The sequence below is a fragment of the Octopus bimaculoides genome, chromosome 20 (assembly GCF_046866305.1).
Source record: "Octopus bimaculoides isolate indiv1 chromosome 20, ASM4686630v1, whole genome shotgun sequence".
Taxonomy (NCBI): domain Eukaryota; kingdom Metazoa; phylum Mollusca; class Cephalopoda; order Octopoda; family Octopodidae; genus Octopus; species Octopus bimaculoides.
Genome location: NC_142947.1, coordinates 2,082,611 through 2,154,699, shown reverse-complemented (window position 1 = coordinate 2,154,699; position 72,089 = coordinate 2,082,611). Strand labels below are relative to the sequence as shown.

Below are 72,089 nucleotides of genomic sequence, written 5' to 3'. Positions count from 1 at the left end.
ATATATATGTATATATATCCAATATATGTGTGTGTGTGTGTGTGTGTGTGTGTGTGTGTGTGTGTGTGTGTGTGTGTGTGTGTGTGTGTGTGTGTGTATACAAATCAAAAACCTATATATGCCAACCAGTCATACGTACTCACGCCAGCAAAGTTGACAGAGGTGTTGAGAGTTAAGTGGCATATATGTATATATATATACATATATATCATATATATATATATATATATATATATATATAAAATATATATCTGTAGACATTTATGTATTTACTACAGTCATATAATGTGTATTGTAAATACAGTCACGTCGCTTAGCATTGGTTCATTCGAATCACTTGTATCAGCACATCGGTGCCAATAACGGTTCCTGTCAGATTATGCATACCTTATTGTTGCTGACAGCTGTCTGCTGGCTCAAATGGTCGTTCATATACACATACATACATACATATGGAAATATATATATATATATATTAATTTGGGTGTGTTTGTATATATATATATATATATATGTTAATACATCCTCACAAACATATACATACATACGCATATATAAATATATATGTCATTGTTAATAGTCTTGATTCCCAGTCACGTGGTTGTGGGTTCAATCCTACCGTGTGGTAGCTTGGTCATGTGTTTTGTACTATAGTCCTGGGTTGACCAAAGCCTTTTGAGTGAATGAATTTGGTAGTCGGAAACTGAAGAAAACCCGTTATATATATATATATATATATATATATATATATATATATATATATATATATATATATATATATATATATATCTATATATATATATATATATATATATATATATATATATATATATATAAACACACGCACTCACACACACACACGCGCGCACGCACACACACACACACACACACACACATATATATTGTATTTTGGCCACCTGAAACTGAAAAGAAGCCTGTCGTATATGTATATGTGTGTGCGTGTGTGTGTTTCCACCACCACCACTTGACACCCGGTGTTAGTGTGTTTACGTCCCCGTAACTTAGCTGTTCAGCCAAAGAGATCGATAAAACAAGTACCAGGCTTCAAAAAACATAACGGGGTCGATTCATTCGACTAAAACCTCTAAAAGAGCGGTGCCCCAGTATGGCCGCAGTCTATTCGCTGAAACAAGTAAAAAAGAAAATGGAAGATGACATTCACAATTCAACATACGATATAACGTACACTTAATTTAAGATTTTAACATCGAGACTGAAGCCTTGAGATTCTGCCGGGCGTCATTGGCCCTCGTTAGAGAGAGACAACAGGGAATAAGTTTATCGTTGTTAAATAAATATGTCAGTGACTTACATATTTATTTACCGCCAGACATTTTGCCAGGAAATTCGATCGAATCTGGTAAATTTTAGCCTTGAAGGCATGCTGTGCTTTGAAAGGAAAATTTTATGTGTTATTGAAAAGTGTACTTGAGAAAGACATTGATTAACAGCCATTGTATTGGTTAATTAGATCTCTAGCTAACAACATAGACCAAGTAGACAAGAGGTGTTTTACGCGGACAGCCAGGCCATTTAAAGTGACCAGAAGCAGAAGCCGTCGTTGGTCAATTGTCATTTAAGTAAATGGCGATTTTAAGTTAAGAGAAATTACAACACTGTGGGATACTGGCTGCCAGAAGTGAAGTTGTTTTGTAGTGTATATTTGTGTCTATATATATATATATATATATATATATATATATGTATATGCATGCGTGTGTGTATGTATGTATGTGTGTCCAAGCCGACGTGTATTCATTACAAGTGTACGTATGTATGTACGTATGCATGTTGTATAAAGAATTGTAGGTAGGTAGGTAGTTGTCTAGCTGTGATTCTATATAACTGTCTATCCATCCAGCTTTCTTTTTATCTAGTTATATGTCTGTCTGTGTGTCTACCAGTCTGTACTGTCTTTCTGTGTAGGTATACATGTATGTGTGTGTGTGTGTGTGTGTGTGTGTGTGTGTGTGTGTGCGTGTGTGTCTAGGTATGTATACTTATGCATTAATGAATTAGAAAATCTATAAATGGCTTTCGGTATGTATACTTAAACGAATCACTAAATGTATATAGGTGTGTGTATATAAGCATAAATTAGTGAATGCATGAATGTATCTTTGTATATATACATGCTTGTGTGTAAGAGCTAAGTCATTAATAGATACACACACACAAATACACACACACATACAGACAGACATATATATATATATATATATATATATATACACACATACATATATATACACACACACACACACACACATATATATATAAAGACAGGCGCAAGGAGTGGCTGTGTGGTAAGTAGCTTGCTTACCAACCACATGGTTCCGGGTTCAGTCCTACTGCGTGGCACCATGGGCAAGTGTCTTCTGCTATAGCCTTCTGAGTGGATTTGTTAGACGGAAACTGAATGAAGCCCGTCGTACACATATATATATGTATATCTATGTGTGAGTATATGTTGGTGTGTCCCCCTCCCACCATCGCTTGACAGCCGATGTTGGTGTGTTTACGTCCCCGTAACTTAGCGGTTCGACAAAAGTGACTGATTTCCTTGATTAATGGCGGTGCTCCAACATCGCCGCAGTCAAATGATTGAAACAAGTAAAAGAGTAAAAGAGTATATATGCATATATGTGTGTGTGTGTGTGTGTGTGTGTGTGTGTGTGTGTGTGTGTGTGTGTGTGTGTGTGTAGTTGGAATTTACAGAAAAACCAAAGACGAAGACAGGTGTATAAACAACAAACAGGTGCATTGCATTAGTTTAACGCTCGGGAAGGTGAGAAAGTCTCTTACGTTTCGAGCCTACACTCTTCAACAGAAAGAAACACGATGAAATAAACAGAAAGAAAATTTTTAAAAAAAGCTTTAGGGGCTAGCGACGCCAACTTTGACTTCCGTATTTTCGGGGTCGGTAAAATAAGCACCAGTTGAGCATTGGGGCCCATGTAATTGACTAACTCCATCCGCAACACAACAAAATTACACGCCTTAAGCCTACAGGAGAAAGAATTATAGTCCTGGTTATTGAGGGTTATGTGGGGCTAATGTAAAAAAACAAAAGAAGGAAAAAGCACAAGAGAGATGTAGGCTGGCAGACGATATATGATACAACTTATGTTACTATAGCACAGCAGACGATAAATATATAATGGTGTTATACTTTCATTAAATAAAAGGCGTTATATATAATGGTGTTATTCCATTAAAGAGCAGACAATATATATTGTATGCGGTGATGGTGTTTTATGAATTGGAAGCAGGGAAAATTAATACACAAATGCCATAAAACATATTTCGTGACGGTAATATTTACAAGTGAGTAAATAGGAGTGACTAAGTATTTTTAATGATATATATACGTGCGTGCGTACGTGTCTATGCAAGTGTATAAATGTATACATAAGAATATATGTGTGTGTATGTATGTATATATATATATATATATATATAATACATACATATATATGCATACATACATACATACTTACGTACCTACATACATGCAATATACATGCATGTGTGCATGTATATACAAAATATACGCAAACATATATATGCATGATTTGTGTATGTATAGATGTATGTATACCACTAAATTTTTAATTTAAATGAATATAAAAACAGGTAATTAAATAACTAATTAAAACTAATGTAAAACAGAGTGATTATCCATTATTCGGTTATATATTTTCGTTAAATACTTGTCTGTTTGTGTGTTCGTTTGTTTCATTAAACAGTCTAAGATAACGAACAAAATGAATGGCGTGAGTTCAAAGGTCAGCCTGTGATTGAATGCCGGTTCAATCCGCATAATCAATGTAAGTTCGGAAATAAATGTAGAGGTCACAGTTCATTCTGTGATTTAAAGCATTTGGTAAAGCAAGAGAGAAAAATAATAATATCTCAAATTATTATTTCGTTTCTAAATATTATTTTACAGCGTTTAAAATACAAAAGAGACGAAAGAGAACCCCCAAAAAAAATAACCAACAAATGCAAAACGCTTATCGAATCGTCTGACTTAATAAATTGAATCGAATTAATAAGTTCATATATAAATCGCTTTCTCTCACATTCTCTGCTTCTCTATCTCCCTCTTCCTCTCTCTCTCTCTCTTCTCTAATATATATATATATATTTATATATATATATATATAATTAATGTTTGATTCTATGCAAAGTTTTGTTTTGTTTCTAAAAGCAATTGAACATTAAATTTGAAAAATCACTTAATACTTTTTCGTAGTACAATAGTTTTGCTATGGAATGGCGAAACTATTTCTTCGTTTTCTGTAAAAGCAACGTTTCGGACTTACAACACTTTTACATAATAGCAATGATATATATATATATATATATATATATATATATATATATATATATATATATATATATATATATATTACACGTTTATATATGCATATATATATATGCTTTCGGTGCGAATATCTATATATATATATATATATATATATATATATATATATATATATATATATATATGCATACATACACACATACATGTGTATACATACATACATACAAGTATGTGTATGTATGTGTGTGGGGGGGGGTTGTTTCCATTCTTGTGTTTCCGCCGTTCCTACTTCAAACTTGATGGAACCTCTTCAAATATGAGGATCTTTCTCAACTCCGCCGATGTGTCCTGGTTATTTCATGATTCCAATGGAGAAATTTCTATGAATCTCTCGTGAATTATTGAACGGTTTAACACTTCTTTTCGTTATTCTAATAGAAATATAGATCTATATTTAATAGTTTTCATTTATATATAAATCATTATAGTGGACGCATACAAAGGTATGTGTGTATGTGTGTGTGTGTTAATGTATAGATACTTGCGCATGCAAGCACTCACACGCGCATTTTGTATTTGTACATAATTAAACATATACGTACAATACATACATACATACATAAAATTTGAAATCCATTGATCCAGGGATATCTATTTCCTCAATCTACGGCTTTCTGCCAAGTTGGTAAGTTAATTTCTTTGCTCGTAGCCCGATTTCTGTTCTACTTGATATTTTCCCAGTGATTGGTGGTTTTCTTAAAGGATTTTTCCACTCTGATTTTCTCAACAATGCTGGTCCTATTATACTCTTTCTCTTTGACTCTTTTACTTGTTTCAGTCTTTTGACTGTGGCCATGCTGGAGCACCGCCTTTAGTCGAGCAAATCGACCCCAGGACTTATTCTTTCGAAGCCTAGTACTTATTCTATCGGTCGCTTTTTGCCGAACCGCTAAGTTACTAGGACGTAAACACACCAGCATCGGTTGTCAAGCGATGTTGGGGGAACAAACACAGACACACACACATATATATATATATATACATATATACGACGGGCTTCTTTCAGTTTCCGTCTACCAAATCCACTCACAAGGGTTTGGTCGGCCCGAGGCTATAGTAGAAAACACTTGTCCAAGGTGCCACGCAGTGAGACTGAACCCGGAACCATGTGGTTGGTAAGCAAGCTACTTACCACACAGCCACTCCTGCACCTATAAATATTTTCGAATATTTATTCATTTAGTGTTATATATATATATATATATATATATATATATATATATACATATATATATATATATATAGATATATATATATATATATATATATATATATATATATATATATATATATATATATATATATATAGAGAGAGAGAGAGAGAGAGAGAGAGAGAGAGAGAGATTTGGATAGAGATTTTGATACATAATTGGCGGAACTTTATGCATGTTCTCTGTTGCGAGGACGTTTTGTATCTGGTTCCGCTGATTATGTGTCCTGTAACGACTTCCCTGAAGAGCTACGGATAATCACGTTAGACAGACGATACAAAGAAAACAAGGACGGGTCATTCGGAGTTTTTTTTCTTCAGTCGAGCTCCAGAATGAGCGTTGGTCCTACCAAGCACATTTTTCCCCTTGGGTTTGCCACTTGAACCCACATCGCGGCCAGAAACGATGCAAATAAGGGAAATTAAGTGCAGCATTGTCTAATTCATTGAATCACCAAAGCAAAACAAGGAGAGAGGGCCATACAAATAAAATTAAATAAATTAATAATCGCACCAATGATTTAGCTCCAGCATGGTCACAACCTCTCACTGAAAAAAGTGAAATAATACAACATATGCATGCACACGCGCACAAACACACATACTTACACACACACATCTTATATATATATATATACATACACACATACACAGACACACACACACACGCATAGGCGCCGGCGTAGCTGTGTGGTAAGAAGCTTGCTTCCCAACCACATGGTTCCAGGTTCAGTTCCACTGCGTGGCACCTTGGGCAAATGGCTTTTACTATAGCCTTAGGCTTGTAAGTGGATTTGACAGATGGAAACTGAAAGAAGCCCATCGTATATATATATATATATATATATATATATATATATATATATATATATATAGTAACATAAATAATATATAAATATATGCATATATCCATACATATATGTACATACCTACATCTATATGTATACATACATCTATATGTATACATACATATATATATATATATATGTATATATATATATATATATAAACCTATATGTGTGTGTGTATCTTTGTTCCTGTATTCTACCCCACCACCGCTTGACAACCGGTGCTGGTGTATTTCTGTCCCCCGTATCTTGCCCCAGGCTTAAAAAATAAGCGCTGGGGCCGATTAATTCGACTGAAGAATTCAAGGTGGTGCTCCAGCACGGCCAAGAACAAAAGAATATATAAACGTGTATCTATGTGTGTGCGCGTCTGTGTCGTTCCGTCTTCGTTTCACAACCGAAGTTTTCTCACCAAGATTTCTTCCCTTCACCGATGCGAGGAAGTTTAAAATAGTTTCAAGGGAGGTTACTCCAAATCATTTATTGAGAGTAATTTCCCTTAGTTGTATTTCTTTTTTTATTTTTTCTTTCGATTTTTTTGTTTATTGCTACGAATACACTTCTAAAATTCCACCCAGGGACGCGATCACCTTTCCTTTTCCACAACCAATATACAAATTAACACCAGTTATTCACTTGAGTTTTGTATCAATAGAATAAAATTTATCAGTCCAGTTGTTTAATTATTTCTGTCCCTGTAAAATTACGGCCTGCTGTACTCTTCCGTCACAACTTTCTCTCACTCTTACTTCCTGTTTCTGTTGTGCCTGTAATTCAAAGGGTCAGCCTTGTCACACTCTGTGTCACGCTGAATATCCCCGAGAACTACGTTAAGGGTACACATGTCTGTGGAGTGCTCAGCCACTTGCACGTTAATTTTACGAGCAGGCTGTTCCGTTGATCGAATCAACTGGAACCCTCGACGTCGTGCCAACAACACAGATATGTGTTAGCCTCTGTGTGTGTGTCTGTGCGCTGAGATCGTGTTATGTGATAGGAATTCGATAAAGGTCGATGAAATGGATACTAAACAGTGAGTACAATACAATGGACAAAAACTCTTAAAGAATCGATGCCTTAACATGACCAAAATCCAATGACTAAAAGTACAAAAAAACTGAGGGAAGAAATAAAACGTTGTAAAGGTTTTAAAGAAAAAAAAATTGAAATGAAAACAAAAATAAATGGAAGCCTCCCCGGCGGGGAATCGAACCCCGGTCTCCCGCGTGACAGGCGGGGATACTTACCACTATACTACCGAGGACCTCACGTCTGCAAAGCTAATTTTTAACATTATATTATTATATTATATGCCCGGCCTCGTTGTTTCCAATTTTAGTTTAATTAATTTATTATTAAAAGACATTACTTCATACGAAATATATATTATTTCTAAATGTATTTGCTATTATAATAATATTCATATTTATTTGTATCCTGTTTCTTCCGTTACAGAAATTTAAATATTATTACTGTTTTAGTGTTTGTATTTATTAGTCATTTCGTAACAAATAATGTATATAAATGTTAATTATTAATAAATATTGTAATTATAATGATAATAATAATGTTTTGTTTTCTTATTCGCTTTGATACGGAGACTATATATTGATTAATATATGAACTTTGTATGTAATACTAACAACGTTTATGATAATAGTAAACGGTCTTGGAGAATAGCGTACCGTTTATACTTTTGTAAACTTCCATAGCTTCGATTTGATTTTCTGAATAAATTCGTAGCAGTTATAATAATTATGGTTTAGCAATAAGAATTTTCTTGAATATCATACATTATTATAGAAGAAGACGATGTTTGAACAAATATCGTGCGTACGATAATAAGGGAAACTTTTTTCGCAAAATGCTCGACTACCAACAATTATACCCTTTGTTAAACAAATGTAAGCAATAAAGTAAATTCAAGAAAGAAACAAATCTGTAATTGCAGAAGATATCTGACATCACAAATATATTCAAAAAGTGAAAACTAATAAATACACTGATTAGAAGATCCTCACAGTAATTGAAGAATGTTTCGCTGTTTTATTGTGGTACGCTAAACAACATGACTGCCTTAACGTTGTTCGCGCGCGTATGTATGAGTGTATACACACATATACATATGTATATGTATATATGTATATACACACACACACACACAAACAGAAACAAAGGGAGAGAATAACTGTTTTAATGTTCTAACCTTTTTAATTTTGTATTAATTAGACAATAATTAGAATTTGTGGATTAACAATACATTTTGGGGGTGTATATAAAGATATTTGGTTTGGTATTTGCAATTATATTTTCCACTTTTATAAAACATTTTAAATTTCCAAGACCATTTTATAAATATCTTTTGTTAGTCTCTATTTATCTATCTATCTATCTATCTATCTATCTAGCAATCAATTTTTCTCTCTATCTATCTATCAAGCTAGCTATTGATCTATTCACCTATCATTCTATCAACCTCTTCATCTGTCTAAATAAATAAATAAATACCTATCTATCTATTTCTCTAACTATCTGTCTATCGATCAATCTATCTATCTATCTGTCTATCGATCAATCTAACACACTACCTGTCCATCTTTCTATATATATATATATCTCAGTTTATCTATCCAACTGTCTATCTACAGACTACCTGTCAGTATATTTATCTCTCTCTATCTATCTATCTGTCTGTCTGTCTATCTATCTATCTATCTATCTGTCTGTCTGTCTGTCTGTGTGCATGTATAGATGTATGTATGTCCCCCAACTGATCCTCAGTTAGCTTTTTTAGTCTCCCTCCTTTAATTAGGTATGATTCACTTACTAATTGTGACACTAGGTTGTTAATGAGTCATGTTGGTAGAACAAAGATTGCTACTGCTGCTGCTGCTGCTATTGGTGCTGTTTAACCCATTCCACAGACAAATGACCAATACCATTCTGTCCATAATGACAATCCCATCATACTCTAGGCACAAGGCCCGAAATTTTGGGGGAGAGGACTAGTCGATTAGATCGACCCCAGTACACAACTGGTACTTAATTTATCGACCCCGAAAAGATGAAAGGTAAAGTTGACCTCGGCAGAATTTGAACTCAGAACGTAAAGACAGACAAATTGTCTACATATCTTAGCATGGCACATGATTCAGGGGTTTGAGTGGAAGGCTCACAAACAATCTATCTGTCCATCTTTCTTTCTATCTATCTCTCTATCTGTCAGAACTTGAAAAAGGAAGGTGAGAATAGAGAAGTTTTGTCTAATGAAAAGTTTAACAAAAGGTGGGTGAATGTGGCAAGGGTGGTACACATGAATGGTGGAACTACCTTGAGCATGACCCTATAAACAAAGAGTGAAACAGCGCTTTGCTCTCATGTTATATTTTTTTCATTTACGAGGTTACCGTGTTCCACGGAAAAACCTAGTCAATGTTATATTTATTTCCCCTTTTGGGAACTCTAATTGTTAAAAATGACACTTTTGTTATTTCCTTGTGTACACATCCCAAAACGTTTTCAATCTCTTTTGATTGTTTTCGAAAAGAAAAAAATCTACATTGTATTGTCCCCTTTGTGTTCGGCCTTGTGTGGCTAATAAAGAAATCTATCTGTCAGTTTATCTATCTATCTATCTATCTACCTACCTACCTACCTACCTACTTATCTATCTATCTATCTTTGTTTCTTTCTGTCTGTTTATATATATCATCATCATCATCATTTAACGTCCATTATCCATGCTGGCATGGGTTGGGTGATTTGTCCAGGGTTTGTAAACTAAGGGGCTGCACCAAATTCCTGGCGTGGTTTCTACAGCTGGATGCCCTTCCTAATGCCAACCACTTTGTTTAATAATTGTTTTCCTGTTTTCATTGGTGTTTGTATAGATTTTGACCAGATTAATTGCTAACATGGGGCAGAAAGTCACGTATCTAGGATTTGAACTCAGAATATTAACATCTTAGCTCAAAACATAAAGCATTTTAACCGACCGCTCCACCGTGGTAAAAAAGCAGCTGAAAGGTACATTAGATCAGGGGTTTCCAAAGTGGTCGATGGGGTTATTCAAGGGGTCAATAACTGCACATCTACTTAATTATTGATCTTATTATTATTTATTTATTTTTCTTGTACATGTCTGGGGGTCGATGAGGGGTCAAAGATTCCATGAAGGGGTCAATGGTCTAAAAAGTTTGGGGACTCCTGTATTAGATAATGTAATCCTAGACATACAGTGCAGGTTCATGGCTCAGTGGTTAGAGCATCAGGCTCCCAATCATGAGGTAGTGAGTTCGATTCTTGAACCAGGCTGTGTGTTGTGTTCTTGCTCCAGTTCATTCAGCTGTAGAAATGTGTTGCAGCATCACTGGTGCCAAGCTGGAGCAACCAACATCAGTGGTGTAGAGAAACGAGGCTGGTATGCACAGGCAACTGCTGGTCTTCCATAAACAACCTTGCCCAGACTTGTGCCTCAGAGGGGAACTTTCTAGGTGCAATCCCATGGCCACTCATGACCAAAGAGGATCTTTACCCTTTACTCCGAGATATACTGTGGCTAGAAAAGAAAAAAAAAAGACAATGGTTGTGACTGAAACAGTATCAAACATATATGCTTGTCTGCTCGATCTAGACTGACCTAGGGTTAAACAAAAAAAGGGCATCAACGCCTCATTATATCATATTTCTCTTCACCTACAAATGTAACATGATTGGTTAATATTCATAGCCATGATTTCTTATCCTTCAGCACTGGTACAACAAACAAGAATTTTGCTAGAAAGAATCGCAGGATGGATTCTTCAACCCAAGGCAACCAGCAAGAGACCGAGAGGTAGACCAAGAACAAGATGGTGGTCAAGGTCAAGGTTGGTCACATTCAGGAATCCATCAATCTACCTATCTCTCTGTCTGTCTATCTATCTATCCGTCTGTCTGTCTATCTACCTGTCTGTCTGTCTGTCTATATGTGGCCTATAAAGAAACATATCTGTCTATCTATCTATCTATCTAATTAGCTAGCTAGCTGGCTACCTGTTTATTTATCTATCTTTCTATCTGTCTATGTATCTGGCTGTCTGTCTGTCTATCTATCTATCTACCTATCTGGCTGTCTGTCTGTCTATCTAGTTAGCTAGCTCACTGGCTATCTATTTATCTATCTACCTACCTACCTACCTACCTATTTATTTGTCCGCCCGTATAGCCATCTGTCTGTCTTTCTGTTTATCCATCTAACATTTAATGGTGGTTGCTTCTGACAGAACCCAGTGTCTCACAAAGCCGAAGCAGCTCAACTCATAAGAAATAATAGAAGCTGATGTTGGTGTTTTTACTTTCTATTTCTATGCTTCAGGATTAGGAAGATTTCTTCAGAAAATCACTCAAGAAATATTGTTTGAAATGACTCATTAATTTTGTTAAGTGTGTGTGTGTGAGATATATACAAGCTGTGTGTGTGTGTGTGTGTGTGTGTGTGTGTGTGCGTGCGCGTGCGCGCGTGCGTGTGTGTGTGTGTGTGTGTGTGTGTGTGTGTGTGTGTGTGTGTGTGTGTGTGTGTGTACATAACAGGCTTCTTTCAATTTCCATCTACCAAAATTCACTCACAAGGCTTTAGTTGGCCCAAGGTTATAGTAGAAGACACTTTTCCAAAGTGTCACAAAGTGAGATTGAACCTGGAACCCCATGGCTGGAAGGCAAACTTCTTACCACACAGGAACACCATCTGTTTTTACGAAAATCATTTCATGATTGAACCATTTCTCGTGTTTAAAAAAACTTACAATTTCACAAAGACAAGCTGTGGCACACAGGTTGCACAAGAGGAAGAACAAAAAAGAAACTGTAACATGGTATGTGCCTCGACATAGAACTACAAGAGAACGACTGCCTGAAGAACAGCCTCGCCATGTTCCAATACGAGAGGCTTCGGAATTTTATTTATTCTTTGGTATAAAACAACGAGACAAGAATTAATGTTGGATAAATTGCTATGGATGCAAGGGGAACAACTGTTGTTGTCTTTGTCTTTCCAAGCTTCCAGTAGAACTCTTTTGTGAAATTTTAATTACTTTTTTCAAAGACTCACTTTTCAAGAATCAGAAAGTTGTTTAAATTTAATTTTTAAATTATTTCGTCGTAAGTGAATCTGGTACGCGAAAACTAAAAGAAGCCTCTGTGTGTGGTGGTGGGGGGCGTATCGCCACTACCACCTGATAACCAATGTTGGTGTGTTTACATCCCGCAAACTAGCATTTCAGCAAAAAGCGACCGATAGAATAAGCCCCAAGTTTTTAAAAAAAGATATTGGAGTCCATTCATTCGACTAAAAATTATCCAACATCTTGCGGCAGCATGGTCACAGTGTAACGACTGAAACAAGTAAAAGATAAAAGATGAAAAGATTATTTCGACAGATGGATCGATAAATAGATAGATCGATCGACAGACAGGCAGTATCAAGCTAGAACAAAGATAATCTAATTAAAATTCTACTGATTATACCAAGTGGATTCTGCTCAAGTTTTATTAAACCTGATCAAGGGGGACATTTTCTTCACACTTTAAAATTGGACGCTAAAAATTGTCTCCCTTGAAATGGCGGAATTTTTTTTCTATAAATAAAATATTTAAAATATTTCTTTCATTTAGCAATTTCTCCAAACTGTATCAAGTTTCTGATAATATCTTAATTTAGTGGACATTATTAATGACTGAGGCTTAGTATTGACAGGATTTCCTATCATAAATTTGTGTCAGAATAATGTAAATTCATGAAAAGAAAGCAAAAGCACCATGATTATTATATTACGTAGCATTAATATAGATCGAGGTAAATTGTTCTCAATTGGTCTGTTGACATGCTAAAAATAGCTGCTAAACCTGTTTTAAATTACATATTAGTGTCTTCACAGGAAGGACACATTTGATAATGTGGTATGGAAAAAAATAGGTATGCTTAATTCCGCTCAGATATTTGAAGAATTAAATATTCTTAATCAAATTCAGTAGATCGGATTTGAATTTGTAAATGATTACCATGGACTATCCGCCTCCTTTCCGTTTAATCACATTTCTATTTTTGAAACTTAGAAGTGCTTATTTTCGTTAGCTTCACCGATGCGTTTCCTATAACCAGCTTTTGTTCAGCTGGATTATGTCTGCCATAGTTAGGACGTTGGGCTTTACAAATTCAATCTACAGGGTGTCCACAAAGTCTGGGTACATGGAGTAAATAAGATCATAACATAAACAATTAAATATAAGAAATAACAATTTCTTAAAGTATGTGTTAATCCCCATGTGGGTACATGGAGTAAATAAGATCATAACATAAGCAATTAAATATAAGAAATAATAATTTCTTAAAGTATGTGTTAATCCGCATGTACCCAGACTTTGTGGACACCCTGTAGTTTGAACACTAATTAGGTCTTTATTCTGCTACACCTTTTGACGTATTCTCACCCATTACATATACACGTGTGTGTATCTTAGATATCATATTTATATATATATATATATATATATATATATATATATATATATATATATATATATATATATATGGATGGATAGAGAGACAAAGATAGTGAGAGAGAGAGAGAGAGAGAGAGAGAGAGAGAGAGAGACTGACATTTTGTGTCCGTCTCTGTTAAAAGAAAAATGGTTTAATCGATTCCGTTACAGCTTCAATATTTGGTAACTCTCCCTGTTCGATTATGTAACAGTCTGTTTCTCTTCAATATTCATTCCTAATAAAATCATTTGCTGAAATCAAACGAAATACTAACATATTTTTTTATAGTAATATAATACATTTGCTTCAAAGAATCCAAGTTAAAGATCCTTAACTTGACATTTTAAATCTTATAGTTTTAAATCAGATTCGATACTACTTGGAAGCGACGGAAGATTAAAATATATTTCGATATATTTTCTAGGTCACCGTTGTATTTTACCTTCTAATAGAAAACGGTGTTGTTGAGCAAGTATTCGTGTCAGTTCTGCTACAACAAGATTTTATTAATCAAACGACCGACATTCTTGCTAACAGAAACAGCATGACTGCCTGTTTTTCAATTTAATAAAAAATAAAATATGTTGCTTGGGAATTCATTTAAGCTCTGATTGTTCATTGTTTTACCAAAAGGCATATATGGCAGTTAAACTTAGCAACAAGTAGAATATATAAAACAACAATCTTCATATAAGAGGCAGACACCAATGGCAGATGTGACAATCCCGCCTTTTCTTTTCAAGCTGACAGGCTTGTTTCATACGGCATTATCTTTTTTTTTTTATCACAGCCTTTGCTTTTTATTCAAATTATCTAGGACCACATTATCCAAAGTGTCCTTCCAGTGTTTTAAAAACTGGACACTACAGAATTAAAAGTAAATGATTTCGCTGCTATTTTTTTTTCAACAGGATGTTGCCTACTAAGTGACTCCATTGTTGGTTCCTATATATCGATGTGTGTGCATACATTTATGGATACAGGTTTATACATACATAAAATGAGTAGAGAAAATATGTAGCACACCATAAAGATATGATGAATATATTTATTGTGTATAATAAAGTATTTCTATTCTCGCTCTATAACAAATTCGAGTTTTTGAAACCCACCAAAGAAAATATGATGGATCTTCACAACGAAGAATTACACTTTTGACCTGATTTAACTTCTGTGAAACTTTTAGAATCAGGCAACACATCTTTCTTGTAGACTGCATTCACAGAAAAATAAATGGGGAGAGCAAAAAATAAAACGTGTAATGAGAGACAGAAGATAAAAGAAGGAGAGGAAAAGAAAGTTATCAAAGTTCAAAAAGTTGAAGAAGTCTTGGTAGATTGGTCTTATACAAAGCAACAACGGTGCATAGTAAGATCTAGGAAAGTGGTAATCTATGGAGTCTGGATTTCCAGGGCTCATCCAAATCGTGTTCAGTGTTAAGGTATTCCTTGAGAGGTAGCAAGAGTCCAAGAAGTAGGTCAAAAAAACCAGATGAGTGTCCAAGGGAGGAAGAAACCATCTTTTTAATGTCCATTTTCCATTTTGGCATGGTTTTAACAGGACAGGATCTGAGATCTCAGGGCTGCATTGTGCTCCAGTCATGAGCAAACTGCAGCCCATGGGACTTTCTGAATGTCTCATGAAATATAAAATTACCTCATGCAGCCCACCTCATGATGGACCATGTCTCATGTGCCCAGCTACCCGCAAAAAGGTTGCCCATGCCTGTTATATGGTGTACTGGGTGCTTTTTTCATGATATCAGCTCTAGTGAAGTCACTCTGCCGCTTGTAAGACTAAGATCTGTCATTGCCTCTGTGAGACCCAATGTTCGAAGGTCATGTTTCACCTATGTATAGTCAATTCAAGGATCTCATATCCCTCATTAGTGATTAATAAATGCATAATTTCACTGGTTTAATCTCCATCACATCAGGCAAAAATTTCCACAAGGTAAAATTAATAATGTAAGAAAATGGAGAATTGAGGATGTATAGCTGATTTATTTGTATCATAGTTTGTTGTTCAGATTTAAAAAAACACAATAGAAAACTCAGAACTTACATATGTTTCAATTCTGGCCCTTTCGTAATATACCCGTCAGAGTGTAAGTATCTTGAGAGAAAAGCTGAACATTAGAAGCATCAGTTGTGGCATGCAAGAGAGACGATTGCGCTGGTATGGACATGTGGTGAGAATGGAGGAGGATAGCTGCGTGAAAAAGTGCCACACCCTAACAGTTGAGGGAACCCGTGGAAGAGGTAGGCCCAGGAAGACCTGGGCTGAGGTGGTGAGGCAAGACCTTCGTACATTGGGCCTCACCGAGGCGATGACTACTGACCGAGACCTTTGGAAATGTGCTGTGCGTGAGAAGACCCGGCAAGCCAAGTAAGATCGTTGCCAGTGCCCCTGGACTGGTTCTTGTGCGGGTGGCACATGAGATGCACCATTTTGAGCGTGGCCGTTGCCAGTACCGCCTGACTGGCTCCTGTAGGATTTTCGAGCGAGATCGTTGCCAGTGCCCCTGGACTGGCTTGTGCGGGTGGCACATAAAAGACACCATTTCGAGCGTGGCCGTTTTCGTGCGGGTGACACGTAAAAGCACCCACTACACTCTCTGAGTAGTTGGCGTTAGGAAGGGCATCCAGCTGTAGAAACTCTGCCAAATCAGACTGGAGCCTGGTGTTGCCATCCGGTTTCACCAGTCCTCAGTCAAATCGTCCAACCCATGCTAGCATGGAAAGCGGACGTTAAACGATGATGATGATATATGGGTCAGCCACATTTAGGTGGCAAATATACTACATGATATATCTATCTATCTATCTATCTATCTATATATATATATATATATATATATATATATATATATATATATATATATATATAAATAGTATGACAACAAAAGAATGAATGAGACCTCGATATTATGTAAATGGAGGAATCTATCTGTAATATAATATGTGACAATTATTCAGTTGCCATAATAAAACTCTGGGTTTTGCCCCGACATCCAAAACTTTGAGTTTTATTATTCCAACCGAATAATTGTCACATATTATATTACAGATATATATATATATATATATATATATATATATATATATATATAAGACTTTCTCACTTCCCGAGTGTTAAACTAATACATCTGTTTGTTGTTTACACACCCGTCTTCGTCTTTTGTTTTTTTGTAAATTCTCACTATATATATATATATATATATATATATATATATATATATATATATATATATATATATATATATATATATATATATATATATATATATATATATATATACATATATATATATATATATATACAAATATATATATATATAAAAACGATGGGCTTCTTTCAGTTTCCTTCTACCAAATCCACTCACAAGGCTTTGGTTGGCCCAAGGCTATAGCAGAATACACTTGCCCAAGGTGCCACACAGTGGGACTAAACCCGGAACCATGTGGGTAGGAAGCAAGCTATTTACTACACAGCCACTCCTGCACCATTATTGTAACATTGTGGTTTCGATTCCCGGATTGTGCGATGAGTTGTGTTCTGGAGTAAAACACTTCATTTCATGTTGCTCCAGTACCCTCAGCTGGTAATAATGATTAATCCTGCAATGAACTGACATCCCGTCCAGGTGGAGCATACATATGCCATGGAAACAGGCAAAGCTGGCTCTTATGAGCCAACATGACTTGAGAAGGTAACTTAAAATAAAAATTACAGCTGGTGGGGGGCAATTACAAACACACAAATACGTACTCCTCGCCCACCAAATACACCCAGAAATGCCCACATACCCCAATCAACCTGTTCACAGGTCAAAATTGATAGTCGAACAAAGGACTTATTCTTTGTAAGCCTAGTACTTATTCTATCAGTGTCTTTTACCAAACCACTAAGTTATGGGCACGTAAACACACCAACATCAAGATTCTGTCAATCCGTCTGGGACCCCTGTATCTCAGCCTACATTTGCTCTTCATAGACATATTATACCTTTTTGGAATCAGGATGACCCTAGGATTGGAAATCTGTCCTTCATTTAGTTCTTGAACATCCAGTATTGGGGTCTGATTTAAAAGCATTTGGATTGCTATTTCTAGCAGGTAAAGCTTTATTGGCATTTGTCAGATGACCTCAGATATCAAGGGGAAGATAAATGACATTTGCTTCGTTACTTTTACATCCAGATAAGAACTTTGGGACAAATTGGTCAAAAGTTGGAATTCAACTTGGGACTGGAACAATAAAATGATTGCATTACAGAATTAAATCTCATCTGTCCTTAACCTCTGATCAAACACCACCAGGGCATATAGTCATTATAGACGTATCATAATCATGCTATTTAGCTGTCTTTAGATTGAGGCTGCAGGCTCAATTAGTGCTTGGAAGGATGAAAATATGAAGATGTAACCTCCAAGTATCATGGAAGAGTTATTATGTGGAGAATGCATGGGATAAAGAGAAGCTACCACATGTTCGCCCTACAGAAGGATCAGTAATTCAAGTTGACAGCAACATGGTAGATGATGCATTCAAATATATGTAAAAAAGGGGGAAGTTACAGTTTCATTAGGGATCATTGCAGTGATGCTCAAAATATCTGATGAGGTAGGATACAGGATTACAACTCACACCATTAATTCAATCAAACAGGAAAGTGTTTTGCCCAATGACTGGTGTAGTAGCATTATCATAAACTGCTGCAGAAATACCTTAGAGAGAGGAAACTATAGAAGAATCATACAACTGAGCCATCCCGTAAAGGTCACAGAAAGAGTTACACTACAATTGTTCTGTAACAGAGTAGACCTAGATGAAATGAGGTTCAGCTTTGTACTTGGAAGAGATTCCACAGATGCAATCTTCCTATTGAGACAACTGTTGTAGAGATACTTGCTTTAGAGTAAACAACTATTCCTGACATGCTTTGACTTGGAGAAGGTCTTTGACAGGGAACCACATTCAGTAATTTGGGGATCACAAAAGAAACTAGGTGTAGATGAAGGGCTGGTGGGGGTTGTACAAGTTATATACAAAGAGGCAGTAAGTTCTGTTAATTAACAATGATATCAGTGATGAATTTAGTGTGAGGACAGGAGTTCCTCAAGGCTTATTTATCAAAGTCCTACTGGCCATATACAGAAGATTTTAAGACTAAGTTATCCATAAGAACTCCTATTTGGTGATTACCAAATCCTCAAAGCTGAATATAAAGGGAAATTAGAGAAGAGATTCCAGGCATAGAAGAAAGAAAATTCCTTATTATAGCAAAAGGTGCTTCCCTCTAGTAGATTCCCAGATGTGTGTTTCTGTCTCTTTAGCTTTCTGCATTGAGAAATACTGAAGAGAGACGACCCTGAGCGAATTCAAAGCTGTAACTTAAACTAAAATATGTCACAAAAATATTTTAACTGACCTAGTTTCTATCATGTTTTTTCATTGTTTGTCATTTCTGTTTATTTAAAAGGGGGAAGGTTCATGCACACAGCTCTATTCAAAGCTTTTCCCTAAAGACCTAGCTCGGATGTTTACCAACAGCAGAGTGCATTTTTCTGAAGGCATCCAAGGACCAGGTTTTGGGGTTGATGATAGCTCCTTCTTTTTCTTCCAACTAGTTTCAAAGGTTCTGAATAAACTAAAGGTCACATACGCTAGCTTGTAGATATGAATTTGTGTATACAGTGTAATTAAAGATATATTATTTTTCTTGTCACGGGAACACTCTCTCCATAAACTTGTAACTGCATTTGAAAAGTTTTCCCACACTTTCTCCATGTGATCGCTGAGATAGCTAGAAACAGCAGTCAAATATCTATCAAATCATAGCTTGCTATCTTAAAAAAATAGAAGTTCCTATTGAAAAATGCAGTTCTAGCTGTACTAAGTGTAGAGCAAAAAAAAAAATTATAAAGACTCTAGTAGAACTGAAATGTCTTTCGTAAGCGGTCTATTCGATCTGGACCGATTTGGCGCGAAATGATGACAACTTAGAAGAAAGACTGGGTTACACGACAATATAGAAGGAAAAGTATTTTATCTAAGACAGGCTGACAATAAATTCTACGCCTTCCTCCGAAATAATTTCCCTTACAGCTGCTCCCTCATCACTAACAAAGTAATCCCTGTTATCTATAATGGGAGCAATGATGTTGACGACTGCTATGGGGAACTGCTGGTTTAGATGTTCAACTTGTTGCTAGATGTTAACAGCTAAATATATGCTGTAAGGACAACCAAATAAATTCTTAAGCGTAACGCATTTTCATTTAGTTTTATTAGATTTAAAGACAAATAGTCTTGATATTTCTATAATACAAAATGAACTTAGGAATATTAATATCGGTCGTGGTCTGATTAATTAAAATCTTGTCTGGTAGTAGAAATGACAAGAATATTTTACTCAATAACATTGGAGGGGAAAATACGACGGCGACCTAAGAAATATATGAAGATGTATTTTAATATTTCGTCACTTCCAAATAATATCAAATCTGATTTAAAACTCAAGATTTAAAGTTAAAGGATAGATCACTAGGATTCTTTGAAGCAAATGTTGTATTAAATTACTATAAAAAATATGTTAGTATTTCGTTTGATTTCAGCAAATGATTTTTATTAGGAATGAATATTGAAGAGAAACAGACTGTTACATAATCGAACAGAGAGAGACAGAGTGTTAGAAAATAGTCAAGCTGTAAAGGAATCGATTAAACCATTTGGACAGAAAATGCCTGCCTGCTTCTCTCTTTTTCTCTCTCTCTCTCCCCATATTAAATATACATATATATGTGTGTGTGTGTATATATATATATATATATATATATGTATGTATACATACATACACACTCTATAATACAAAATAATGCACCTCATAGCTTATCAGAGAGACGAGGCACTTTATGATGGTGAAATTTGTGGAAATGTCATCACGTCTATTTTATTAAAACAGAATCAAATTGTTGAAAAATGTCAAAAGTTTATTAAAATTTAATTTTTCTGAAATACATTCATTTAATGATAAGCACAAAATCACATCCATGTTGACATTGTGTCGTTTATTTTAGATTTTACTGCATCAATTTTGGCGCCTTTCCATGTTCCATGGTTTCGTTTAACTTCAGTCAAGCGCTCCAGCCTTGCCCATCCTTGTTTTATTTTTTCCATACCACATTATCAAGTGTGTCTTTCCTCCGAAGACACTAATATGTAATTTAAAACAGGTTTAGCAGCTATTTTTAGCATGTCAACAGACCAATTGAGAACAATTTACCTCGATCTATATTAATGCTACGTAATATAATAATCATGGTGCTTTGGCTTTCTTTTCACGAATTTATATTATTCTGACACAAATTTATGATAGGAAATCCTGTCAATACTAAGCCTCAAGTCATTAATAATGTCCACTAAATTAAGATATTATCAGAAACTTGATACAGTTTGGAGAAATTGCTAAATGAAAGAAATATTTTAAAGAAAGTATTTATAGAAAAAAAATTCCGCCATTTCAAGGGAGACAATTTTTAGCGTCCAATTTTAAAGTGTGAAGAAAATGTCCCCCTTGATCAGGTTTAATAAAACTTGAGCAGAATCCACTTGGTATAATCAGTAGAATTTTAATTAGATTATCTTTATTCTAGCTTCATAATGGAATTATTTATTATAATTATTGTCCATTTCCAAAAATATTTCTAATCTCTATTTTTCATAAAATTATAATTTTTTTTTTTAAATTAAGTTTTCTGAATCAGGCACAAGATAAGGGATTTTGATGTATTTAGAACTTTAATAATTTGTTAGATTTTTAGGATAGTGTAAGGTAGTGTTTCTCACAGAAGTGGGGTTGCGAGGGCGTGGACAAATAAAACTGCCATTTTCAATAAAATTCCGATAGGTTTGTAAAACCTATCTTTTAAAACTCATCTGACATCTTGATGAAGAAAGAGGAGTTATACGAAGGCCAAACGAAATTTTTCTTGTTATATTAATAAAGAGAAGAAAAGGGCTGAGTTCATCACGTCAAGGTCAACTCCGCCTTTCAACCATCTGAGATCCATAAAATAGAGTACAAGTAGCGAGGTCGATGGTGTCAACTGATACCATCTTCAAAACTGGTTGGTCTTATAGCTTAAATCGGAAACTATTAATAAAGGGCAAAAAAAAAAAAGAAATGTTTATTAATTTTTAGGGGTAAATGGTAATTAGTTATGACTCAGTGTTTGCCTCATTTGTTTAAGAGTCTATAAAATAAAAGCCATTTAAGTTCGAGAGTCATGTGTGACGTCATCTAAGAGTCTGTCCTAAATTCATTTTGAAGCCTGCTTGAAATAGTAGCCGAATCTTCCTCAGATTGCATCCCACTCCCCTTAAAAGAAAGGATACATGAGACATTGTAGCCCTATGGATAGTGTATAGTCATGCGTGGAACGTCTTTGATCTGTTGAATGTGAACTTGCTAAGGGTTAATCATTACCAATAATCTCTATGTGGTCACTCACCCTAATAGAAGTTGTAACTGAATCGCCATCAGATCACACCCTACCACCTTTTAAGAGGACACGTTGGATAATTTCCTCCTGGGATCAGTACCGTCTCAAGGTATGGGCATACAGAGCAGATACCCGGGATTCTCCACGGTTCTAGGGGAGACCAATAGTAACCTGTATAGATATACAGACCCCCCCCTCCAGGACTTATTCTTTGTAAGCCTAGTACTTATTCTATCGGTCTATTTTGCCGAACCGCTACGTTACGGGGACATAGACTCACCAGTATCAGTTGTCATTGATGGCGGGGAACAAACACAGACACACATAACACATACATTTGTAACACGCACGCATATATATACATATGTATATATGATCGTTTGTAGAAAAGCCTAAATCCGGAGAAGCACACTCTAAACTATAAAGCAGTTAATATTATAATGGGGGGGGGGGAGGCCGGCTTATGAGGTTACCCTGGGTTTCTCATCCATGAGGTGTTTGGCCTTACGGCTTATCGTCAGACCCCAAACTTGTTGGCCTAAGACCTCAGGCCAAACTCCTTATGGACGAGAAACCCAGGGTAACCCCATAAGCCGGCCTCCCCCATTATTATATATATATATATTAGAAAAAAATAATAAGGTACTCAGATATCTGTAAATGTACAACCATCCAGATATTTGAGTACCTTATTGTTTTTTTCTAATATATAATTCCTGTACATCACCTCCGAACCTTCTAATATATTTATTTGGATGTACAAGACATCAGAATGGATGGATTAGTACCAGATCTACAAACAGAGGATGCCAAAAATGCAGAAAACTTCACAAGAATACACAACATGGAAGAGAATGGAACAGAATTAGACCCACAACGGGCTAATACCAAGCACAGAGAAGACCTAACACAAATCTGCAAAATATGCAACATCAAAATAAATTCGACAGAATCACACTTGCAGCAGGGAAATACCAGAAATATGGAAGATCTACTCACAGAAACCTGCAGTAAGTTGAATTTACTCCTTTCATTAATTGATACAGTCTTCGTAAATTTTGACTTCCTTACAAATACGATCCGAACACAAGATATTCTCTCTAAATATAATCAAGCAATTGAAACTGACAACACAAATCTCTTGGCGGGACCATCCCAATCACAAGGGAAAACAGATGGAGAAGAAAGTGAAACTAACACATACCAAGAAAAACCTTCAAAGCCTGGAACAAACTTCTAAACCAACGCAAACATGCTTATTGGAAAAGCATTTTAAATCAAAGGACATATTAATAGAAATCTGTAAATGTACAACCATCCAGATATTTGGAGTACCTTATTTTTTCTAATATATAGTTCCTGTAGATCACCTCCAAATCTTCTAATATATATATACGATGGGCTTCTTTCAGATTCCATCTACGAAATCCACTCACAAGGCTTTGGTCGGCTCGAGGCTATTAGTAGAAAACACTTGCCCAAGGTGCCACGCAGTGGGACTGAACCCAGAACTATGTGACTGGGAAACAAGGTTCTTACCACACAGCCACACCTGTATAAATTGAATGATGCGCTAAATATTCATTTTTATGTTTGCGGGATTGCTATTAAAATTTTAATTAAAGTAGTAATTTATAATGAATTTCTAAATTTTGAGTTAGCCTCAGGTCAACCTCCGACCGTAAAGTCCTAAAAAAATATTGCGTCTCTCTATTTTTAAGGCATAGTATAAGGAGGATTACATTATCGAATGTTTAAAACGGTGTGGTATATCTAAAGGGAGATTTGATTACCATTTCTATTAGAGGCCAACTCATTAGCTCGTGTTTTAAAACCTAAGTTATTGTTGTTTAGTCCTAAACTAATGTTGATCGAACAGACTTACGACCAAAAGCATTCCAGCCGCGACCATCCCGTAGTTTTAAGGGTAGCATAGACTATTTCATCTAATGTATCAACCCTTGTTTTTTTGTTCGTTCCTAATTCAAATCCATTTGAGGTCGATAAATTAAAAGTACCAGTCCAGTCCAAGACCTGAAATTTTGGGGGAGAGGGCCAACCGATATTACATCGACCCTCAGTGTTCAGCTGGTACTTATTTTATCGACCCGGAGAGGATAAAAAACAAAGTTGGCCTCGGCAGAATTTGAACTCCTAACGTAAAAAGAAATGCCGTTAAGCATTTTGATCGACGCTCAGCCATTCTGCCTGTTTACCGCCTTAGTTACAGTTTTAATAATGATCACATAATAATGATCACATAATAATGATTACATAATAATGATCACATAATAATGATCACATAGATTTATAAATAAAGCTCAAACTAGATTGTATTATATTTTGCGAGGAGGAAATCATTCAATTATTATGCTAATGAACTAAGAATAGAAAACGTGTCCAAAAGACGTTGTTTAACCCTAGGTCAACGATTTAGATTTCGAAGATGTTTCAATTCTGATTTTCCTGTCTTGTTTTCGGATAAAGTATATCTAGAACTACTTTATCCAATGTATCAATCTCTTTTTTATTCTTTTTGGGTTCTGAGTGATTTAAGGGAGATTTAGCTGTTATTTTTACTGATTACAGCGACTTTATATAGGAGCTGCCTGCCACTGGTTACACGTTTAAAGAAAGATTTATTAGAGATAAAGTACATAATACAAACGTGGCAATTAATTGAATTAAACCAAGGTAAATAAACATTCAGGTCTTTTGATGCTGCCAAAATGTTTATTGAGGGAATGATGAAAATTTAAAAACGACTGTGGGCTCATCTCGTTCCCTCAAGAACTTAATTAATCCCACATATTTCAAAATTTTAATTAGATTGTAAATTAACATACTACAAACTGTACGCGTTAATTAACTGAATTTTAACTATAATTATGAAAATTGATTCCGCTTTATTGTTTTTTTTTTTTTCCAAATCCGTTGCATGTTTATAAATAACTTTTCATAATTAATGTCACATTAAAAATTCGAACCTATATATATACATATATATATATATATATATATATATATAATTTTGTAGTTTGTAACTTCTTAAGTTTAACTTAATTCTTTAGTTCCTTTGTAAAAGCTTGCTTCGAAATTATAAAAACATGTTACTGAGAAAGATATGAACTATATATTATTATGTATACATGATATATATATACACGCACAAGCAAACATTATAGTTACAGATTTCTCAGAATCACCTACTTAATGAAACTGGTATAGTTTATCTGTTATCAAAATACGTTTCCCAAAACATGCCCTGAATGTTGCTATAGACTTCGTTTAATGTTCTCAAGCCGTTTATTGTTATTTAAAGGTCTCTTATCGAGCAGACCACAATAAACGAACTTCCACTGTACACGTTGATGGTGAACAGTAATTGTTAAAATCTGAATCTATTATATTATTTTTATTATTATTATTATTATATATATAAATAACCTGTTGTGGGTTTGTTTTTCAACTCCAGGTCAGCGCTGATCAGTCAGAGACATTCCTACCAACTAGTGACCATCTCGTTTTGTTTTATTAAAGACACAAAGTATCCGGAATTAGATGGTAATTTAAGTACCCTCTTAAGGGACAATTGGGGTTGATTTTGGAAATAGAAATTATACAACTCTGTAGTTATGCCGTTTTTACATTTAAAAACCAATCGAACTGATTGTTATGTTTTCCCGCAAAATGCCTTTTATGTACAGCTTTCAGGTTATAATAAATATAAGTTCGTTCTTCTCAAAATGCGTTTGAACTTTGACGATCCTTGTTTCGTATTAAATCCAGATTCTATTTGGAATTACATTATCATTTAATGTCTTTTTTTTTTAAAGAACGAGTAGGTTTTAAAGTTAAAAGGATTTTGTTTTTTAAACGAAAACCAGCCCGATTTGTTAATTTTCCTCGTGTTTGCTTTACGCGGTCATTAAAAACTTTCGTGGGGCATCAAGGTTATGAAATATATTACTAAGTCTTGTTCATTACTACAAGAAGTCCCCAATATCACTAGTTCTATATTTTGTGTATCATAAATAAATCTGAACGTGATGTAATTTCACCATAAAAAAAAATATTTGATTTATTTCTGCCAGTAATTAAATAATTGAAACACCGTCTTGAGGGAAATGGTTCGTGTTACGATGACTTACAAGTCAAACGACCTGCTAGAAAGAGCAGTAATTATATCTCTCTCCTTTCACTTAAGAAAGACCACACCCTTGTCTTAAATAAAGGACACATTCAGCAATATTATGGAGAAGGAAGGTAAACTATAGGGATGGTCGTGGCTGGAATGCGCTTTGATCATAGATGTTTTTACTCATCAGGATTGACCTGGTGTTTTAAAATAACAGTCTTTAATAGTTCGCAAATTCTTTGCTAATGAATTAAAAAAATATAATGAAAAATAAAAACGAAAACAAAGCAATTAATAGTTGCACTGCAAATATTTAGAATTGAACAGGGTTATTTTAATTTAATTAACAAGTGATTTTGGTTCTATTCGGTCTAATATTTTGGCTCATTTTACAGATTCTTCATTCATCACACCAAAATAAAAGAAGCAGGAAGAATTAATAGAATAAAGAAATAATGCTTCCACGTATATTATTTTGACTACAAATTCTTCCTCTTCAAATAGTGACTATAAACTGTCATTGTTATTATTTTTTACTCATTTCTAACCTAAGCCATTATCAGGTCACTGGCGAATTAAATTAGCAGCAGGTTATGGATATTTCATTCGTTGAAAGAATGGATGTGTTATTAGTATTTGTGCATTGTTCGACAGTGGAATAAGCTCGACTCTGTTGCTAGGCGTTCTTCTTCAGCCATTTGGTCAAGTAATTTTACAACTGGAATTTTATTCAGACATGAATAACATGACGACAGGATAGATAGCCTTCAAGTTGCTTTTGTTTAATTCTTCTTTAGATGTAAATTATGTATGCAGTTTTTTTTTTACTCTTTGCTTTTGTCGGTCAAGAAAGAAATGGAATAAAACTGCTACCTGGAAGTAAGATGCAAGAATTTTTTCCCTCTTGTTCTTTTTTCACTTCGTTGTAAAAGAATGTAAAGATATTTTATTTTTAGTTACATTAGATCCGATCACACAATTTATATTTTATTGCTATATATATACAACGAGAGGGTACGCATATTGAATATTATTTGACATGATATTCATATACATCTGCTATAAGGTCTAACTGGAATTATTAACAATTGCCTTTTAAAAAATCCCTTTCATTTGACAATTTTCATTTTTCAGGATCGGTTTCTATTTACGAAAATCCAAGAAATAACGCGAGAATGGAAAAGTCAGGAAATCTAGACGAGAAAGAACTTGCCGACGATTTGATTACACAACATATGATGTAACCCGTCTTTGATACCAATTTCCATACAGGTAAATATACATAAATATATACAAATTTTTATAGTAAATTAATGGTATCGTCAATGCCTAAATTAGACAGCTTTTTGAGTGTTTGTTCTTGAAGGAATCGGTTTATATTTCATAAGACGAGTCACCGTACGAGGTGGTATCAAAAAGTTCCCGGACTAAGAAAATAACTTATTTACTTAAGTTTTAACATAATTTCCTTCGAAATAGTCACCTTGCGCAGCACTACACCCGTTCCAGCATTCCTGTTACTTTTGGAATCCGGCCTGGAAGTCGTTTTCCGTAAGCGAGTCGGGGACCAGCGATTCGCTCTGGACCTCGACAACGGTGTTAAAACGGCGACCTTTGAGCTGCAATTCCATTTTGGGGGAAGAGATGGAAATTCGCAGATGCTAAATCTGGCGGATAGGGCCGGTGCGGGAGCGACACCCTATTGTTTTTGGCGAGAGGAGAGCTCGGTGACAGGACGCATTGTCGTGAGGAATCCAATCCGCACCCCCACAGATTCTGTCGCGTTTGCTAGACATCCATCCTCAAACATTGCAGAACGTCGCAGTAGAGCTTTCGATTGAGGGTCTGACCCTGGGAGACGCACAATACCACGGATGTCGTGCCTTCTTCGATCGTGGAAAGAAAGGCCTCTTCCATTGTGACGACTGCTGCTTCGTCTCAGGGTCGTACCCGTTGACCCAACTCTCATCACCGGTGATGATCCTCGACATGAAAGATGGGTCACCAGTGACACGCTGACGGAGATCTTGACCGACTTCGAAACGATGTTCTTTCTGCTCAGTGGTCAGCAAGCGAGGAACAAACTTAGCAGAGACACACCTCATGTTCAATTCAGACGTTAGGATTGCCTGATCGGACCCATACGACCGACCAACAAGATCAGCAATGTCGTTTATTGTCTCCGACGATCCTCATGTACAAGTTCATAAATTTTCCCCACATTTTCGGGGGTGACGCTCGTGGCAAGTCTCCCAAATCGCCCAGAGAGGTTCTTCGCTTTCGACCCATTGCCTCGTCGCCAAAAGCTTGCCGAAGTCTATTCAATGTCTCTGTAGTCGACCTCCCAAGTTTAACGCAAAATATCACGTTGGCTTTTTGTTCCAACTTCCTGTCCATGACAAAAATCGCAGACTACAGCATAGACACGTGATCACAAAAGCACAATTTTTACAACTTGGCAAAGTAAACTCAGCAATGTCACTCGGCACACCCTCTCATGAAGGTCACTGCTAGCTCTCACCACACATACAGCTGTGTGCTGCCATCTGTTGGTGCGCTACAGAACTAGTCCGGGGAACCTTTTGATGTCATTTCGTATGTGATACCTTTTTCTTTTTAATCTCTTTTTTCATTCACTAAATGTTACCGTTGTTCGCCTTTCTGTCATTATATTTAGCTATTATTATTTCTACAACAACCAAGATTCTTATATATTTTATTGAAAATACGAAAAATTGAATATATATACATATACACTAATGCATGTGCGAGGCAGGATGACAGCACACGAGTGGATAAGAGAGCGAGGGGTGAAATTTACGAATGTGTGAGTGAGAGAGTGAAAGTACGCTATGTGTGAAAGAAAGAGGGAGAGAGAGAGAGGGGAAGTGTGAGGATATACGAAAATCAGAGAGAGAGAGAGGAGATAGTGTATAGGAATGAGAAAGGGAGGGAGAGTGAAACTACATAGGATGTGATTGTGAAAAAAGGGGAATGAGAGAGAGAGGGAGACTGCGTATGTGGATAAAAGAGAGGGGAGAGACAGTGAAATACACATGAGGTACTGAGAGGGTGAGTGTGTGAAAGAAAGAGAGGATGGGGTGACCGAGAAAATAGTAGTTATAATGAGAGAGTGAAAATACGCACGAGGCAGTGAGTGAGAGAGAGAGAGAGAGATAGAAGGTAGCAGAGAGATGATGTCTAACTGACCTGTTTTATTTCTACTCTGCTAGAATTTCTCTAAAATTTTCTACTATTTCTCTTCTCATCGTCTCTCATCATTAATATAATTTCAGTTACTGCTAAACATACATTTCTCATTTATTATTACATTATCATAAATATTTTAACAGTTTTTTTTTTACAAAAGTAGACTTGCTGTGTATATTTCTAATTTAATTAATCAGTATAAATATTGTTATACTTTCAATTTAATTAGTGTGGAAAAAATATCTGTCCTCTTCTACGTTTGTTGTCGGCTTTGAAGGTGGAATAATAATTAAAACAAGAAACTAAGCTTCGTAACTACGTGACAAAAATGAGAAAGTACTTCGCTATATATCCATATAATACACATAGCAAAGCGCGAACCTATCACCTCATCTTACCTTAATTGACAATATTGTTATTATTTACAACATGCAACAATGCCAAGAAGATTCTTTTGCTGGAGGGAACATTCTTACTTCGGATTAGACTTTAGACTTATTATATTTTCTGATTAAAGTAAGTATTTGTAATTTAATTCAATTTAATTATTACTCATGATATTTTAATTCTGCTTATATGTATATCTAACCTCATGCATGCAAAATAAATATTCATATTCGTAATAACCTGCGTTTGAACTCAGCACGAGTACCACAAAGTACAGTTTTATATATATCTTAATCGAAGTGTATAACTCAGAAAAGAATTTTATTTTACAAAATGATGATTGATAATTATGAATAATTATGATAGAAGCTGCGACACACACCTGTAAACTAAACAGCAGGAAGGAAGGGGTGGGGTTGCTTAATTAGACGGTCGCACCGACCCGTAAGAAATAGCAGTCAAATATGTTTCCTCTTGAATCAAAACCATATCTGTCGTGAGAGTACATTTGTACAGTATGGTCTTGGAATCTTGTATCGTGTCGAGGAAAAACACGAAGCTGGTTATAGGCTGACCTGAGGTTACATACAACAACAATAACAACATCAACGACGACACCTGTGATCGAGCATGGTTGCTAGCCCCGTATGAAAAGAAATAGCAGCTAAATCTCGGCTGTGATCACACTGTCTTATAAGAAGAAAAGAGAAAGAGGTGGGGATAAACGTTAGATATTGCAGTTCGAGGTGTATACTGCATGTCTAATCTATAATAGACAGGGTGGTCACAACTGGAACGTCTTTTAGAGCTGATCAGACGTTCGGTCTGTTGGATCATACCTGACCTGAGGTTACACATCAGTAACTACTATTACGAAGCAGTTTAGTAGTGGCTCGTCTTACTAGAAATAACACCTAAATCACACCGACTTTGGGGAAGTGAAGGGCACTTTGGATACTGTACGTTCACGTGTTCCAGCTGTGACCGTCCTGTGCCTCCCCTTTCCAGGGCTTAGCAGACCGAAACTTCGAAGTTACTGTCTACAAATTCTTTTACAAAAGAAACAGTGTAATCTATTGTTGAATAATCCTTCAGTTTAACGTGAAATTGATTGATTTTCCTATAAACCGACATTAAAAAAAAGAGGAACATCAAGGATTGAGGCTGGATGATCACAATTGGAGCATCTTTAATAAATCTGTTGTATTAGTACAGTTGACCTGAGGCTAAACAATAGCAAATAATATTACATAAGTGAATTGTCATCTTTGATCAATAAATCAATTGATGACATCGTATTCATTCATTGATTTTATGTTATTATTATATAATATTTCAGTCATGTTGTTCAAGTATTGTTTAAGTGTATATCTGCACATATATACTCGACTCTCTGTACATGTAATATGTGTGTGTAATATATTTATATATATACACACGATGTAAATGTGTGTGTGTGTATATAACGATATATTATAATGATCATCTCATATATTATGTGAACTGCCTGTTCTCTTGCATTTATGAATCATACACACGTGTGTGTGTGTGTGTATCTATCTCTCTATAATGTGTGTGTGTGAATTTTAACAAGGAAAATGTTGATAATGACTTCGAAGTTTCGGCTTGTTCGCCGTCAACAACCTTTTTACATTGTAAGAGTTAAACTATGTACTTGGCGGACTTTTGCCTACCCTACTAAACAGTTGTACTCTACTCTCGTTCTCCCAAACAGTATTAAGTGATCTTCAATTTAATGTTAAATTGTTTATATTTATTCCTTAGCATAGAAACAAACGTTATATACATACATATGTGTGCATGTGTATTTGTGTACATGCTATATATTTATGTATATGTGTGTGTGTGTATACATGCGGGCATAGAGGATGTACTTCCATTTGTTATAGAACACGTTCCTGTTATAGAATGTTACTCAATATTAATGTAGACACCATGCTTCAAATATAGTCACTCCCCCCAATCCCAGCTGTTCGTTGATACTTTATTCTCTCCCCCTTCCTCTACCGGAAGGATATGCGAAACAAAGGCGAACAAATTCTGTCCCGGCTGGATTTGATCGCGGGTTGCGAAGGGAGGTAACTGAAGCCTCACACAACATTTTCTCCAACGCTCTACCGGTTCTGCCAATCCAATTTGCAATAATAGTTCGGTAGAGATGGACTATATGTAATCTGAACCTTTCCCCCCCTTATTTATTAATTTTTTTTACGGAATCCCACGTTTTAGGCTATGGAGATTCCGATTCTGAAAAAAAAAAATTTTGAAAAATTTCAATTCCCCCCACCACCACCAAGCAGGCTATTTACATGCTAGAAATAACAGCCAAATCTCACAAAACTAGTGTTAGGGTTAGGGTTAGGATTACGGTTAGGGTTAGGTTTACCCTGTGGATCTATATAAAAACCGGGGGGGGGGGGGTGTGGATCGAAATTTTGAAATAGAGATTTTTGAAAATTTTTTTGCAGAATCGGATTCTCCATGGTCTGAAACATAGGATTCCGTAAAAAAAAACAAAATTTAAAAGGGGGGGGGGTATACCCAGATTACATATACTCCATCTCCACCAATAGTTCTTTCTACAGCGACATATTTTATTTGCTCGTGACGTTAGATGAGGGGGTTCATGGCTTGCTGGTTAGGATTCCTGGCGGCACGTTGTATCGTTGAGCAAGAAACTTTATTTCACATAAGTCCAATCCCTAAAGCTGGCAAAAATGAATTGTGCCTGTATTCAAAGGGCCGGCCTTGTCACATTCTGTGTCACGCTGAACCTTCCTGAGAACTATGTTGAGGTGACACATGTCTGTGGAGTGCTCAGCCATTTGCACGTTAATTTCACGAGAAGGATGTTCCGTTGATCAGATCAACGCGAACCCTCGTCGTTTGAAGTGCCAGGTTTTGTTTTTATCGACCTCGGAGAGATGAAGGGCAAAGTCGATCTCTGCAGGAGTTGAACTCGAGATCGTGAAGAGCCGGAACAAATATTGCAGGGCATTTTGCGTCAGGCTTCGCCTCCCTCATAAAAAAAAATATATTTTTCATTACTTTCTCAAGGATGATGGATCACATCACAAAAAAGTGGGCCTACATCGAAATGAATGAAGAGCGATTGATCACAGTTTACACACGTGTTAAAGTCTCAAGAGGAGGGCTGTCACTTAGGGTCGATCAAAGAACACTCAAGGTCCCACATCACTCTGAATACCAAGTGTGAGTGCCGCCTCCACTCCTCAGCTGTATTTCCCGCCTTACAGACGCATGCTGAGTCCAGTCTCAATCATTAGAATCGTGTGTGTGCTGCTCTCATCCACCTTATATACCTATAAGTGTGTGATCACTTTTTCTATCACTCTTTCGTTCCCCTACAAGTTGTGAGTAGCCATGCAGATCCCTCTGTGGGAACCTGCTCTCCACCCCTCGCCCCAGTAATCTTCTTGTCCCCTAACATGAAGCTGACCCACCACCACCTCGTGTAGTGGTGGGTGTGTCAGCTCATGGTGATCTCGGTAGTCCAGGTGGCATGGAAAAAAAAGCACTCAGACCATGTTGTAAAGTAGTTGGTGTGAGAAAGAGTATCTAGCTGTAAAAACCATGCCATGGAGCTTGATGCAGTCTTTGGACACATTGGATCCAATTAAAGAATCCCCTACACCACACACACACACACACACACACACACACACACACACACACACACATGGCGGGTATCTGTCTACCAAATCAACTCACATGGTTTTGGTTGGCCTAGCAGTATAGTAGAAGATACCCATAATGTCACAAAGTGGTATTGAACCCAAGACCATGTGGTTGGGAAGCAAACTTCTCAACCACACAGCTATTCCTGCTGTAATTCAAAGCTTTGTCTAACATTGTGTTAAGCTGTTTTGGGTTGAGACTTAAATTAAGGAAGCAAAACTCAAAGCCGTATTTGCTTCATCAAATTTACCACCGAACACCCTTTGCCAAAATCAGTGGAAAACCCATCAAATGTCATAAAAGGGATGGCTGGAATACCTTTGCTATTCTATAATTAATGATAATGTGCCACACATGGCACACTAACCAGATTGGAGCAGTCTCGAGTGTAACTGGCCGAAACTGCAAAGATAATCGGGAACTCGACTGAGGACAGGAAGATTCGAATGTTTTTTTCCTGCCCGTTTTTGTACTGTCTAATTGCCTGAATGTTTTTTTGTCGCCTGTTACGTTCTCGTTCCATTTCTTGTTTTCTTTATATATATATATATATATATATATATATATATATATATATACAGATCCTAGCCACTATACCTTTTTCTGTTTTCTCTCTCTGTTTATTTCTGTGTTCCTTTCTGTCAAAGAGCGTAGGCTCGTAATGTAAAAGACTTTCTCACTCCCCGAGCATTAAACTAATACATCTATTTGTTGTTTACACACCCATCTTCATCTCATCTTTTGTTTTTGTAAATTCTCACTATATATATATATATATATATATATATATATATATAAATTTAATACCAGGAAACTAGCACATTATGTTAACTAATATCGAATTTTTACCATATTATGGTATTAAATTGATATTAATTAATATCGAATTTTTACCATATTATGTTATATATGGTGCATCAGCATGGCCGCAGCTCTAAGCTGAAACTTTAAAAAAAAAAAAAAAAAAAAAGATAGATAGATAATAAAGACAACTACAGTTTTATGGAAGATACAAACTGATAGGCAAGATATATTGAATGTTTATCGATGTAGAAAGATAGGAAGGAGAAAAATGATCACTTGGAAAGTAGGTTCCATCTCTGAAACCCCACAATACTGATTGGTATGTATGTACTTATATATATGTGTGTGTGTGTGTGTGATTGTACCTATAAATAAAAGATATAAATGTTTGCACATGGTGACCTCAGCTGAAACAGCAGTAGTACGTGCTCTGTAACCTTTTCAAGTGAAATTTCAAAAGGACATCCAGTTGAATAGTCGGTGCCTTCTGGTGTGTGTTTAGCAGTAAACACACACACACATGCTTGATTAGGTTCTGTAAGGAAGATGTTGATAGTAACTTCGAAGTTTCATCTTGCTTTCATCAAACAACATGTCGTCTGTTTACATTCATGTTCCACGAGTTTACCTCTACATGTGTGTGTGTCATCATCATTATCATCATCGTTTAACGTCCGCTTTCCATGCTAGCATGGGTTGGACGATTTGACTGAGGACTGCTGAACCAGATGGCTACACCAGGCTCCAATATATGTGTGTGTATGTGTGTATCAGTGTGTGTGTGTGTTGACTAATCTTCAGTGTATTCATTCTAATTAGACAGATGCTAATCACTACATGAAGTAATTATTTTTTTCGTCTTCATTCAATCTGTCTGTTATCTGATGCTTAGACCATATGTGCCATCTATTTTATAGATGTGTGTGTGTGTGTGTGTGTGCTTGTCATCCACCACTGTTTGACAATTGTTAGATTGTTTACATCTGTGTAGACTTAGCGGTGTGGTATTAGAAACTGATGGAACGAGTGCTGCGCTAACCAAAAGCTTGTGAGTGGATTTGGTAGAGAAGAACTGAAAGAAGGCTGTCATCTTTGTGTCTGTGTTTGTCCCCCACCTCCACAGCCACCACTTGACAACCAGTGTTGGTGTCTTTACATCCTTATAACTTAGCAGTTCAGCAAAACAACTGATAGAGTAAGGACCAGTTTTTTTTTTGTTTTTTTTTTTAATAAGTACCAAGGTCAATTTATTTGAGTAAAATTTTCTTTTGAAGGTGGTGCTCCAGCATGACTGCAGCCTAATGGCTGAAACACATCAGAGACAGAAGATATATGGTGTGTGTGTGTGTACTCTTTACTTGTTTCAGTCATTTGACTGCAGCCATGCTGGAGCACCGCTTTTAGTCGAGCAAATCGACCTCAGGACTTATTCTTTGTAAGCCTAGTACTTACTCTATCGGTCTTTTTTGCCAAACCACTAAGTTACGGGGGCGTAAACACACCAGCATCGGTTGTCAAGCGATGTTGGGGGGACAAACACAGACACACAAACACACAAGATTTTTTTATTACAGCATCATAAATTATGTAACCTATATTATAATCTGTATCTATTTGGTCAGGTGACTTGCCCACAACAATGCTTCTCTTCCACACCAGATGTCCTGATCTTCCATATCCAGTATTTTGCACAAGTTGATCGAGATATGCTCGTCTTGGTCTGTTGATAACCTGTATGTCCATGTGTGGGTTTCCGGAAAAGGAGATTGCTGGATATCTAATTCTTGACTCTCCAGCAGTGTTCGATGTAATGTGTTGTTCTTTCTCTGGTTACCGAGGTGATGGTGGGAAGAATGCCATACATTCGCTGCTGTCTCAGATGTTGCTGCCAAGAAGGGTCAAGAGTTGCATGAAAATGAAACCAAAAGAATCAGAAGTAATATGGTTGATCTATATTTAAGAGATGAGGAATTATGTACATTATTTACATTTGACGGATATTTGTCCTCATCTTGTTTGTTGTTAACAAACAAGGTGAGGACAAATATCCATGAAATGTAAATGATGTATGGTTGATTTGTTTGAGCTCTTGGAGGTAGTGTTCCAGAATGGCCACAGTCCACTAAGTTATGCTTTGATGTTGTATTTGGCTCATGCTGCTCAAGCTGATCCCTTATCAAAAACAATCCAATGAAGACCATCCCATTTTTTTCTCTTACTCTATCATCCAATTGTCATTCTCTTTTTTTCTTTTCTTTCTCAGAACACAGAATTAGCTGCTATTTCTAGCAGACCTATGTAGGCACTCTCTGTTGTAGACGAAATAGTGGCAATGGTTATATCCGTACACGCATTATGACACCATTTGGCTGCTCTTTGTCCTCACTACGTTATTGTTTTACATTTAACAATCAACAACAAACCACCATAATAATAATAATAATAATAATAATAATAATAATAATAATAATAATCATGTAATCATAAACTCCCCTGCTCACCACCACCACCACCACCACCATCAACGCCGCCACCACCATTTTGTGGTGTTCCTTGGTAAGTGGAGAAGTGCCACTCCCAAACAGTTGAAGGAATTCAGGGTAGAGGTAGACCCAGGAAGACATGGGATGAGGTGGTGAAGCAATGACAAATAACCAGGACCTCTGGAGATATGCTGTGACTGCAAAGACCCAGCAAATAAAGTGAATTCACAGCTGAAACCTACACCAATGTCGCATACCCAGCCCCAGCCCCTTCAAAAGTACCTTGGATTGTAGGGCGACCTGCTGTGCTTGAGGAGACCTATTGAGTCAAGGACATCAAAATCAAATGGAAATTGTAGTTGCGATTCCCATGCCAGTGGCACGTAAAAAGCACCATCCGAACGTGGCCGGTGCCAGCACTGCCTCGACTGGCTTCCGTGCCGGTGACGCATAAAAAACACCAACCAATTGTAGTCATTGCCAGTCTCCTCTGGCTGGTGGCACGTAAAAAGCACCCACCACACCCTTGTAGTGGTTGGCATTAGAAAGGGCATCCAGCTGTAGAAACACTGCCAAATCAAGACTGGAGCTTGGTTCAGCCTCCTGGCTTCCCAGACCCCAGTCGATCCGTCCAACCCATGCCAGCATGGAAAACGGACGTTAAACAACAACAATGATGATGATGATGATGATGATACACACAGCCCAAGATTTATGTACTTAGGTAAAATATAGAGATGTAAACCAAATATAAAGTAAGAAATATATGAAACAATTGTAGATTGGAAGGTGTTTATAAGCCATTTAAAAATGCACAAAAATTCCGTGCAGAACAGAATTTTGTTAGTGAACAGGTCGTGGTTTCAAAGCGAAAGAAATATTTTGGCACAAATTAAATTGAAGTTTTCAGGTGAATCTAATGGTTTTTGTGTGTTTTTAAATGGCTTATATACACCTTCCACGCTTCAATTGTTTTTGTTCCAGCACACGATGTCAGATCAGGTCACTTGCTATGCAAGTACAGCTCCATAAATATAAGAAAGATTTATAAGAGGTCTTTGGCAAACAAGAGAGCTTTGAAGTCATACAGGTGACTAATCAAATATTTAATTTTTTTATTGAAAAGAGAAGTTGTAAATAGATACAGTGAGAATGAATAACTCAGAGGTCAGTGACATTTTATATTCGAAAAAAAAAAAAAAATGGAAAAAGCAAAATTAACCACACTGTAAGGTGAAGGTGTAGTTTTGTGGTAAGAAGTTTTTTTTCCTTACTTTCTGGTTCTAGGTTCAGTCCCACTGCTGGAAAACTTCTTACCACACAGCCAGGCCACGACTGTGCCTATTGTGCTGTTTAAAAAAATTTTTTTTTTGCTCATGTTTTTGTATGATTCAAGGGAGATTTTGTTGTTATTTCTTGTAGGTCAAGTGTCCGCGTAGAGGCCGTGGCCTTGTTCAAGTGAGGTTGGTAGGTAAATATGAGAGAGAGAGAGTGAGTGAGTATACGAATGTATTGTTTGTTTGTAAACTCCCACTACTACCTAAAGGCATCTGGATAAAATACTTGACATGAGGTTTTTTAAATTTATGATGATGGTGTGTTGCATGTGTGTGGGAATATGCATGCATCAGTGGAAGTGTGTGTGTGTTCTGTAGGAGTTACTATGTCAGTGGATCTCATTGTAGTTTTAAGTATCAGGCTCACTTGGTTAGACTAACAGAATGCTGTCTCTCTCTCTCTCTTTCATTACCCTCTCATTTTGTCTTTAGTATATCTCCACATTCTCTGTCTATTTGTCTCTCTCTCCAAACTGTGCTGATGTGTGTGTGTTTGTATTTCTCTTCCTGTCTTTGTCTCCCAGCTGCCTTTTCTATCCCAGCACAACCTCTCTGTTTCCTTAGCCCTAAAGCTCCTTCTGAAAAGGTATTGAAAACCTGATGTATCTAACAGTTGCATTATTTTTATAATGCAACTATTTACAACCAACATACTCGCTGAACTGTTTTTCGCTATTGTACGGAAGAAGGAAAGTAGCATTTATTTACCCAATACATTGTAACAGAGGTGAGCAGTAGGGGTGAGAACACTTCAACACTAGCACCAAGACGGTAGTTGCACACTGGAAGTTCGTACTGCCACACACTGAACGGTAAACTGCAATATGCCAGAATGTGTAGCATGCTTCATAGCTGAGCAGAGAGGTATGTTAATATCTGCTGCAATAGATCTGCGATGGGTCGATCAAACCTCGGCATTTATGTTGATCATCGACATGCCAAGGGTGTATTCTTTCAGGTCTGACCTGGGGCTAAAAAAACAGCAGCAGCAACAAGCATACAGATATAGACTGAACAAGGGAGAGAATGCAATGTGTCTTTGCACCATGCTATTGCTAATCCTTTAGCATTCTGGATTATTCTATCAAATGTAATGTTTATTTATTTATTGAAGTTGTTTCTGATTCTTCATGCCTTATCTGGTAGCTTAGAGATTTCAGTGATATGATTGGTTATTTTTTTTGAATGACATTGTAGGATAAGTGTGAGAAGCCAGATTTGGCTGGTTTGAATCAGGGTTGTGGAGTCGAAACAAAAAACTTCGACTCCAACTCCTCTACTATTGGCACCTTTGACTCCGACTCCACTTTATGTAATTAAGTGATTGTGGTTTACATATCTCATAAAGCATATGCACACGCTTGTACTCTGAGTAGGCCCTGTATTTTATAACTGGTTTATATTAAAGAATAAGGATATCGGGAGTCGGAGTCAGTATATAGTTTTACCGACTCCGACTACCTCTTAATTGTTTCTGACTCCGACTTCTGGTTTGAACACAGTACAGGTAGAATACTTGTTTGTTTATTACCTAAGGTGTGCTAAACACAGAGGGGACAAACAAGGACAGACAAAGGGACTAAGTTGATTACATTGACCCCAGTGCGTAACTGGTACTTATTTTATCAACCCCGAAAGGATGAGAGGCAAAGTCAACCTCGGCAGAATTTGAATAATAATAATAATTATTATTTCAAATTCTTTAAAATTACAACAATATGAACCCAATAGTATATATGTCGACCCAATAGAGGGACCAGCTATCCGAGTTGATAGTACCAGGGTAGATAAAGCAATTAAGAGTATGAAGACCGGGAAAGCCCCCGGCCCATCAGGAATCACTGCAGAGATGCTCAAAATATCTGGCAGTGTTGGCTATAGCCTAGTCACCCGTATTACGAACCAGGTGATACACGAAGGAGTCATACCCTATGACTGGTGTAGCAGCATCATAGTCAACTGCTACAAAGGTAAAGGGGACGCTTTAGATACAAATAATTACAGAGGCATCAAGCTGTTAGATCAGGTTATGAAAGTTACAGAGAGGGTCATAGCCCAACTAATTAGGGAGCGAATCAATTTAGATGAGATGCAGTTTGGGTTCGTGCCAGGTAAAAGCACTACTGATGCCTTATTTCTAGTGAGACAGTTGCAAGAGAAATACCTAGCCAAGGATAAACCTCTGTACCTGGCTTTCGTTGACATGGAGAAAGCCTTTGACAGGGTCCCCCGATCCCTTATCTGGTGGTCAATGAGGAAACTTGGGATAGAAGAATGGCTAGTGAGAGCTGTGCGAGCCATGTACAGAGATGCGGCCAGTAAGGTGAGGGTTGGAAATGAGTACAGCAATGAATTCCGGGTAGAGGTAGGGGTCCACCAAGGTTCCGTCCTCAGCCCCCTATTATTTACCATAGTCCTCCAGGCAATCACAGAGGAGTTCAAGACAGGTTGCCCCTGGGAGCTCCTCTATGCTGATGACCTTGCCCTAATTGCGGAGTCACTATCAGAACTAGAGGAGAAGTTTCAGGTGTGGAAGCAAGGTCTAGAACTGAAGGGCCTTAGAGTCAACCTAGCTAAAACCAAAATCCTAATAAGTAGGAAGGTAGATAAAACACAAACCCCTTCAGGTAGATGGCCCTGCTCAGTATGTAGAAAAGGAGTAGGTAGTAACTCTATAAGATGTACCCGGTGCAAGCTATGGACACATAAGAGGTGCAGCAACATCAAAGGCAGGTTAACTAGCAAGTTAGTTTTTGTTTGTGGCAGATGTTCAGGTGCAATAAAGACTGCAAACAAACAGGAAACAACTTCTATCTCATTCCAGGGTGAAAAACTAGAGGTAGTCGATAGCTTCCGCTATCTGGGCGACCAAGTTAGTAGTGGGGGTGGGTGCGCTGAAAGTGTAGCTGCTAGAATAAGAATAGCCTGGGCAAAGTTTAGAGAGCTCTTACCCCTGCTGGCGACAAAGGGACTCTCACTCAGAGTAAAAGGCAGACTGTATGACGCATGCGTACGAACAACCATGCTACATGGCAGTGAAACATGGGCTGTAACTGCTGAGGACATACGTAAGCTCGCAAGGAATGAAGCCAGTATGCTCCGTTGGATGTGTAATGTCAATGTGAATACCCGTCAGAGTGTAAGTATCTTGAGAGAAAAGCTGAACATTAGAAGCATCAGTTGTGGCGTGCAAGAGAGACGATTGCGCTGGTATGGACATGTGGTGAGAATGGAGGAGGATAGCTGCGTGAAAAAGTGCCACACCCTAACAGTTGAGGGAACCCGTGGAAGAGGTAGGCCCAGGAAGACCTGGGCTGAGGTGGTGAGGCAAGACCTTCGTACATTGGGCCTCACCGAGGCGATGACTACGGACCGAGACCTTTGGAAATGGGCTGTGCGTGAGAAGACCCGGCAAGCCAAGTAAGATCGTTGCCAGTGCCCCTGGACTGGTTCTTGTGCGGGTGGCACATGAGATGCACCATTTTGAGCGTGGCCGTTGCCAGTACCGCCTGACTGGCTCCTGTAGGATTTTCGAGCGAGATCGTTGCCAGTGCCCCTGGACTGGCTTGTGCGGGTGGCACATAAAAGACACCATTTCGAGCGTGGCCGTTTTCGTGCGGGTGACACGTAAAAGCACCCACTACACTCTCTGAGTGGTTGGCGTTAGGAAGGGCATCCAGCTGTAGAAACTCTGCCAAATCAGACTGGAGCCTGGTGTTGCCATCCGGTTTCACCAGTCCTCAGTCAAATCGTCCAACCCATGCTAGCATGGAAAGCGGACGTTAAACGATGATGATGATGATGATGATGATGAACGAAAAATGGAAATGGAACTATTCGCCCCACTTAAGAGCAGCCCCATTTTCTACCTTTTAAACCCTGATCCTTTCAAAATATCAAGGCCCGTTTCCTCCAATAGTCTATCAATAAGTTGTGTAGTGCCAGTCGTATTCCAACTCCCAAGAAGCACAACCATCTTTAAACGTAAGTCTTATTTCCTCCTGTTCTTTATCTGGAATTACACACCTGTGAAATTCCTAAATATTATCAAACCCAATAGTTCCAACCCCTTTCATGTCGTTCCATGACAACACTCCATTCATGCATCATTAACTTCAAATCGCATGTAAGCTCTTTTACTTGTTTCAGTCATTTGACTGCGGCCATCCTGGAGCACCGCCTTTAGTTGACCCCAGGACTTATTCTTTGGAAACCTAGTACTTATTCTATCGGTCTCTTTTTGCCGAACCGCTAAGTTACGGGGACGTAAACATACCAGCATCGGTTGTCAAGCGATGGTGGGGGACAAACACAGACACATATATATACATATATATACGACGGGCTTCTTTCAGTTTCCGTCTACCAAATCCACTCACAAGGCTTTGGTCGGCCCAAGGCTATAGTAGAAGACACTTGCCCAAGGTGCCACACAGTGGGACGGAACCCGGAACCATGTGGTTGGTAGGCAAGCTGCTTACCACACAGCCACTCCTGCGCCTACACTTTTTTCTCTTTTTTTTTTGCCTTAGGGGAGGGGTTTTGAATTTCTTTGTGTGTGTTTGACTTTTTCTTTTGTTTTCGTGTCCGACTGGAATGAGTAGACCTGGTGTCTGCAAGGGGCAGTGTGGGTCTGAGAAGGTGTGGATTGGGGTTTACAGTTCAATTCACTTGCCGTCTTCCTGTTGCCTCTTCCCATTTATCCTCTGTTTCTGCTACTTCCTCCTCCTTTCCTGGGGCTCTCTTCTTTATCCTCCTCCGTATTATTTGGTTGTTTCTCTTCTGCTTTTCTGGCCCTTGTCATGCAGTCTGCTCTAATGTGACCCTTCAGGCCACATTTAAAGCAGCGCGGGATTCTGCCTTCGACCCTGACTGTCATTACTGTTTCTTCCATAATTATTGATTCCGCAATTTTTTTTGCCAAAGTTCCATTTGATCCTTGTACTATCATAAAAGTCGAAGCATATTGATTTCTGGCTTCTATTGCTGTAGGGATGTGCTAATTTGATGATGGCAAAATAAACAGATTAATGATTGTAACTGAGTCAGAGAGAATGAGGGGGGGGGGGGAGAGATGGAGTGGGAGGGTGTGTAGTCTCGTTTTTGGCTCAACAATATCAAACCTGTTGGTGATTCAGTGATGTATGTTATTGTTAACCTCCTATTGTATGTAACCCGTTGGCTGAGTTGGTGTTGTTGAGCAACTTTGGCTGTTAGAAGTTCTTTTATTGTGAATTGTTGCCAATATCTGAACCACATAAAACTTAGGAATTGAAAGCTAAGCACACTCTCCTGTGTGGGGGAAACAAAATTTAGCCTCGTTTTAGAATGAACTTCCTGTCAAAAGACTTCCTCTTTGCATTTGTTGTGTTTCTTTGTTTTAGGCACAGATGTGGCTGTGTGGTTAAGAGGTTTACTCCTCAATTATGTGGGCTTGAGTTCAGTCCCACTGCACGGCACCTTGGGCAAGTATTTTCTGCTGTAATCTTGGGCGAACTAAAGCTCTGTGAATGGATTTGGTAAATGGAAACTGAAAGAAGCCTGTTGTGTGTATTTGTATATAATATATATCATCATCATCATCATCATCAAAGGAAACATGAGCCCTTTCACATACATGTACATATGGTGGAACTTCTGCCTACCAAATGCACACACACACATCATTTCAAAGCTGACATTGGAACTCAACAGCACAGCTCTTTGCTTCATCTGTTTATGTCAAATCGGCCAACCCATGCTAGCACGGAAAAACGGATGTTAAATAGTGATATATAATACACCCCTCCCCAAACACCCCCACTGACATATATATTTACACACACACGGGCGCAGGTGTTTTATGTCTTCATAAACATGATTTGGATGTGACAGCTCTCATTTCTGTGTAAACTGAAACGTTCACAGGTAGTAAATGTTCAGGACGTCGCGATGTTCCGTATGTTGCTTGTTGGTACGATGTAGAACAGTTCATTGGCTATGTGAATCCCAACTGAAGCACATTCACGAACAGGGAACATATTTACGTCCAGCAATATTTATTGCTGGACATAAAGATGTTTGTTGGATATTGGCCATTTACAATGAACAGCATAAATCATTGCTGACAGAGAGAGAGACTGACTGACTGTGTCGCGACTGTAGAAGTAAGTTGTAAGACATTGTGAATGTTAGCAATGGGTCTATCCTAGAACCTAGAATTGTCTGCGTAAATGTCTGGAGCCGCCAGCGTGACAAGGATGGAGGCACATGCATCCTACAATTAATCGAGAGGCAAAACGGGCTTTTAGAGGAAGCTGGAAAGAACATTCTAGAAAGTCCTATCACGCCACAGCCTCCCGCTGGTTGGTAGATTAATAAACCAATTGCGTGAAACTACGATGGTTCGTTCGTAGTGTCTGACCGATTATCCTGCGGTTGAGGTTTTGAATTATCGTTACGAGTAACTATGGTTACGGGTGGGAAGCTATATTTAAAAAAGTTTCATTGCAATACATCTTTTTTCTTTTACTCGTTTCAGTCATTGAACTACAGTCAATGTGTATATTTGTTTGTAATGTACGTGTGCATGTATGTGAATGCAGGTTGCAGCAGAACAACCTCCATTTTCTTACGGCCATTGTTGTGATAACGATGTCTTTGCATAGCTAATATTTTACCGTTCTTCAGTTGGATTAGTACACGCCTTGCGCTTCCTGTTGAAATTTTTCCGCAGTTTGGTGAATGGAAACTGTGTTTTGATCCACCCTGTGTGTGTGTGTGTGTGTGTTTCAAAAGAAATTTTATTGCAAGTTTTATCCATTAACGAAACACTTTGAAACTTGGAACACTGGTAGAATGTGTCATATAAAACATCTTTTTCTCTTAGTCTTCTTAAAAAAAAAGAAATCCCTAAGTTATTCCATGTTAAAGGTTGTCGTATTTCTGTAATTTCAACCAGTCACTGACGTCCATTCAGCCGATATACATTAAGTGCCGACTACATAAACAAACGATTCTGAAACAATTCTATCGGTGATAGGGTTAGGGTAAAACAGCAAATTTAAAAAGAAAAAAGCAAATAAAACGAAGAAAAACAAAAAGAAAATGAAAAAAGCAAATAAAACGAAGCTATGGCTTAATCAGCCAAAGGAGTAAATATAAACAACTGAATACTTGTCAGTGATTGGTTGAAATTATCGAAATAAGACAATTTTTTCATGAAATAAATTCGAATACAAAAATATTTTACCAAAAACACTACGTAAAACATTAATGAAAAATGTGGCCCCCGTTTTAAAAAAGATCCCATTTGCCTTACATCCATTAAACCCTGCGTTGGAGTTGTGATTTAAGCTAGGTGTGTGTGCATGGCTGTTGTTTCTTGCATATTTTGCGACCATATACGGGCTCATGCTTGTCATCGTGCGCTTCCGTTTAAAATTCATTGAATTTCTCGAATGTACTTTCGGTTTTGATTCACGTGAAAAGTCGTTTTTGGACTATCTTTTGATTACACGGTCTTCTCTCTCTTACTTTTCATCTCTCTTAATTTTCCCTCTCTTCTCCACTCTGTTTCTCATTTGATCTCCAAATTTCTCTCTCTTTCCATATTCCTGTCTCTCCTCTCCTTTTGTTTCACTTCTCATCTCTCTTTCTCTTCTTGTCTACCATTGTCTTTCTGAACCTTCCAATCTCTCCCCTCTCTTTCTTTCTATCTTCTTCCCTCTCTCTCCACCCTCTCTCTCTCTCTCTCTCTCTCTCTCTCTCTCTCTCTCTCTCTCTCGTGTGATCGCTTTCCTTCTTATCTTCCTTCCTGTTAAAATTGCTCAGGTCTCTATAATTAACCTCAAACATTTGCTGTTTTCTGTTGGCCGTCATTTTTATAAATAGCTAATCAACGTATGTCGTCTGCACACACACACGCACACCACCACCACCACCACTACTGAGCTCAGAACATCTCTCGTTTCACTCTTAATCCCCTCTGTCAGCAATGTAGTTCGACTTCCTAGACACAGCAGCGAAATTAGCCAATGAGTGTTTCATTGCTGTTACTCAACCCACTAAAAATAGTAACCAAATTTCCCTAAAATCACAAACTACACTACTTTAAAGGACATCACCGATTTGAAGTGGGTTTTGTATAAAATGTCTCTGTAGCAGACTTCACAAGTTAACGCAAAATATCACGTTGGCTTTTTGTTCTAACTTCCTGTCGATGGCAAAAATCGCAGACTACAGCATACACGTGATCACAAAAGCACAAATTTTACAACTTGGCAAAGTAAACTCAGCAATGTCACTCGGCACACCCCCTCATGAAGGTCACGGCTAGCTTTCACTGCACATACAGCTGTGTGCTGCCATCTGTTGGTGCGCTACATAACTAGTCCGGGGAACCTTTTGATGTCATTTCGTATCTTGCTTGGAAACGAGTAAGGCATGGCGACAGGAAAGGCTGTAGAAAAATCTGCCTCAATAAACTCCGTCCGACCCATGCAATCATTGAAACGTTGACGTTAAAACGATGATATTCATGAATGTTGCGCAGGGGATATCCTTGGGCTACTGTCATCATCTACTATAACCCCAAGTCGGCCAATATTCTGTGAGGAAATTTAGTTCGTAGTAGATATATCTGTGTGCAATGTGTCTGTGTTTTTCCACCGCTTGACAGCCGGTGTTGGTTTGTTTGCCTCTTCGTAACGTAGCAATTTAGCAAAATCGATCGATAGAATAAGCACCACCGGTTAGGATAAATTACTGGGGTCGATTTGTTCGACTAAATCCTTCAAGGCGGTGTCCCAGCATGGCTCCAATCTCATGACATAAACAAGTACGATAAAAGATATGTAATTGCGTGTATGTATGTATGTGTGTGTGCTTTTGTGTCTGTGTTCGACCCCTCAGTATCACTTGACGACCGGTCTTGGTTCGCTTACGTCCATTTAATGTAGCGGTTCGGCCAAATAGCCCGACAGAACAAGTACCAGGCTTGAAAAAATAATAGGCAGTGATTCATTCGACTTAAAATTCCTCAAGGCGGTGCCTCAGCACAGTCTTAATGGCTGAAGCCAGTAAAAAGATAAAAAAGACACATAAATATAATATTGGAGGTGGCATGTTTACGACTGTCGTAAATCCGATTCCCCGATTGTTGTTGATATTTTTTATTTGCTTTTATTTTACCCGCCACCTTCTCTTCTCTCTCAGGATATGAATGAAGTCTAACTTGATGTTTAAACGACAGCTCGTCACCTCGTCAAACAAGCCATACGGAAGTAATTAATCATCAGCTTTTTTCTCTTCAAAGATCTCTTTTTTTTCTGATTTCATTCCCATTTTGTTTGTAATGTATTGTAATGGTTTAAAAAGAGAGACGTTTGCACACGTGTACATGGAGATAGATTTAGACGTTTTAGAGTCGCAATTACCATTGCTGCTAATTACACCGGCCACTTTATACATTCTGACTACGAATCTGAATATCCATGTATGTGTCTGTCTGTCATAGATCTTTCTCTTTTTCTAGCTTATCTATATCCGTTTTTCTTCCTACCTCATCAAGAGACAGACTAACGCACACACGCGCGCACTCGTTCGTCTTTCCCTGTTGTCTTAAAAAGAAAAAGAAAGAAAAAAACAAGGAAGAGGTGATAATCTATAATGATAGAGGCAATCTTTCGAAATAATAATGAAGATGCAGTAAAAAAGAAAAAAAATAGACGAGAAGGTCACCGCTGGATCGTCTTTTATCATAGGCTTGTTCGACTCACTACTACATATAGCAAGATATGCGTTTTATTATATCTAGATAAACAGCAATACGTATACATACATAGACACACACACACATACACAGATATCGGGTCGCGCACATGGGTGCAAGCAGGGTATAGAGGCAAAAACAAACATACACACACACACGCAGAAAAGTAAACGCGCACGATTTCCGTTCTAAATTTTAGGTCTTTGGAAACATTTAGACGTGTGGTTAGAAACGTTCGTTTTGCTGCCAGCCACGCATATCTGGGTTCGATTCCACTGCTCGGCGTTTAGTTCAGGTGTTTTTCTTTTTTTCTGTAGCCACGATTCGATCGATGCTTTGTGTGGGACTTAGGAGAAAACTGCGGGTTATTGGTGTGTGTAAAACGATGTATATCGAGTTGCGTCCCTTCATGAGATTGTGGGAAATACGCAACATAGCTGTTCGCTTTGATATCGATAAAATAGTTATTTGAAGCTAGTAAGGTCTGACTAAACCTTTGAAGAAAATGCCATTATCTGAGCCGTAGCAAGGAAAATAAAAATTAACGTACGAACATTGGTGCAAGTGTGGCTGTGTGTTAAGCTTGGTTCCGGGTTCAGGTGCCTTCTACTATAGCCTTGAGTCGACCAAAGCCTTGTGAATGGATTTGGTAGATAGAGACTGCAGGAAACCCTTTGTGTGTGTGTGTTTCCTTCACCCCTTGACAACCGGTATTAGTGTGTTTACATCCCTTTAACCTTGCCCACAGGCATATGGCGTAGTGGTTAAGAGCGCAGGCTACTAACCCCAAGATTCCGAATTCGATTCCAGGCAGTGACCTGAATAATAATAATAACAACATACCTTAGGAATGAGAACCCAGGTTCGAAATTTCCCCAAGACACCTGATGAAGGCTGGAGGGTATATCAACCGAAACGTTGTGTTAACAACAAACAAGATGAGGACAAATATCTGTCAAATGTAAATAATATGTATAATTCCTCATCTCTTAAATATAGAACTGTAATGAGTTTATCATAATTTAAAGAATACAATTGTTAAACGTATATTTATCCATATTTTCATTTTCATTTACTTGCAGTTTCACCTCCAATATGAATGCTGAGAAACTTCGGTTTAGAGATAAAAAGCAGAAGAAGAAGATCTGAACTACTATGGGCTCTAACAATCGCCATAAGTATTACAATACATCTCGAAAGAAAATGACAATATTGGACTTGAAATAATTACTCCTTTGTGTTGTTTCTGTGTTACGTTATTGGAATTATGAATCTGAGTTAGAAAAGTAACTGTTTTTGGAGATACCAACTGAACATCTGATTGGATCGTTAGTCTCTAACAAACATTTATTAATGGTTAGTAGCAGTAGTTAAAGAACTCAGCCAGATGGTTGTTGTCGTCGTAGTAACCACCTTTCCTTGTTCTGCACCACAGGATGATTTTTATATTACCTCCAATTAGCATGCAGTACCATCTCTGTGACCCCTTGTAAATTCAGAACAGTGTACCATCACCTGACACAAGTTAAACCTAACCTTCTGGTCATGTCATTTTAAAGAATTCACAATTCCTGTCTTTTTAAGTGCAAATTACAAAGAAAGCTATCAGGAAATGCAAAGGAAAAGAAATTTGCCCTCAGCTGTAAAAGAAAAAACAAAACAAAATTTGTTCTTCCTTTCTAATGATTCCAAAATAATTCTTAATGGATTTCAATATTGGATAAGTTTAACTAAAATAGATGTTTAACAATCTCTTCCCTTTCCAAACTTGCAGAAGATTTAGTGGATATTCTCCTGTAAATAATTCTACCACTTGATGGCTCTGTCTTCATGTTAATCTCAAAACCGTTACCATGGCTTGTTCATCTGACACCACCAGCAGCAGTAGCAGCAGCAATATGGCAAACACTGAAACTGGATTTGGCAGTGTCTTAACCCTTAATAAAGCTACCACATCAGACACAAAACCTAAATACAACATGAACTTTCTCTCAGAAAGGGACTGCGTGTGGCCCCGTAATTATGCTGCATCTAGTCAATCAAACGTTTCCTCAGATAATGATATGACGTGGTCTGGTGAAAACGATGTGACACTTTTCACCGATGAAGATGCCACTTCAGATATTAATTTCAAATCTGGAGAATTAACCAATTCTAGTAAGATAGACAATGTAACAGACATTAATGCCAAACCTAGGGGCCCAAAGCTTACCTCAAGCGATGGCTCAACTCCATTTATTCAACCGAAATCCAGTGATGGATCTAGGTCCACAGAGAGGGTTTGTACAGCTAACTCTAATCCTCAGCTCATAGTCTCAACACATTCCTCAGGCAAAGTCAAGAATGACTCTGTTCCCAATAAATCGACTTTGTCTTCTGAAAACAAACTCGGCTCTGAGTTAAAAAAAACTTCTACTTTAAGTGAACAAAGTCTTCATCGGAGCCCTGCTCTAACACCTCGAGTCTCCAAGGCAGCATCAGTAACCAGTGCTTCATTAAGTAGTTCCAAATTATCCCAAGACGAAACAACTTCTCCACTGAGTTTGTCGCTACAGAAAGAAGATAGCTTGGATGAGGTTAAAGTTTGCACGTCGCCATTTCAGAATCAGACGTATATCCATCGTTATGGTAAGACTTACTCTGCTCACGGCAACCTGACCCCTCTACCTGGGAAGAGTCATAGGAAATATGGAAAGACTTATTCTCCTCGAGGCAATGTGAACCCTAAACCTGATGCAACTGTCACAGCTACACTGTCATCATCTCTGTTGTCTCAGGACAATCTCTACAGCAACAGGGATAAGAATTTTAATGTCTCTGATTCAAAAACACTCTCTTCTTCCTCTTCTACTTCTTCATCATCATCATCATCATCATCGTCGTCTTCACATTCAGATGCTGTCAATGTAACTTCAAAATCTACAACAGAAAAGAATGAAATGAAATTGTCTTCAAGTCTTTTGTCCAATAGCAAAAACACCTTTGTTCCAAAAAAGTCATTGATAGACCTCACAAAGGGTCCGCCTGAGAAATTATTAGGGAATGCCAATCAAAAAATCGATATATCATCTGGAACTCTAGATCTCCAGCGAAACAGAATGGTAATACTGAACAATAAGACGAGTAGGAAACCTTTTGTTACCGTCTACCTGGTATCAAAGAATGACACCGGCACTAATATCTATGATAGCAACAAAAGCACTTGTTCTGTAACTGAATACCACGATGTGAAAAATGGCAAAGGGAGTTGTTCAAAGGCTGGTCGTCCACAGATAACTGCCAAAAGCGAAGCTAATAATTCTGTTGTTAATTTAAATAATGTTCTTGTACAATCTCTCCATGACTACAAAGAAAATGGTATTCCTGCTCGTAGCTTATTGACTCCAGAATCATTGAAGAATGTGACGAAAGAAAAAGCCGAAGCCACTGATGGTTCTTCCACTTTGTTCCACAGTCCCCAGCCACAGTTGCAAACCAATGACACTAAGAGTTTTCCAAAATTAAAAGAATCTGCTACAAATGTTAGTGCTTCTGTTGAAACTTTGGCATCAGATGCTGGTGGGAAGAAGGATCAGGATATCCCTGCTCTTATAGAACAGCAACACAGTAAATCGTCCAAAACGAATTTAGGAGGGAAGCCTGAGCAATTAGCTGTTAATCCTGGAATTGGTAAAGGTAACGTGCAAATGTCTTTGAAAAATAACAGCTTGGAGAAAGTAAAAGTGAAGAATGAAAACAAGTTGCATGATACTAGCGAGGAAGGTAATGGTGTAATGAAGATTTCTTCAGCTGCAAAATCAAACGAAAACAGTTCAGTAGGACCGAAGAAACAGTTTTCCTTAATATATTCTTGCCCATCAAGCAAACTGAGTAAAAAGGATGTGGTTGGGACTCACCAACTGGCCACTGCTCCTTCTTGTGCAAGTTCAACTCAGAAGAAAGCTGTTGATTCGAAACTGTCTTTAATTAAGGATATTCCCGTTAGAAACACCAACACAGGTGGGTCTGATTTGATGGTGGAAGTGAAGTCTGAGAAATTTGAGGAAAATAATAACTGTTCACCTGTCATTAAATCCAAGAGCAATCATTCCTACAACACAGGTGTTAAAATTTATGGCAAGAATTCAGCTGACAATATTACCAAAGAGAAAATTGTACTTTCACAGTCAGCAGAATCTCTTGAAAATTTCACATCTAAAGTTAAAACTGATAAAAGTGAATTAACTTTGAACGTAACTAAAAACTGCAATGAAGCTGTTTCTTTTAATATAAAATCTGAGAAAGTTTTGTCTTCATCTTGTGCTAATTCCAAGACTAAAAACGAGCATTCAGTTGTAGTTACTAAAGAATCTCTCAAGAGGTTGCCTTCAAAACAGAATGTGAAACACCTTCCTTCTCAAAGCAGTGTCTCAAATAATTCCTCAACAGTTGTTTCATTGAAGAAAATGCAATGTTCACCCAAGTCATTGCTTAATAATCCCCCTGTTTCTTTGGAGCCAAACGCAAAGAATTTGAAAAATGTTACTGTCATTAAAACAGAACCAAATTCTTTTGAATATGGCCCTCTTCAAAACCCGAATGTTTCTGCAAATATAGAAACAAGCAAAAAGACTTTGAAAACCATTGCTGACATAAAGATGGAACCAAATTCTTCAGAGCCCTCCTCCTTTCCTTTGAAAATGGAAACAAACAAAAGGGCTTTAAAAGCTGTCACTATCGGTAAAACAGAACCTAATTCTTTAGAGTCTGCCCCTCCTCAAAACTTGAATGTTCCTGTGAATATGGAAACAAACAAAAAGACTTTGAAGACTGTTACTGACATTAAGGTGGAACCCAATTCTTCAGAGTCTGTCCCTCCTCAGAGCCAGGATGTTGCTGTGAAAAAGGGTAAGGTGCTGGTTACTGCTAGCGAGCCAACCAAATCAAAACCTCAACAACATAAACCTGTTCTTCATACTAATAGTGTACCCACATCTGTTCCTTCAACTCTGGAAAAGACAATGTCTGTTTCTTATGTCACATCAAACAAGGACAAAAGCAAGAATTTTGTAGTGCCAACAGCTGTTGGTAATTCAACCAGTGTTTGTTCTCCACCATTTCCTCTTAAACGCAGCACCAACACCACTGTCAACACATCTACTATTTTGGCCGCACCAGTTGCTTCTGCAACTACTTCAAGTAATAAAACGTCTGTTCATAGCACTTCTCGTGTCCCAAATGCACCAATTTACTCAACATGCAGTACTCAGACGACAAGTTTCACGGCGAATAGCTCTCAGAAAGTTGGTGCAATGAATGATGGCTGTAGCAAACATGGACTTAAAGTCGTGTCTAAACCTCGTTCAGATAAGTCCAGTGGGAAAAGTGCTGCTCTTGATGTGAAAGGTTTGGGGAATTGTGCTAGTAACAAAGTGTCAAAGACTTCGAATGATGCTAAATTGGTGGCACCCGATCCATTGCCTCCCCATAAGCGATTGCCAGTGGTTAGTAGCACTACTAGTACTGTTAATAATAAAGAGAAAGTACTTCTAGCTCCCAGAAAACTACAGACAGTCCTTCATGTTAAGACTGAAGATAAGCCACATTCACCACCTAAACAGCGTAAGGTTGCTCATAGTAATACTAAGACTGATCATAAATCATTTTTAGCATCTAAACAACAGTCAGAGGTTAATACCAGTACTAAGACTGATCGTAAGTCGCTTCCAGCATCAAATCAGCAGTCAACAGTTAATACCAATATTAAGACTGATCGTAAGTCGCTTCCAGCATCAAATCAGCAGTCAACAGTTAATACCAATATTAAGACTGATCATAAATCACTTCCAGCATCTAAACAGCAGTCAACAGTTAATACCAGTACTAAGACTGATCATAAATCATTTCCAGCATCGAAACAGCAGTCAACAGTTAATACCAGTACTAAGACCGATCATAAATCATTTCCAGCATCCAAACAACTGTCAACAGTTAATACCAATACTAAGACTGATCATAAATCACTTCCAGCATCCAAACAAGTGTCAACAGTTAATACCAGTACTAAGATTGATCATAAATCACTTCCAGCATCCAAACAAGTGTCAACAGTTAATACCAGTACTAAGACTGATCGTAAGTTGCTTCCAGCATCAAATCAGCAGTCAACAGTTAATACCAATATTAAGACTGATCGTAAGTCGCTTCCAGCATCAAATCAGCAGTCAACAGTTAATACCAATATTAAGACTGATCGTAAGTCACTTCCAGCATCCAAACAAGTGTCAACAGTTAATACCAATATTAAGACTGAATATAAATCACTTCCAGTATCCAAACAACTATCAACGGTTAATCCCAGTACTAAGACTGATCATAAATCACTTCCAGCATCCAAACAAGTGTCAACAGTTAATACCAATATTAAGACTGATCATAAATCACTTCCAACATCTAAACAACTGTATACTGTTAATACCAGTACTAAGACTGATCATAAATCACTTCCAGCATCTAAACAACTGTCAACAGTTAATAGCAGTACTAAGACTGTTCATAAGTCACCCCTAGTTCCTAAACAACAGTCAACAGATGTTAATAGCAATACTAAGACTGATCATAAATCACATTCAGCTCCTAAACAACTGTCAGCAGTCGCTAATGCTAATTATAAAGCTAATCCTAAATCACTTCTAATCCCAAAGCAACCACAAGCAGTTCCTAATAGTAATCCTAAGTCTGGTCATAAACCACTTATGACAGTGATTAATGTTAAGGTGGAAGATAAACCACTTTCATCTCATAAGCATCAGCCAATAGTTGCAAATATTGAGGTTAAAAATAAGTCTTTTTTACCTGCACCTCGTCCAAATGTTTCTGGCTTCTCAAGAGTTCTTGTGCAACCGTGTTCTAAGAATTCCTTGTCGGTGCCACCTGCCAGATCTTCGTACCAACAGAAAGTCAGTCAGATTCCGTGTGATACATACTGCTATTCCTGTTGGCGGCGAAACCCCACCAAAGATATCTCAAATAATAATAATAATAATAATAATCATAAGAAGAGGAGTAGCTACAACGAGTGCAAAAGCTGTGGGGCTTACTTGCGAATACAACAATGCACGAAGCAGAAGGCGTCCAGGATGTTGCTTGACCGTTGGACTTGTAGGACCGGTGGTGGTGGTCGCATCAGGAACAGAAAACGAGGGCTGCATTTTACCTGTTTCAGCTGTCAGCTTCAGTTCTCCAGCCGATGTACATTCACTGCCCACATGTTGGTCCACCATACTCTCCGGCCGTACAAGTGCCGGCTCTGCGGACAATCGGCAATGTCGAAGCAGTTTCTTCAGCGGCACCTTAAAACACATACGACAGGTAAATTATGCTCTTTTATTCTTACATTGTTTGTTTCAGTCATTTGACCGTGGCCATGCTGGAGCCCTGCCTTTAGTCGAACACATTGACCCCAGGACTTATACTTTGTAAGCCTAGTACTTATTCTATCGGTCTTTTTTGCTGAACTGCTAAATTATGAGGATGTAAACGTACTAGCGTTGGTTGTCAAGCGATGGTGGACACACACACATATATATATACGGGCTTCTTTCAGTTTCCATCTACCAAATCCACTCATGAGGCTTTGGTCAGCCCAAGACACTTGCCCAAGGTGCTACGCATTGGGACTGAACCTGGAACTATGTGGTTGGTAAGTAAGCTACTTACCACACAGCCACTCCTGCGCCTATTTTTCGTTTCTTATCTTTGTTCTCTTTCTGTATTTATGTTTTTAATATTCCAGTGGTCTTGTCGTTGAGATCAAGGTGAGCCCAGACTGAGCAGGCTTGTTGGTCAACGACATTCCACCCATGACCCTCTCATGGTTTTTTTTTTTTTTGCTTTCTGACTGTAGTATCTAAGACTTGCAGATACTATTTAATGTGGCCATTTTTTTTTAAGACAAGGAGCTGTGATATTACGGTAATTTGGCTGCTGTTTCTAGCTGGTCAAGTGTTGTCTGTGTGTGCATAAGTATACATGTGTATATATTTATTTCAAATCGATGACCGATGGTCTCTTTGTTTGCAGTATATTGCTGGCTGGAGCAGACCCTGGTTATCACTCTGATAAACAGGTGCTCAGGACAGAGGATGAGCAAAACAGCTTGAAACCAAGTCAGTCTCACGATCCTGTTGTCTGTTTGATAAGTCTGCAGGCCACATGTAGTCCGTGGGCCTCAGGTCGGTCAGCCCTGGGTTAGATGGTATTCATTGAGGCTGGTTGCCCTTCCTGTTGCCAGGCAAGGTAATATTTCCCCAAGACCATATCTGTTTTTGTAGTAAATGAGAACTGAACCATCATGGCTTATATGACGATTGAAGGTTACATTTAAAAGTACCCTTCAATTGTTGGGCAATATGCTGTGCTTGAGAAGACCTGTTGAGTGAAGTGAGACCCTTGTCGTGGCTGATGCCAGTGCCACCTAACTGGCACCCGTGCCTGTGACACCTAAAACGCACCATTCAAGCGTGGTTGATGCCAGTGCTACCTGACTGGCTCCTGTGCCGGTGGCATGTAAAAGAAAACCATTCAAGTGTGGTCGATGCCAGTGGCATGTAAAAAGCACCATTTGAGTGTAGTCATTGCCAGTGCTGCATGACTGGCCCCGGAGTGGTTGGCGTAAGGAAGGGCATCCAGCTGTTGAAACCTGCACACACGCACTCGTGATAGGCTTCTTTCAGTTTCCATCTCCCAAATTCACTCGCAAAGCTTTCAGTCAGCTTAAGTAAAAAGAAAAAAAAAACAAACCACTTGGTCAAAGTGCCCCATGCACTGGGAGTGAACCTGGAACCATTTACTTGGGAAGTTCACTTCCCAACCACACAGCCATGCTGTTTGTGTGTGTAGGACCATTTCTAATGCCTTATTCATTTGGCATTGCTGTTATGGAAATATCTATGGAACATAATTGCTGCAATAACCACTCTCTCTCTCTCTCTCTAAATATAGTTTATTACCAAATTCCTCTTGTGACAGTCTTCAGATTGTGATACAAGGGAGGCTACTCATAGTTATCTCTTTATAGTCACTACAGCGAACTGGAATGAACCAATAAGAATTTAAGAATCCTGATGAAAAGTCTTTTGGCCTTGGCCATCCTGTCTTTTTTGGCCAATGTGTCATTTGAGGGAGATCATCGCCATTTGGGGTTCCGTTTTCCCTACTGGTATAGATTCGATCTCCTTCCTAACGCCAACCACTCAGAAAGTGTAACGGTGCTTTTATGTGCCATTTGTGTGACACCAGTATCTGCCACAACTGCGATTTTAACTTGGCTTGATGGATCTTCTTCTCAAGCACAACATAATGTCAACAGTTTCGGTCATTGCCTCTGTGAGGCCCCACACTCAAAAGGTGTTTTTTATGTGCCACCAGCACGGATCCCAGTTATGTGCCACCAGCACGGATCCCAGTTATGTGCCACCAGCATCAGCCACGACTACAATTTCACTTGGCTTGATTGTGTAAACTATACTGTCCCGAGTATGACCAATCAAGAAAACAGTAATTACTGGTGATATACCATATTCTCCTGTATGTAAGTCGAAATTTTGCAGTCCAGAATTTCTGGCCAATGAAGATAGGTCAACTACACCAAGATGATTTTAGGGGACTGGAAATTCTATGTGAAATGCAACAGGGATTTGGAAGGATAGCGAGGATGTTTGAATGTTAACACTACATGCTATGTCACTTTGTTTTCTGGAAAATACAATAAATCTATTACCAGTGGGTTTCAGAAAAGGGAACTATGAGCTTGGTCTATCATCATTGTTGTCTTAACGTCTACTTTTCTGTGCTTGCATGGGTCAGAGTTTTGTGCTGCTGGCACCATTTTTGTAGCAAACTTGTTTTCTAGTGGGGTTTGCAGTCTATTGAACTACAAACGACACCATATATACGAGCCTTTTGTTTACAAAGGTCGCATAACATATTTAGTCATGTCTGTATCCTGTCACGACACATTATAGAAACAGCAGCCAAATCTCACTCAAATCACATGCATAACTTCCTGAAAAAAAAAGGACACATTCGATAATGTAGTCTTAGATGCATTGTGTACCTGAAAACAACATCAAACACATGGGATAGCTATCATTGATTACAGGTCTATCTGTTTGGTCAGTATATCTCTTAGTCTATCTGTTTGACCAACAGCTAAACAACAGCTGAACTACCCACCGCTCTGGCTGCCCTCAGACCATTCTGTCTGATAGACATTGTAGAAGTACAATGTCTTATACCACGTTTCCTTTAAGACTGCAGTTTGAAGGAGATTTGGCTGCTATTTCTAGCAGTTTGAGCGACAATGCAGCTTGTGGTTGTAGTAGTAGTAGTTGTCTTGCAGATCTATGATGAAAGACGTGTCTGTCCCGATCATTCTTTCTTAGTTTTCCGAATAATAAATAATGTGGTTTGGGGAAATACGTCCTTCCTTTTAATCGGTGGGACAGTATCTGAAGGAAAAAATTTGGCTGCTATTTCTAGCCGATGTAGCGCCTTCCTGGTTGGTTTTGATACGGTGAAGTAGAACAGTGTATGTGTTCCTATAGAATAGCGTCGGAAATAAAGTAATGATAGAGTATGCCAAAAAAAAAGAAAAAAGAAAAGAAAAGACCGTAATGTCTTCAGATGTGTGACTTAGATGAATGTCTGGCAAAAAGTAAAAAATACGTACACCCAGTGTTTAAGGGTTAGGAATAGGGTTAGGGTTTTTGTTACACCGAAAACGGGTGGTGTACTACATATTCTGTACCCCGGCCGAATGTTTTTTATCTTCTAATTTTTTCCAGCCATTGGACTGCGCCCATGCTGTAGCACCGCCTTAAATCAACACCAGTTGTCAAGCAGTGGTTGGGACACACGCACACGCGCATACACACACGGTGGGCTTCTTTCAGTTTCCATTTACCAAATCCTCACACATTGAAACTGAAATTGGAACCCTGTGGTTTGCAGCAAACTTTTTTTCCACAAAACCATATGTGATGGCGCATACCCCTGTGGTCAGGGTGTTGCTCTTACGATCACGAGATCGTGTGGGGTCAATGTCCAGACCGGTTGGCGTAAAAAAACACTTCGTCTTTCGTTGTTTCTGCGACCACTTGGGTACTTGGGACCCGTGCATGGTGTGTGGCGGCATTTCGGCTGGGTGGGTGGGGACTCAGTTGGTAATAGCTGGCTTAGTAGACCGGGTGGCATAACAGAAGGGTGCACCGTACACCTGTTCAGACTACGTCGATTTGATGGAGGGTGTGCGTGCGATCTTTCGATACGAGTCCGCACGATCTTCACTACGGTGTTAGGGTTTTAGGGTTAGTGTTTAGGGTTACGGTTACGGTTAGGGACGGAATTCCCTAACCCAAATCCTAAAACCCTGACCCTAACCGGACTACTAGGGATTACCAACACACACACACACACACATACACACGCTCGCACGCGCGCACACATTTATTTATATATTGATTTATTTTGTCGTCCGAGACGCTGCTCTTCTCTACGTCACTTCCGTTTTGTACCGCAGTTGAAGGTCGGCGATGGAGTGAATGAATCATCGGATTTGCCGAAAGTATTAAGCATTACAGACACACGCACGCACGCGCACACACATTCAAATATTCGTATAATTCTTGAAAGAAAGAAACAAATAGTTAAAACTGAGGAATAACGGAAAGAATCATTTCCAGCTTCAAATAAACGATCCTCTCTTCCCCTCTCTCCCTGTTCTCGTCTCCCTCCTCCTTCGTCTTTTCATCATTCCATCCTCCCTCTTCTCATCCTTCACTCCTCATTTCTCTCTCCTTCCATGTTTTCCTTGTGTCTTTTATTTTTTTTTAACCAGTCTCTCCTCTGCCTTCTCATATCTTTCCTCTCTCACTCCATTGTCCCGTTCTTCTCTCTCTATTTCTCTCTCTTCGTATCTCTGCCCAAGTTAGATAAAGGGAAAATATTTGTGTAGAACTATTGCAAGAGTTGCCTCCCATATTCGATGCTCTCTTATTATTTTGAGAAAATTTGTTTAATGCACTCACAGACGCATATACACATACATATATACACAGATGCACACTAGACACACACACACATACTGATACACCACACACACACACTAACACATACAAACACTGCCACATACACACACAAAGTTTTTCCTCCAAGTTAAAAAGAAAACCTCCAAAAACTTCTCTTTTATTCCTTTAATATTTATTTTTCCCCTTTTTTTCTGTCATCTCCGTTACAACAAATATTTAAAAAATGTTTCCGTCTCAAAGAAACTTCATTACTTAAAAGAAAAAACAAAAAATCAGTCCAACCCCCAAAAAGGTACATTTTTATTCCTTTTCTTCACAAATCAACCAATTCTTCTTTCAAATAATTTTCTCTTTTCAAGTTCCTATGGAAATCAGTTTTATTCTCTGTTTTAATTCATATATTTTTCATCATATTCAGGACATAGAAAGAATGTATATAAATTGTTCACACACACACACACACACACACACACACACACACACACACACACACACTTGTTTCAATCATTGTACTGTGGCCATGCTGGGGCATCGCCTTGAGTTTAGTCAAACAAATTGACACCACTGCTTATTTTTTTGTTTTGGAAAGCCTGCTATTTATTACGTTGAACTCATATGCTGAATCGATAAGTTACAGGGACGTAAACAAACTAACACTGGTTGTCACATGGTGATTAGGGGCAAGCATACACGCGCACGCGCACAACAGGCTTCTTTCGATTTCCATGTACTAAATGCACTCACAAGGCCTTATTTGGCCCAAGGCTAAAGTAGAAGGCACTTGCCCAAGGTGTCACACAGTGGGACAGAACCTGAAACCTTGCGGTTGGAAAGCAAGCCTCTTACCGCACAGCCACGACTATTTTGAAGTTGTATTTATTTCTTGCTAATCTATTCACCTTCTGTGGTTCTTCTGTCTTGTTTATGGTGTGCTGTTGTCTCTAAGGAACCAATCCTGAAGACAGCCGGAGGTTCTAGAATGTTCTTCCACACTTGTTCAGGCACAGGCATGGCTGTGTGGTAAGAAGCTTGTTTCCCAACCACATGGTTCCGGGTTCAGTCCCACTGCATAGCACCTTTGTCTTCTACTATAGCCTCGGGCTGACCAAAGCCTTGTGAGTGAAACTGAAAGACGGAAACTGAAAGAAGCCTGTCGTTTATATATATATATATATATATATATATATATATGTGTGTGTGTGTGTGTTTGTCTTTGTGTCTGTTTGTCTCCCCCCCCCCATCGCTGATGCTAGCGGTTTCGCAAAAGAGACCGATAGAATAAGTACAAGGCTTACAAAGAATAAGTCGTGGGGTCGATTTCCTCAATTAAAATCCTTTAAGGTGGTGCTCCAGCATGGCCACAGTCTAAATGACTGAACCAAGTGAAAGAAAATGCATCAATTTCCTATCTTTTACTTGTTTCAGTCATTTTGATTGTGGCCATGCTGGGGCTTGAAAAGGCCTGGTCAAACAAATTGACCTCTGTTATGTTTTTTTTTTTTTTTGATTTTCAATGCTTTATTCTTATTATATCTGTCTTGTATGAGTAATTGAAAATGCTGTAAATATGTAAGCATTACATTTGATAACAGAATCTGAATGCTAAATGGTTAAAAAAAAAAAAAGATAGAAATTATTTGTTGATTAATTTTTGTTGTATTTCTTAAGTTTTATGTTTTTGCTAATGTGTTTTTTTTTTTTTTTTTTTTTTTCTCTCTTCCCAGGGAAAGGACAATTTCAGTGTTCTGCTTGTCTTAAAAAGTTCTCGTATCTGTGTAATCTCCGTGTGCACAGTCGTCAGCATCAAAATGAGAAGAGATTGTTCCAGTGCTCCAATTGTTGCCATTGTTACAGTCGGAGTAAAACCCTTGCCAAACATAAATGCTTCTTCGCTCACGGAAACAAATCTAAATCTGTCTCCGAATCTAAAACGAGATCTGTAAACATAATGAAATCTCATCCTCCACAGCCTGAACAATGTCGACGGTATGGTGCAAAAGCAGAGCAAACGGGATGTAGTAAGCAGCTGAAGAATGTGTCCCAGAGGAAACAGTTCTCATCAGATTCCATGGAAGTTGATAATGATAAAGTTGGTGTGGTCAGCGTACGTCAACAGCCTGATGGCATTAAGCAGCTTTCTGCCGATACCACTGATTGTAGTGGTAGTAGTAGTGGTGGTGGTGATAACGGTGTTGGCAGAAAAACTGCTTCATCATCAACGGATTTAATGAATGGTCTGATATTACCAGCATCAAGGAAAAGGAAACTGCCTGCGACAGTCACAGAAAAACTTCTTTCTGCATCTTCTTCTTCTTCAGTTGCCAAGGAAAATTCTTCATCAAAAGACTCACCAACCAGTTTGAAAATGTCGCCAGCAGCGAGTAAGGAGAACATGTTGATGCTAGTCACAGATAAACCACTTTCCACTCTCACTGTTGATGGTTCCAAGAGGAGTACTTCTTCTGGTAATGATAACGAATCGGTCTTTGTTTATGGTGTGGCACTGACAGTTGAAAAACCTACCGCCCAAGTGTTGAATTCAAAATCTCCTCTTCTTGGAGCCACAGATAAAGTTGTAACTTCTCCCTCCCAGGAACCTACCACAAGGTCCGAATGTTCAAACCAGTTGCAGGCCACTGATGTGGGTGAAAAGAATACCTGCCAAGATTTGAGCTCAAGTTCCAAGAAGGCAGTATCTTTGAAATCTGTGAAGATCGAGAAGGATTTAGATGATGAGGTTACGATAACTCAGATAATACAATCTGAAGATGATGTAGGAAATGGCTCGTCTTCAGCGTGTTCAGTTTCTAAACTCAGTTCTAAAACGAATGAATTGCATGGTGATTGCAAAGATAATAGTAGGGCCAAAGAGCATTTGAATATGTTACCTTTGGAAAAAAAGTTTGTTAAAAAAACAATTGATGTAGGAGCTGATAAAAAGAAGCCAGAGGTGAAAGCAGAATTGGGTAGTGTTGTGTCTGGTACCCAGCCAGGTGTGGTGGCCCTCCCTGGGGAAGATGGAAAGAAGAGAGAGAAGAAAGACATTGCTATAGAACACTCAGAAACGCAGGGTAGATCAAGTAATAATCAATCAGTGGCTGTGAATGAGGGCAAGGGGCAAAAAGCTGCAGTTAAAGACACGAAGAAGGTGGATGCTGGAAGTGTTGTTATGGTAACAGAAGAGGAGCCGAGAGTAGCTGTTGAAGGGGCCGCTGAAGGTGTGACAGTTGACCGGACGAGTTCCAAAGTTAAGCTGAAAGATAAGGAAGAGAAAGCACAAAGTGGTGATGAAGGGAGCAAAATGGAGATGCTACATGGCTTGATGAAGCTCAGAAGTCAAAGTGAAAAAGATGAAGAACTGTGTTGTGAAAGGAAGGATAACAAAAAGAGAAAAGAAAGTGAGGCACCGCTGACAGAAGAAGAAGAAGAGTTGGAGAAAGAGCTCAAAGACATTCAGTTGTTGAATAAAGATCTGAATGTAAAAGAGTTGGGTGGGGAGGCTGAAGATGAAATGCTTGAATGCCAGACACCAGTCTCAGAAATTATTGAATCTCAAGAGTTCCACGAACAAGAAAGGGTCATATTTCTTCCAAACGCATTGCCTGATGGGAAAATGAGCAATGGCTCCGAGACGGATGGCAGCCTCATTAAGTTGCCTCGTACTATCAGGCAATGTGTGACAGTTGATGGTGACTATGTCAGTGGACAACCAATTAAAGTGGAATCTACCGATGTTACTGCTGCTGATTCTAGCAAACTTAGTACTGCTGTGATATATTCTCCTAGCCATCAGAAAAACAAACTAGTAGAAAGTTCTGGTAATGGCCAAAATAGAAACTGCTGGCACAAAGAAGATGGTAATAATGATGATGAGGAGGATGTTAAGGATGTGATCCCTGCATCCAAACAGTCTTTACATGACTTGAAGATTAGCTCGATTTTTGGAGCCTGTAAAAGCGATAATAGTAGCAGGAGTGAACAACAGCAGCAAGATGTGCAGTCGGGTGAAACAAGAGCGCTTACTGATGGTAAGAATGACCAATTGCTACAAGTGTCCAAGGACAGTGCTGGTGACCAAGGGGAAGATCATAGTTTCACATCAACAGAAGGAGTGATCGTTAATACCAATGTTGGTGGAAGCTATGAACCTTCACTTGACAATCAGTCTACAGAAGTGGATGGCAAAACTCCCAAAGAACAATTGAAAATCTTAGAACGTGTCCGTTCCCTGCCCAAGCGGAAGTGTAAGAAACCTGTAAAATATTTCTGTGATGACTTCATTTCATCTTTGTCTGAGAGTCCTGGCAAGTCTAAGGACAAACTTCAGCATACATCATCTTCCACAACTGTATCATCTCCACAGACAGCATCTTCAAATACTCGACACTCGTTACCGTCATCATCTCTGTCATCATCTTCCTCATCATCATCTTCGTTGTCATCTTCATCATCATCGTTATCGTCATCGTCATCGTCTGCGTCCTCGTCATCATCAAAACCTTTGTCTTGTGATAAATCTGATCGGCTTAATAATCAAAATGCCACCACGAAAGAGAAAGACTCTGCAGCGGAAAGATGTGAGGAAGAGACGAAAGAGAAGGGCAACAACAACAACAACAGAAAGCGGAAATTGTCAGAAACCGCTCCTGGATCAAAGTCTAAGAAGTCTTTAAGATGTAGCAAGAAAGTGGAGCCAAAAGATGAGAATTCTAATAGTGGCAGCGTTGAAGAGGACATGAAAGTGGACAGGAAGCACGTTTTGAAGAACTTCTTGAAACTTCGGTTCAGTACGTCTTCGCAAAGTAAGGAGAAACACGATCAAGAGAAATTTCTCGGTCAGAAGGTGCTCAAGAAACACACAGTAATTCCAAAGACGGCGAAAGTTCGTAAAGTGCCGCCGTCTCCTCCGAAGAAGAATCGACCAATGTCGAATTCATCTTACGGTCTTCTTAAAATGGCGGCTGCTGACCGAGGACTACTGCCAGATCCACCGAAATTAAGGAAGCCTGTTAGCATCTTGCCCAAATTGGATCCAGATGTGTGTAAGGTACTGGGAACTCTACCTGACCCCCAGAAAGATTATTCTTGTCTGCAACAAGAATCTCTTCCCGATGAGAAACCTGCTGCAGCCAGTGTAATGTCGCGTCGTGATGAGATCCTTAAGAACTTGATTCATTTCAAATACGACACACCATCCTTTCCCGATGTGTCCGTGGAAGAAGAGAGTCATAAATCCGGTGGTGGTTTGCCGAAGAAATCCGAAGTGCTCGATATGCGAACGGAACCCATCCAACTGACCAAACTCCTGGAGCGGCCAATTGTTGCTACCGTTCCACCGCTCAACCTTGCTTTGATCCCGACATCCTGTCCTATTGGGATGATTACAACAATGTCAACGACAACACCAGCAGTAGCAGCAACACCACTAATAACACCACCACAAATGACAATGACGGCCACAACAGCCACCTTACCAATATCGACGCCATTGCCATATCCCACAGCTGCTGTTTCTGTTAGACCTCCATCTGTTTCAAGAGTCCCAGTGTTACCTACTATAATGCCAAATGTGAAGAGTGACTACGATTTCAAAAGAAGCTTAGTCCCAGGTGAATATCCTTCCGGTGGTGCAATGATGCCCTTGGCGCCAGAGCAGGCCCACACATGCTGTGAGGCTATGCAACCAAACTTCTATGAGAAAGGAACCATGTTGTACACGATGCCGATGGTAGAACCGAAATCCAAGATGGAAGTTCCATCGTATTCGTTGGTGAGCGTCAAGATGGAACACGTGTCCCCAGCGCACGACACCTTCTGTGGGGAGCAGCCTGACAACCAATACGGACTGAGAATCAGTGATGTGACTGGGAATATTTCCATGTCTGACCCCCTCTCCTTGATCCCCCCTGCGGTCCCGGTTACCGAAGAAGATTCAAAGTTGTCCGTTGCTAATGCACTTCTGCAAGAGCAACCGGATGACAAGGCGAAGGACTGGGCCATAACAAGACGTCGTCCTCTGAGGTGTACATTAGTCGAAAATGAAGATGGCCTGGGACGTTCTATATTTTCATTTGAATGCTGTGGCCAGTCATTTTCGCAACCCATGGATTTAGCTCGTCACCTTGATCATTGCCATAAGTAATATATGTATATACATATATATATATATACATATATATATATATATATATCCATATATATATATATATATATATATATATATATATATATATATATATATATACATATAATCTTCATGTATACTTACACAAACACAGCATACATACATATGAATTTATAGCATATATATATATTGACACACACCCACTATAAATTCATGACTACATACACAAACATTTATAGTGTATGTATGTATATATATATATATACACACACATACACACATCTGAGGAAGCAGTATCAATATTTACATGCATTTATATATATATATATATATATATATATATATATATATATACACACATCTGTGCACATACATGCAAATATCTAAGTGAACATTGAAGACAAAATCTTATTGGAACATGTTAAAATAATTAATTAATTATAAAAGAAACTAAAAAAAGACTAAGATTATAATTAAAAAAAAAAAAAGAGACAAATTCCTTAAAAAAACTTGATGAAAAAGAAACTGTAAAGAAAATTTTCATTTTTTTTTTTTTTTCCGAAATATGAATTTAAATAGAATTTAAATAGTAAATAAATATGGAAGTTAATTTCATGTTTATTATTATTACAAAAAGAAACAAGTCACTATTATTATTATTATTATTATTGTCATCATCATTATTATCATCATCATCATCATCATTATTATTATGATGGCGAGATGGCAGAATCGTTAGCATTCCAGGCAAAATGTTTAGCGGTATTTTGTCTGCCTCTACGTTCTGAGTTCATATTCCGCCGAGATCTACTTTACCTTTCAGGGTCATTAAATTCACTTTTCTGTGTTTGCATGAGGCAGATTTGCTATGGTTTTTCTCCATCCTATATATATATACATGTATGTATATAACTTGGCATAAATTAGGCTCATACATGCATATATATATGTGTGTGTATATATGCACACACACACACACACACACACATGAAGATGGGCTCAAGAATTCATAGGTTGATTGTGAAGGAGTGATGCTAGGGCTGTGAAATCTTGCATGCATTGATTTCAACCCTTCTTATTAATAGCTGCATTGTTTCCTTCCAGGTAAACTGACATCTGACTGTTCAAAGAAGACTTCAGAAGTAACTAGTAGCGACTTCTCATGAAAATCGATAAAATTTGGCATTGTGGTGTTATAAGGTACCTGCAGAAAAAAGGGTTTAGCCCACGAAGGCATTTATGCAGACATGGTTGGTACATTAGGGGGTCACGCTCAGCTTTATCAACAGTGAAAAAGTGGGCAGCTGGATTTAGGAGGGGAAGGGAGAGTCTTTTAGATGACCCAAAGTCTGGACGTCCTGCAACTGTCACCACCGAGGGGAAGCATTGATTGTGTTCATGACATGGTAATGGATTACAGGCGATTGGCTATCAATCAAATGGCCAATGCTATTAGCACATTGCATGAGAGAGTTGAGAATATTCTGCACAATGAACCATCTGATGTAGAGGTGATGGCCTCAGTTTTCTTGGGATGCAAAAGGCATTGTGTTTATTGACTATCTTCAAAAGTGCCACACAATTAATGGCAAGTACTATGTTAACTTGCTGAGGCAGTTACAAAAGGCTATCAAGATCAAACTCCCAGGAAAACTGACAAAACGGGTCTTGTTTCACCAGAACAATACTCATTGGTTTCAATGGCTGCTGTGTGTGAATGTGGCTTTCAACTTATTGATCAGCCTCTCTATTCGGATTTCTTCCCATCTGACTATCATCTGTTCCCGAACATGAAAAAACACTTGGCTAGCAAGCAGTATTACAGTGATGATGATGATGTCATATTTGTTGTAGATGACTTTCTTGACCAACCGGATGAAAGCCTTCTCATCATAGGGATCCAAGCACTGCCACACTTTTTGGAAGAAGTGTGTGGACTGCAAAAGGAACTATACTGAAAAATGAACTTCATTTGGTCACATTCCTTGAGAGTAATATCTTGGTCAGCCTATCAACTTCCCAACCTTCCCATCTTAACATGAAGCAGAGTAGTCCTGTATCTCCTTTATACTAAAACTCACCCGTGCTTGTCTCTCTATCATACTTCAGCCTCCTAACACCTGACATACAGCTACCTGTTCTATATTTAAGAGATGAGGAATTATGTACATTATTTACATCTGACGGATATTTGTCCTCATCTTGTTTGTTGTTAACACAATGTTTTGGCTGATATACCCTCCAGTCTGCATCGGGTGTCTTGGGGAAATTTTAAACCTGGGTTCTCATTCTTAATGTATTTTTCAATGTTATTATTATTATTATTATTATTATTCTTATTCAGGTCACTACCTGGAATTGAACTCGAATCTTAGGGTTAGTAGCCTGCGCTGTTAACCACTACACCATATGCCCATGGGCATAGTGGTTAAGAGTATGGACTGCTAACCCCGATATTCCGAGTTCGATTCCAGACAGTGACCTGAATAATAATAATAATAACATTGAAAAATATCTTAGGAATGAGAACCCAACTTCAAAATTTCCCCAAGACACCTGATGAAAGCTGGAGGGTATATCAGCCGAAACATTGTGTTAACAACAAACAAGATGAGGACAAATGTAAATAATATACAGTTACCTCTCATTCACAAATACCTCCACCTCTCACCCCCCCCCCCCCCGCATATAGTCTGGGTTCTTTTCTTTCTCCTGTTAGTTACTTGGTGACCTTACTTGTGCTGATGTTCTACATAACCAAAACCAAAAAAAAAAATCCCAAAATGCACCTTCTACACTCTGTAAAGTGGTTGGCATAAAGAAGTCTATCCAGCTGTGGAGACTGCAATAAGCATTGGAGTCAGACTAATAAGGACCACCTCTTGCCAGAGGTAAAAATGGGTTTGCATAGGGTCAACATCCTTAACTAGAATAAAAATAAAAAAAAAGCAAAGTTGCTTGTCGTGTCTTTGAATATTTTTCTCTTATCCAGTTTCCTCTTCCAAGGCTTACAGTGAGTGATTGTAGCTGTTATTTCTAGCAAATTGGACGACACGTTTCCTCTTTACAACTTATTCCACCCTTACCCCCCATATACCATGTATCCTTAAACTAATCAATCCTTGAGATATCAACATGTTCGTGTGGAAATCGGCTATTATTAACACCACTTCATTTATTAAAAAAAAAAAAAAGTGATTCATAAGGGGAGGTAACTCTCCAAGTGATAATACTTTCTAAGGGAGATAACCGCAATCATTTTATGTTAACGATAACGATTTGACTTGTGCCATTGTGGATCTGTAAGGCGCATGCACACACTGCAATCAGCTACCTTTGTAAGAATACTTGAGAAAAGGCATGAACGTCACAACACCAATATATATATATTTGCATTGGGAACCACTTCCGATCGCCAACCGGTGATTGTCACACGCTGATGACGGGTCAATACCCAGAAACCCGGGTCCGTGTGTATCACGTCAGGCTTGAGATGGGAACGATGACTTCCCTTTGTAAATACTGACAGGGCATGTCTTCCTGGGGCTACAAGCTACTGTAGCATCAACCCTTAAGGGTTAGCCACATTTAAGGGGCAAATATACTTGACGAATAATGATAATTCTTTTTATTATAGGCATAAGGCCAGAAACTATGTGGGAGTTCATCACATCGACTCTAGTGCTTAGTAATCCGCCCCAAAAGGAGGAAAGGATAAGTCAATCTCGGCTGGATTTGAGATCAGAACGGTAAGAGCCGAAAGAAATACTGCCACGCATTTTGGTCGGTGTGATAGCAATTTTGTCATAATTGATAACAGAAGCAGCAACAAAGTTTAAATCCAGACAGAAAAAGCAAGTAGCTTCCCTTCGTTTCTCAAGGGAAGCAACTCTTCGCTGAAGTTATTTTAAAGTGTTTTTCCCGTTGAATTAGCTATATTAAATAATCGTACCATATAATTGCCAACTAAAAGTAGCATCTCAAATGCAATAGTGCCACTAGCGTTTATAGCCCCAGGAAGACATCTCTTCCAGCTGGCTAACGACACATTCTGTATCTGATTAGTATCTGCGAGGTGTACGCCACACTTAGTCGGCAATTATGTGTTACAATTCCGTATTGCTACTGTTTACATCTCACTCAGAGATTTAATATAGCTTATTTCTCCTTTTTCGAGATCAGCGACGGTTCGTCGTTGGAAAAAGCATATAGTATTTTGCGAGTGGGCTGAGTTTTCATCACAAGCTGGTAATTAACACACGCTGAGGACGGGTAACCATCTAGAAACTCGAGTCCGTGGGTATCACGTAAGTCTAGGGATGAGAGCAATGACCCCGCCTCGCAAATACTAATCGGACACAGAATATGTGTCGTTAGCCAGTTGGAGGAGATGTCCTCCTGGGGCTATAAGAGTCAGTAGCACAATCCCGCTAGGGACGCCACACTTCGTTGGTAATTGTATGTTACGATATTTAAATTGGTTTTTCATTTAATTTCTATTGATTTATGTAGAAAGGCGATCTTTCGTTCTTTGTACATAAAATTTGTCGGAGAAAGTGAAAGTAACTGCGCTGATTGGCAGTGAAAGATAAACATCATATAGCAAAATGGCGCAGGCGTGGCTGTGTGGTAAGAAGCTTGCTTCTCAACCACATGGTCCCGGGTTCAGTCCCACTGCGTGATACCTTGGTCAAGTGTCTTCTACTATAACGTCGGGCCAACCAAAGCCTTGAGACTGGATCTGGTAGACGGAGACTGAAAGAATCCCGTCATGTATATGTTTGTGTGTCTGTGTTTGTCCCCCAATCATCACTTGACAACCGATGTTGGTGTGTTCCCGTCCCCGTAATCTAGCGGTTCGGCAAAAGGAACCAATAGAATAAGTACTAGGCTTACAAAGAATAAACCTCGGGCTCGATTTGTTCGACTAAAAGCCCTTTAAGGCGGTGCCCCAGCATGGCCACATCATTAACATCCTCATCATCGTTATCGTATTATCCTCATCGCATGACTTCATCAGCAACAAACAAACACTTCAACCCCAACCACTATAATAATAATAATAATCCTTTCTACTTAAGGCAGAGAGCCTGCAATTTGGTGGAGGGGACTAGTTGATTATATCGATCCCAGTGTTTCACTGGTACTTAATTTATCGACCCTGAAAGGACGAAGGGCAAAGTCGACCTCGACAGAATTTGAATTCAGAACGTCAAGGCGGACGAAATGCCGCTAAGCACTTCGTCCAGCGTGCTAACGATTCTGTCAGCTCACCGCTTTGATAATAATAATAATAATAATAATAACAATGGTGCCGATGGCAGTGGTAGTGATGCTAACTATCATCAGAAACACTTTATCATCATTATCACCCGCCTCCTCCTCCCCCCCTCATCATCATCATCATCATCATTAACAACATCAATCCATGACTTCAACAGACAACAACCACCGCCACCATCATCATCAACGCTAGCCTACGACTGCAATAGCCACCACCACCACCACCACCACCACCACCACCTGTACCTCCACACCTAAAACTCCACAAGGCGCCGTAATGTGTTATTAC

General features: G+C 38.4%; 1 protein-coding gene and 1 non-coding gene across 6 annotated transcripts; one reads left to right on the top strand and one right to left on the bottom strand.

Moving 5' to 3' along the window:
* Positions 1-7,661: 7,661 nt before the first annotated feature.
* Trnad-guc (transfer RNA aspartic acid (anticodon GUC)) lies at positions 7,662-7,733 on the bottom strand. Its single transcript has one exon. It is a non-coding gene; the product is annotated as a tRNA-Asp (tRNA).
* A 19,486-nt stretch (positions 7,734-27,219) lies between these two features.
* Positions 27,220-66,621, top strand: LOC106881247 (uncharacterized). 5 transcript variants are annotated; one of them, XM_089337874.1, is made up of 6 exons: positions 27,223-27,512; positions 27,768-27,905; positions 30,073-30,359; positions 47,770-47,837; positions 49,408-55,675; positions 62,118-66,621. In XM_089337874.1, the coding sequence occupies exons 5-6, from the start codon at positions 50,179-50,181 to the stop codon at positions 66,533-66,535; spliced, it is 9,915 nt and encodes a 3,304-aa protein (XP_089194000.1). In that variant the 5' UTR covers positions 27,223-27,512; positions 27,768-27,905; positions 30,073-30,359; positions 47,770-47,837; positions 49,408-50,178; the 3' UTR covers positions 66,536-66,621. The 5 variants fall into 5 exon arrangements, with proteins under 5 accessions (XP_014787048.2, XP_089194000.1, XP_014787046.2 ...); XM_014931560.3 differs by lacking the exon at positions 47,770-47,837; XM_014931562.3 differs by lacking the exons at positions 30,073-30,359; positions 47,770-47,837 and having other exon boundaries at positions 27,220-27,512.
* Positions 66,622-72,089: the final 5,468 nt, after the last annotated feature.

Coding starts and splice junctions, on each gene's coding strand:
- LOC106881247 (XM_014931562.3), top strand. CDS start 50,179: ATGGCTTGTTCATCTGACACCACCAGCAGCAGTAGCAGCAGCAATATG. Junction 55,676..62,117: donor CCTTAAAACACATACGACAG/GTAAATTATGCT, acceptor CTCTCTTCCCAG/GGAAAGGACAATTTCAGTGT.